The sequence below is a fragment of the Schistocerca piceifrons genome, chromosome 3 (assembly GCF_021461385.2).
Source record: "Schistocerca piceifrons isolate TAMUIC-IGC-003096 chromosome 3, iqSchPice1.1, whole genome shotgun sequence".
In the NCBI taxonomy this organism is placed as follows: domain Eukaryota; kingdom Metazoa; phylum Arthropoda; class Insecta; order Orthoptera; family Acrididae; genus Schistocerca; species Schistocerca piceifrons.
The window spans coordinates 914,159,605-914,231,693 of record NC_060140.1 but is presented as its reverse complement, the minus strand read 5'-3'; the positions used below and the strand labels follow the sequence as shown (position 1 = coordinate 914,231,693).

General features: G+C 42.8%; 1 protein-coding gene across 1 annotated transcript; it reads left to right on the top strand.

Moving 5' to 3' along the window:
* Positions 1-18,831: 18,831 nt before the first annotated feature.
* Positions 18,832-42,928, top strand: LOC124789731 (cuticle protein 18.7). The gene is made up of 3 exons (XM_047257181.1): positions 18,832-18,900; positions 38,776-39,120; positions 42,485-42,928. The coding sequence occupies exons 1-3, from the start codon at positions 18,889-18,891 to the stop codon at positions 42,767-42,769; spliced, it is 642 nt and encodes a 213-aa protein (XP_047113137.1). The 5' UTR covers positions 18,832-18,888; the 3' UTR covers positions 42,770-42,928.
* The last annotated feature ends 29,161 nt before the right edge of the window (positions 42,929-72,089 follow it).

Here is a 72,089-nt window from a genome sequence, read left to right as displayed (position 1 = left end):
TCACAGACTAAAGAAACACCCTTTCGAGAATCAAGCTTCACTATGCACCAGAGTGTGCGCTAATTTGAAATTTCATGGGATATTAAAACGTGAGCCGAACCAGGATCGAACCTGGGACTGCCGGCCGCGGTGGTCTCGCGGTTCTAGGCGCGCAGTCCGGAACCGCGCGACTACTACGGTCGCAGGTTCGAATCCTGCCTCGGGCATGGGTGTGTGTGATGTCCTTAGGTTAGTTAGGTTTAAGTAGTTCTAAGTTCTAGGGGACTTATGACCTAAGATGTTGAGTCCCATAGTGCTCAGAGCCATTTTTTTGAACCTGGGACTTTTGCTCTTTCTAGGAAAGAGCTCTATCAACTGAGCTTGGGGAGAACCACCTACACTTTACTGCGTATAGTGTGTCTTTACGAAGAATATTGACAAAGAACTGACTGTGAAGCAAATTTATTAGCCATGAAAATTTTCAAAACTATACTTGATTTTCTATTTATTGCAATGTTTGTGTCATGTGGAAACCAAAGAAACTTGGCATCTTGCAATATTACCGATGATGGATCATTAATATCCACAAGCTAAAGTTATGGGACTAAGACAGAACCTTGTGCTAAAAAAATGTAATTAGGTTCCACTTGAATGACACTGATATCTTATTACGCAACTCTCTCCTATTGACATTATATATTTCCTGACAGAATTATAAGTTTGGATCAGTTTTGTAACATACCCTGTTACACTATAATTTATTATATGTTCTATCGCCTTCTCAACCATTTCACTTCCTTTTATTTCTCCTCAACTGTCTGAAATGCACACCAGAAATATGCATTCGTACATTAACACTCACATGTCTACGACAAAATTTGTATCAGCTCATATGTCAAAACTATTTCTGCATCTGTGTGAACCACGTAAATTCAAGAAGGCGATGCTCCATCATTATGAATAGATGAAGTTTTTTTAACGGCAAAACAGGCTATCCAGTGCTACAGTTCTTCAGTAAACTCAACTGGATATGACGGACTGACTTTAACGTTGTGTTATAAAAACTATATGTAAGGGGTATTAACTAGAAACACAAAAATATTTCCATTCCAGTGTGCACTTATAGCAGAGTTCTTTTTCCTTCGTACATTGACCACGAAAGACGTATTTCATATTCTCTTACTGGATATAAATTACATCCAGCCAATGTTACAGTCACAATCCTTAGATAAAACTGAATTATTGAGCAGTACATAATAGAAACTCTTACATACGGAAGACATAAAACAACACATTTTCAGTAACTGTTTTTGCTATAGTGGGGATAGTGGTCGTACTTGCTCAACACTTGATGGAGAGGTAATTTGATACTTCAGAGTTTTTTAATATTGGAAAAGAGTCTTCCGCGGTGGCCACGTTAAACATCTTAAAAAGGAGTCAAAAAAGGTGGAGTTGGTTTTCAAAAGCGCACTCACCTAGAGTTCATCAAAGACTGAGCTAGTAAAAACAATTTTTGCGTATGGTGTAATGAGTATGACGTGTTACGAATACTCCTTTACGTCCCCCAGTCACCTAATTTTACGGTTTAAATTTGTTGATTGTAATCAGCCTCTTTGAATAGAAGTTAAAGCTTTGGAAAGATTTAGCGATGGAACTAGTTCCAAACATCTCACATGTTGCATGTCAGATCTCCTGAGATGGTACATTGGTAACATCACGTAATTGTTTGGATGGTATCTGATACATAGTCGTGGAGAATTTCATGTCCCAATCTTGACCAAATCAGTTTGCGCCCCGTTTCTATTGTTTTCTCTGGTTACGAGAAGATAAAATCTGATTTATCTGCTTTCGAAGTCGTTGTCACTTTGTGGAGTAGTTGAGACGGCTAACCGTAAAGCAGGAAAAAACAAGTAATGTGTCACCGGCATGATGAAGTGGGTACTTAAAACGTGCACAAGACGAGTTCAGCAGCAACGTGGCAAGACAGGTTTTGGAATAAAACATTTGTGAAATGGAACCAGTTATGTTCTGGTTGGGTTCTGCGGCTCTTGATAGACGTTATAACTTGCCACATCAAACGTCACTACCTACCGTCACTGAGTGTAGTTAGTGTTAAATGACGAAATATGCACCGATATTCGTTGTTAATTGCTCGACTGCCGTTTAGGAACTATCTATATTAATGGTCTTACACAATCTAGTAGACTATTCACTCTACTTTAACCCATCCTTTGCACACAGCCGAATAGGACACATGATTTACGTCGTTTGGAAGATAACAGTATTAGTGGTTTTCATATGCATTACCAAGAACCACAATCCTAACTTCATTAATGAACGGCACAGTTCACAATATGTCTCATACAATACACATGACTCGTTAACCGATTCGTGATAGATACAACAAAAATGTCACTGCCCCATATCTGTCAAAACCTCTCATCTAGCGAGAAGGTTTCGTATCTTGGCGAAAAAACTCGCACCATTGGGCTTCAAGTTATGAAAGGAGGCAGCTTCTATTTCTAAAGATCAAATCAAATTACAATTTTCTCCATTTCGAAAATGTCTGAAGTGACTAATAGTGTTTCGTAGTACGTCATATTGCTTTGAAACATTAATTAGTTTCTCAATAATTATGCTGGTTTGTGCATAATTTGTGATTAGTGGGATGCAAACACCCCTTCAGGTTATATTCAGTGTAAAAAACATTAGTATTTAGCACGTTAAAGCTATCTCTGAATTTTATGATGACGAGCTGTATGCCATATTTTGTTGCTTTCATTATCATAATGTAAGGTTTTCACCAGTTTTCTACTATTGTAAATGTTTTATCTTTACTGTTCTGGAACAAAGACACATGAGCGAGCTGCACGAGTAAGATCCTTGACTCTGTGTTTAATGTAATCTGTGGTGCGCTTGATCGTCAGTCAGTTGTGCAGCGATGGGGCATTTTCGTTACAGGAACAGTAGCGAGCAGTTGAGTTTCAGAGCAGGAGGTCTGATATTTGTGAATCTGAGAGAAATTATCGGAATCCTAAAACAGAAGAGATGAAAACTTGATTGTAAAGCTATTTTCTTGACTGTATGGATGAAGATTTTTGGGAAAATAATTCACGCATAGAAATGAAATGCCTGTTAGTCAGAACTGCTAACTCAAGGAAACCTTTGTTCCTTGAATAACTAATAATATTCATCATTAGGCTTAAATTTATCTCTTTGTTTTCATTATGTCACGAATATTGCGATTGGTTTAAGAGTCTGTAATTTTTGTAATGGGTGAATTTTGCAATTGTTTGTCTTCTTATATTGTACAGGTTTTTTTGACAATAATCAGAGTTTAATATCAAGAACACGTTTCTTTAAAATAAAACAACTTAGCAGAGTTTTAAATTTTGTACAGTGCGCACTCCATATCTTACGCCACACGCAACCACATATTCTTTCTGGCAAGCAAAAAAAAAAAAAAAAAGTTGTGGAGTTGTGAATAGATTATTTTTCTTTAACTGTTTCAATCTGCTTTAGAGAACGTCAGTAAACTAAACACAAAATCGCTTGATGAGCAGGATTTAAGTCGCTTTTCTTTCACTTTGCATTCATACGAGCAAACAGTACTTCGCCAGAAATTGTACTAGGTAAGCAGCAGATTATCTTCACTGCTGACTGTAAGTTAATCTTAAACAGTTATTTTCTTCCGAGTTCAGCAGTACTTTATTTTGCGCATATTTCGAGTCAGACACTGTACTTCATGTTACGTAACTTTCATAAAATACTTCAGTATTGAGTTTCAGTTAACTAGTTGCACTGAGTAAATTATTACTTTCTTTTGGAATTTAATTAGACTCATTTTCATTACTTCAGATATAGCATTTCATTATGATCAAAGGTCTGTTTCACGACACTGTTCACAAGCGCATTACAGGGCCTACCCACAGTCAGTATTCCTCGGCAGTTGAATACGAACGCTTAAGAATATGTTACACGCGGAGAATGTTTTTGAAAAAGAATGTTCAGTATTTCATATATAAATTAGAAAAAAAAACTATACAGTGAGAATAAATTTGTTTCGTTATTGATTTGACATTCTGTTAAAATCCCTCTAAAAACTAAAATTTTTCTTTGAAAATCTTAGTGTCAAATGAATATATGGACATAGTTGGGTTGGCGGGACGCGTATACCCCACTCCATTGATTTTAAAAATTGGTCAGCTTAAAATAGTTTTGTTACTGATATTGCAGTATTGGTCGTAGCGGAAGACGTGTTTTGACCTTTCGTTTTTCAAATACGTGTAGAATGAGTATTAACATCGAAAGGGTAACCGCATTATCGCGTTCGTAGTCTCGTATTCTGCCGTGGTCCTCCGCTACTTCTGAAGAGACTGACTGATCACCAGGTGAGACTCTACAGCTCTAGACACGCACCCACCTAGCAATGGAAGTGAGGTGCAACCTGATACTAATCGATATCTACCTCTTAATTTTAAATTAACTGAGAATTAGTGATAAAGAAGTTGCAATTGAATACCAAACCGGTGTCTTTAATAAGAGTAGTCCGACACATTTTGTCCGTTGTTCGACATATATTGGCAATCTCGGTTTTACGGTGTTCGCATGGAGTCAGCGCAAATAAATACTGCACATCATGTGTTTGACAGTGTCAATGGAGGAACATTGTAAATGTTTTTAAAGCGAAGCATTATGAGCGATTTCGATATAAGGGTTCAAAATTACTTTGGTGAAAAATTTGGCTTAACCATACAATGAAGGCTTTGACGACCGGTTGTCGTCTATGGAACTTTTTCGTTCTTGACATTCCGTCCAGAGCTCCGTTGGACGCCTTCATATGTGCCGGCTGAGTAGATAAGACTCAGCAGAACCAGGAGCGCCTCAGAAGGTGTTCAACGCTGGTCATAAACGAAAACGTTTCATGGAAGTCCACCATGCTGCTGGGAAGCTCCACCATTGCCTTAAAAATGTCATTTAGCAGTTGTGTTGAGCAGTTGCCAACCTGGTCAGTCACAATAGGAGCTCATGTCCTTCATCATGCTAGTCAATTGGTATTGGAGCACTGGTTGTAATTCATGTTTCGTTACCCTTGTCAATATACAGGGTGTTCAGAAGCCATCCTTTCAGATTAGTACAGGAAGTAAAGAACATTAAAAATATATTTAGTTGTCGTATGTAGGGTACACGAGAGCAATTTCTTACGTGGAAAGTAGTGTAGCATGCTAATTACAGCAGTGGCATTCGCAGCAACTGCTCGAATGCACGCTCATTGGCCTGTATGCAAACAGTACATCGTCGGGCTGTCGATTGTCGTGTCCCTTCGCAGATTCCTGGCATGCCCGCAATGATACCAGCAGCGACGGCAGTTCCAGCGACGACGTTTCATACACAACGGTTTCATGTAACAGCTTCTTCATACATCCCCAGAGGACGAAACCAGACTCGTGAGGTGAGGCGACCTGGGTGGCCAGTCCACAACACCGGCTCGCCTGAAGGTGGCTCTCAGATGATTCCTCACAAATGCTGAAGTAGGCAGGCTCTCCATCTTGCTGGAAGCAAGCTAACATTCGGAGGTAAATCCTCCAGCAATTCGGCAAACACGTGTTCCACGAAGATACTATATGTTCATCCGTTGAGGCGGAGCAGAAGAATGTGTGGTCCAATTAATCTATCACCAAGAATGCCGGCCCACACATCAACACTGACTGGCTGTCGATGAGCACGGGGTCCAGTACCTCGTGGATTCACATGTGCCAAAGCATGCGAATTACGCGCACTGAAACAGCCTTCACGAGTAAACAAAGCTTCGCCTGTGTACAGGACCTCGGTCGGTCTGCAAAAACCGTTGTGCGAAATGCAAGCTTTGGGGAAAACGTTCAGTTACCAATATTGCCACAAGCTGAAGACAGAAAGGATGAAGCTGCTTCTCGTTTAACACAATCCAAACATGGCTATGTCAGACGCTATGGATATGTGCAGTACGTCGTCTACTTGCAGATGGAGTTTCAACAACATGTCGTAGAATCCCGTCTTCCATTTCGGGAATTGGCATCTTTCGATTCTGACTTTTGTTATGCATACTCGCACGGAAAGTGTCCGTATCACGCAGCAGACCATGGAGACGTCCGAACGTTTGGTGTTGTGGAACCCTTCGGCCGGTTAAGCGCTGTCGATACTCTCTCTCTGCAGCTCGTCCATGTCCATCTACAGACCCATATGCCAGATGCATGTCAGCCGTTCGTCACACGTAAACCACTACAAATAACTGTTGTTGTCGAAAGGTGGTCATGACTGCGACTCGGTTTGTTTACAAGGAAGTGACGCATTGTTGTCACAAGGCAGCGATGCTTGCGAATGAAAATATTTGTTTAGAAGATGACTTCAGAGCTAACCACCAGTTAGCAGAGCATTTTTGTACGTCAGTTCATTCCCAGCCAGCTACACGGAAACAATAGCTTATGTGAGCACGAATAGCAAAGTGTTCTCTAACATTACAAGCTGACTTCAGAGACCGGATGTACCTTACAGAAGCATATTTGTTTTGATGTTCTCTACCTCCCTATTAATCTGAAAGAATAGTTTCGCAACAACATCCTGTGTTTCGTTCAGCTGACTATCACAGTAACCTAATTTGGGATGGCACTGTCGCATCGACACATGAATTGCCTTTTCAACAATCATTTTGTATATACTCCTGAAACACACCAATGTCTTCGGATGAAAGGTCTCAAGAAAGGCATGATGAGCAGCAATTCTTTATTTTGAGTCCATCTACAGAATGCAAAACTAAACTGCAAACATCTGCCGAAACACAATAAAAAAATACGTATCAGTGGTCTTTAGAGTGCACCCAGTATAAAATAAACATTTTATGCTCCATTTACACCAACGACATCCAGATACATTTTGATTTCTTTCATTGCCCAGAAATCATCGATTTTAGGCCACGTTTAAGATTATGTGGTTACCAATTTCAGAACATCACAATGTTAACGCCATTTGATAATCTGAAACGTTATAGTAATAAATCAGTGAGATTCTGAATTTTATTACCAGGCAGTGACACCTTTTGCAAGTTGATCGTGGATATGAACGTTTCACAAAGCAGTCGGGGATAGTCGGCATCATCTGACACACAGTCCATTTGACAGTGTCTAAATGGTAAGCAGCTTGTTACCTCTCTAGGACCTGGGGTTTGCAGTACAAGACTAATATGAAACTTAAAGCCGTTAATCTTCATCAAGGAGGGTAAAGAAGAAGTGTTTTTCCTTCTTTCCGCTTAGGACAAGCTTACTTCCGAACCAGGCTTTGTATACAGTCTACTCTAGTGGATACCTTTTGTTTTCACATACATCTATCTGATTATTTAAAACAGCTGTGTAGCAAGGGGACAGGTTTCTCTCCTCATTCGGCACTTGCCAATAAAATAGATCCATCTAAAATTAACAACATTCTATTATGTTAGTATCTCTATCCTGTTTCTATCTTATCTAAGTTTTCAGCTGGTTGTAGAATCGTGAAGTTTACCGCACAGTCCCTCCATTCTCCTCAAATAATCACTGGCATGTTCCACCGACCACAGTTAAGATCTACATCTACATCTACGCTCCGCAAGCCATCTTACAATGTGCGGCAGAGGGGATTTACTAGTGTCATTTCCTCCTTTTCCTGTTCCGGTCGCGAATGGTTCGCGGGAAGAACGATTGCTGGTAATCCTGTACTGGAATCGCTCGAATTTTAAGTTCATGGTCCGCTCCGATAGCTGAGTGGTCAGCGTGATGGATTACCGTCCTAGGGGCCCGAGGTCGATTCCCGGCTGGGACCGGGATACTCACCGCTCAGGGACTGGGTGTTGTGTTGTCTTTATAATCATTTCATCCCCATCCGGCGCGCAGGTCGCCCAATGTGGCGTGGAATGTAATAAGACCTGCACCAAGGCGGCCGGACCTGCCCCACAAGAGGCCTCCCGGCCAATGACGCCAAACGCTCATTTCTATTTGTTTTAACTTCATGGTCTTTTCGTGAAATGTACTTACGAGGCAGCAGTATATTGATTGCTTCCTCTAGGAACATACTCTCTCGGAATGGTAGCAGACCACACCGTGACGCACAACGCCTCTCTTGCAGCGGCTGCCACTGGAGGTGACTGAGCATCGCCGTGAAGCTTTCGCGCTTGCTAAATGAACCTGTAACGAAACGTGTCGCTCTTCTTTGGATCTTCTCTATTTCCTCTATCAGTCCCATCTGTTACAGATTCCACACCAACCAGAAATATTCAAGTATTGCCACTGCCTCTGTTGGTGGACTAGAGTTGCTTCGCACCGTCCAGTGGATCTCAATCTGGCTCCCACCATTAATATTATGTGGTTGTTCCACTTCAGATGTCTACTTACGCATACTCCTACACATTTTGTGGAAGTACCTGCTTCCAGTGATTACAGAAATGAACTTACTTAAAACACGATGGCACATTAGGATACTTAGGGGTGGGACCAATGTCAATTTTGATTGTTCCCGTACCCAGAAACGGATGGTGACACTTATCTCCAAGTTTTTGCATATGAGGGTTAGCACTTTTTCCGCACATGTCTTCGTATTACATCTATTACATCTGAGTACATGAACATTTTATAACGGAGTCCCAGAAAATTCTAACTCTAGATATACACTTGAGGACAACCATTTGGCATGGCCACTGTTTATGTGACAGCAGAATTCAGCGGCCCTTCTCACCGACGTCTCGTTCAAGAATTCCAGGGTGTTCCGAATGCATTGATAGCCATCCATGATGCGTTTCCAGAGTTCATCAACACTATCAATACGGCTGGGGTATATCTAAGCTTTCGAGCGTCCCCACACAAATAAAGCCATAGTCATAGGCATTAACAGTGCTCTGACACTTGCGTGAATTCAGTTGTACATACGTGCACTGGTTTCCGGATCTGTGTTTTTTAGGATTATTCACTTATTTCTTTGTTCTCTACTCGCCCCTCTCGGTTCTGTCCATAATAGTCAAACATGCTACATATGTCATTGTTTCAGACAATATTACCTCGAACGAAATGGTGTCCGCGTCCAGTGTGTTTAGTTTAGCCTTGTGCTGATCCTCCATAACTCAGGTGCTTGGACAAAGCTCTCACTGCAGGAAGTGGATGGCAGACTGCAGGTGTCCACAGTCACGAGGCCCATCTCCACATGCTTTCTGTAGCTCTCCCAAATTGAGAGCGTCGTCTGCTCAGAGACTTCCAGGTGGCACAGTCTTCTGTGTGTCCCTGGGTCAACTGTCCTGAGAGTGTTTGCCACTCAGTGAGGTAAGCGATTCTTTCTTGCCACTGATGCAGTCTTGTGCATTTTGGTGTACTAGTGAGACTCTGGGTGGTGGTGGAATGAAATTTCATTGTCTGTTTTTCGCCAATAGGGGAAGGACAGGTTGTAGGGAATAATTTTTGATCACGTCTGTGAGCTAATGTCCTGGATTAAATTCGAAACATATCCTCAGTGTCTCTTGCCTAGAGTGACTTTTGAGACTGAGCACATAATCCCACTGGGGAGGACACGCGGAGGGAATCTTTTTCGCACGAACAGTCCTAGAATTTACCTTAATTGGTCTCGGGAAAGTAAATTACGAGAGAGACTTGAAACGCACTTCTTTAAAGTACGCTGTGGCACCTCGATCGGTATGCGGGTGCTGACAATAAGCTTGTTGGACCTGTTGGAAATCCTCCTCACTTCCTTCCATCATAAACAATATAAACTGAACACAACACTGTACAAGTGCTCGTGAATATTATCCACATGATTCTTACATACACCTTGCACTTGATAACAAGCTGGAGTTACGTAATGCAAACAGTTTCCCAGAAAGTAATGCCCCAATTTTTTTCTCAGCCAAAAATTATGCTACGAGTGCTAATGACCTAGTAGATATTGTCGGAAGTTTCATGCGACTTTTCGCGGATGATGCTGTACAATACAGAGAAGTTGCAGCATTAGAAAATTGAAGCGAAATGCAGGAAGATCTGCAGTGGATAGACACTTAGTGCAGGGAGTGGCAACTGACTCTTAACACAGACAAATGTAATGTATTGCGAATACATAGAAAGAAGGATCCTTTATTGTATGATTATCTGATAGCAGAACAAACACTGATAGAAGTTACTTCTGTAAAATATCTGGGGGTATGCGTACAGAACGACTTGAAGTGGAATGATCATATAAAATTAATTGTTGGTAAGGCGGGTGCCAGGTTGAGATTCATTGGGAGAGTCCTTAGAACATGTAGTCCATCAACAAAGGAGGTGGCATAGAAAACACTCGTTCGACCTATACTTGAGTTTTGCTCATCAGTGTGGGATCCGTACCAGGTCGGGTGGCAGAGAAGATACAGAAGATCCAAAGAAGAGCGGCGCGTTTCGTCACAGGGTTATTTGGTAAGCGTGATGGCGTTACGGAGATGTTTAGTAAACTCAAGTGGCAGACTCTGCAAGAGAGGCGCTCTGCATCGCGGTGTAGCTTGCTGTCCAGGTTTCGAGAGAGTGCGTTTCTGGATGGGGCTTCGGATATATAGCATCTCCCTACTTACACCTCCCGAGGAGATCACGAAAGTAAAATTAGAGAGATTCGAGCGCGCACGGAGGTTTTGCGTCAGTCGTTCTTCCCGCGAACCATACGCGACTGGAACAGGAAACGGAGGTAATGAGAGTGGTACGTAAAGTGCCCTCCCCCACACACCGTTGGGTGGCTTGCGGAGTATAAATGTAGATGTAGATGTATTATTTGAAGTCTTCTGAGTGAGCACGCCAAGTTTCTGTCACTTCCGACAGACAGCATGACAGTTTCAAAATGGCGTCTGTAGGTGATGTATGTTACAAGCAACGTGCCGTCATTGAATTTCTCGCTGCACAGAAAGAAAATGTGGGCAATATTCACAAACGCTTTTGCAAAGTGTATGGAGCATATGCTGCCGACAGAAGTACAGTTAGTCACTGGGTACGGAGGATGAGGTCTTCAGAGGGCGGTTCGGCGGAGCTCCACGATTTGCAGCAGTCGAGGAAATCATCCACGGCTGTCACACCTGACCTGTTGCAGCGAGCTGATGTTGTCATTCGCGAGGACAGACGCGTTACGACTCGCCAGTTGGTGCGGCATCTGTCAATCACCAAAGGAAGATCACTCAGTGAAGCAGTGGCTCCGCCACCAGACAAAAGTTGGTACCGACAGGGCATACGCGCCCTTATTTCGCCCTGGAGGGAGGCCATAGAACAGAATGGAGACTTCGTGGACAAATAGTTTGTGTAGATAAAACACCATTCTTTCGTACGTGTAATTCTCATTACATTCAATAAAGAATAGTTGAAGAAAAAAATGCGGTGTTGTTTTCTCTGTGCAACCTTCCTAGGTTTAATGCATCAGCCATTATGCCTCCAACGTCTATAACATGAGTAAGTTACTATGAATTTGACGAAAATTTTTTTGTGCTGCTGCAGTCATTATTCCTTTTTTGTGCATTAAATGCGTTATGTGGTTCGTAATACACCTCAAAAATTGAACACACTGCGATCTTAGTGGCGCTCATTCGACTGTGCTACGCAACCAGCGACCAACAATCTGATTCGTAGAACCACGAACAATAATAGCCTTCAGTTACTATTGGTTATCTGTCTTGAGATTACTGCAATTTAATTAAAGAGAATTACACCAGAGGCGCTTCGCTTTGATTTATAAAGCATCTTCCTTGGTTATCCTGCAAATTTGATACATACCTTTGTACATTTTTGGTTGTTGTAAAAACGTATGTATCCAATTTGCAGAATAACCGCGGAAGATGCTTTATCAATAAAAGCGAAACGCGTCTGGTGTAATTCTCTGTAATTAAACTGAGTAAGTTCAAGACGGATAACCGATACTAACTGATTTTAACAGTTGTTGTGGAAGATAGTCATGCAAACAAACATATAATAATAGTCCTCATTCCCAGACAACTAAATGTGAGCCCATGGTAGTACATGTTGCCGGACAAAATTCGTTTCTGGATTTCAGAGCTGAGGTTGTTCTGATAGTTTACTTCTGGTCCAAGGTAAGTGAAACTATGCACGACATCAATCTCTTATGAACCAATTTCTATGGATGGGAGCTCATTTGTATAGTCTTCTTAGCCACTAACATATACTTTGTTTCCCTTCATTTATCTTTACGTTCTGTTTTCTAGCAGCTGCCGCGCGTGGTTAGCCGAGCGGTGTGGGGCGCTGCAGTCATAGACTGTGCGGCTGCTCCCGGCGGAGGTTCGAGTCCTCCCTCGGGCATGTTTGTGTTTCTCCTTAGGATAAATTAGGTTAAATAGTGTGTAAGCTTAGGGACTGCTGACCGTATCAGTTAAGTCCCATAAAATTTCACACACATTTGAACTTTTTTTTTTTTCTAGCAGCTCTTTCAAGATTTGTGAGGTCTTCTTTAATTGCTCTTGGCGTCCTTGCAATTACATCAACATCATCTGCATATGCCACCACCTGGACTGATTAATACAAGATAGTATCTCCTGTATCGATGCCTGCTTCTCTTAATACCTTTTCCAGGGCTATATTAAACGGAAGGCAGGATAATGCGGCTTCTTGTCTTACTCCATTTTTTGTGGACACAGCACGTGATCAAATGTTCTGTATTTTAACTTGATTCCAGGTGTTTTCCATAGTAGTTTTCTTCAAGGCAGTCGGTTTATTAGGAATATCTAACACTTCGTATATGTATGCTTCGCCCATAAAGGACGGCATCATGAGACCTGCGACTGTTGCATCAGTCGTTTATGTTGCCACTACCCGTTTCGATGGTTCACACGATTAACTTCATCTAAAGCAAATGGTGTGAACGGTAGAAATGCATAGGACAAATTATTTAAGTGGCCAGCGCAGAAAACTGTGTTATTTAATTAACACTACATATTCATGTAAAAAATAGGAATATCGTGAAATCCAGTATTTGTCATTATTGAGCTTGCGAATAGAAATTATCTTAATACCATATCCCACTATAAGTATAACGTGCGCAAATGTCAAATCGTGACGTCTCCAGTAACGTTTCTTGCATATGATTTCCTATGTAGTTTCCGAGTGAGAAATATGGGAATACAACAACGAATAACAAATAACAGATAAGAGAATCTCAAGAATTCTCTGTAAACTTACAAATTAACAACTTGAAATTCTTCTCAGCTTCTTTAAAATGTGCGAAACGCTCACGAATAAAACAGACAACAATCGATATAATGTAACATGGATTAGATCACAATTTTCTGACATCGTGAAATAGGTGAAGAATTACCTGATGAAAATATACGTTAACTGAAAAGTATTCTGAAATCACTCCGTTTCTGCTGCTCCAGATATTTGGAAAAAACACCATTGTTCATTGAGGTTTTTCACTAACACAAATGCACTGAATCATTGATGTTCTGCAAGTCAGATGATGACACAACGAATTTCTTCCATGCAACAATGATCAAGCATCACACGATTGTTCAGAAGTGGGAGAGTTTCAAAAACCTAGTAAAGCTATCAAAGAGTCATAATTTTCTGTCAAAATACGCTGAGATAACTTTTTATTTTGTATACATTAGCCTATACAGGTGATAGGCAAAATAATGTGAACAGTGGTAGTAATGGGATGGTTGTGTTTGACGGTCAACAACACAGGTGAGACACGTGTCGCGCTGGACTCTGCGTCTTCAGTACGGACTAGGCATCAGTGCAGGCTGTTAACTTCGTATTTGCTTTCAGAGGCCGAGGTCGACGTGCATTGAAAGACCTAACAGCGTTCCATAGAGGGCAGATTGTGGGGGGCCGATTAGCTGGAGCATCATTAACCAAGACAGCCGACTTATTGAATGTTTCAAGAGCAATTGTTTCAACAGTCATGACAGCCTACACAAAACGTGGAAAGATACTATCGGGTATATGTAATAGTGACCGCAAATCAAAATTAAAGGACAGAGATCGCCGTACATTAACACGAATTGTGTCAAAACAACACAAAACTACGGCGGCTAAAGTGACTGCAGAGCTCAATAACCAACTTCGAGAACCATATCTATCGACACTGTCCGCTGATAACTCCTTAAAGCGAATATTCACGGAGGAGTTGCTATACCGAAACCATTAGTGACGACAACCAACGCAAAGAAGCGTAAAACATGGTGTCAGGAGCATAAATCCTGGACCGTTCATCATATGGACCGACGAGTCAATGTTCTCTTTATTTCCAACATCGGGCCGGGTTCACGTCTGGAGAATGGCAAAAGAACCCTCCAGTCCTGAATGCTTGATTCCAACGGTTAAGTACGGAGCTGGAAATGTGATGGTGTGGGCAGCCATAGTATGGTATTCTGCTGGTCTCATCATTACTCTCAAAGACCGTGTTACTGTCAGTGTTTGTGTGAACAATTCATGTGATCAGGTGCACCCCATGATTCAAATGTTGTTCCTAACAATGATACCATATTTCAGGACGATAATGCACCCATTCACACAACCAGGACAGCACCTTCGTGGTATGAGGAGCGTGCAACTGAACTACGGTTTCTTCCCTGGCCGGCACAGTCCCCGGACGTGAACGTTATTGAACCCTTGTGGATGGTATTGGAGCACAGATACTGAAGCAGATTTCCTCCTCCCTCTTCACTCCACGAGTTAGAAGAGGTTCTGACTGAAAACTGGCATAGCGTACCACTGGAGACTACACAATCATTATGAGCCAGAATTCCAAGAAGAATCGCAGCTATAATACGGGCAAATGGGGGTCCATCCCCTTATTAATAAATCATTCCCAAGTAAGTACACGTGTTGACATTATTTTGCCTCTTCCCTGTACAACCCTTTTTAAGGGGAGTAACAACGGAAATTTTTTTCACATTTTCGGATTTTTATCTCATTATAAAATTAGCAATTTTCCGAACAAAATTATACATATATCACTTATAAATTCACATGGGAAGTAATTCATTTTATTTTTTAAATATAATCTACAGCGGTTGAAAACGTTAAAGTTTTTACGTGTATTACTTCAAGATATAGTGAAATCGGTAATTTTGTTGTGTAGAAGGCTGTGGATTGCTGTGTTATAAAGGTTAAATTACGTGTTTGTATTGGTAGCACTGTCAAAAACAGTATCGTATCGTTTCATATTGTAAACACGCATTGTATGTCGAAGTGCTAACGTATTTCCGAGGAAAAATGACGAATAGATTAGTAAATCTCTCAAAAAGTAAAGTATGACGCCAAAACGAAGTGCTTTTAAGAAACGTGGGTTTCATGGTAATAGATTTTCGAATAAAGGGAAACACTGTGATCAACATGAGGCGTGTGAAGTTACAGACAATGAAATACAGGCAAACTCGCCAGTATCTAGAGAAACACCCATCAGTGCTTCGAAGAATAAAATAAAACGTTGTGATACACAGTTTTCTCAAAAGTAAAGTGCTGTAAATGGTAGATTAGGTTATATTCTGATAGATGTACACATCCTAACAAAGGTGTTAGGTGAATGTGTGTGTGTTGTAGAATATGTGGAGGGCCAGATAGCTTACATGAAGACAGTGAGGTATCAAATGGACTAGCCAGGAAAGTTATCATTAATTGTGTCAGATGTAAATATACTCATTCATTTTGGAATTCTGGTAAGTGTAAAGATAATTATTTTGAAGTAAATGTTAGGTAGTTTTATGGATTGAGAGCTACTGGCAAAGGACACTCGGCAACAGAAACAATGTGTGCCGTGATGAATATGCCACACTTTCCTTGTAAAATCGACAAGTATGCAGGATTTATTGGAGCTGCTGTGAAATCTGTTGCATGTGAGTGAATTAAGGGTGCTGCAAACGAAGCTATTGAAATAAATGATGGTATGACTGACATACTAGTAGCTTTTGATGGCACTTGGCAGAACCACAGCTACAGTTCTAAGAATTCTGTTGCTACGGTGACCAGTGTGGATACAGGAAAGGTAACAGATTTCCATACTTTATCCAAACATTGTTATAAGTGTAAATTAGGGAATGAAGAAGGGTATATCTGTGACAGAAATTATGAAGGAACCAGTGGTGGTATGGAGGCCTCGGTAGATACTGACATTTTTAGTCGAAATGTGAACGAAAGAGGAGTGTGTTACACTAAGTTCTTAGGTGATGGAGACTCAAAAGCATATAACATTGTTGTAACCACTCAGCATTATGGTGTGAAGACCATCACAAATCTGGATTGTGTTGGTCATGTCGAGAAGCGGATGGGCACCAGGTTGAGGAAGTTCAAACCACATTTGGGAGAGAAGAAACTTTCAGATGGTAAAACCATAAGAGGCAGGCTGACAGACAATATGACTGATGAACTACAGCAGTATTAATGACTGATGAACTACAGCGGTATTATCGGATGGTCATTAGAAATAATATTCAGGAATTGTTGAAAATGAAGCAGGCAGTATGGGCTACCTTCTTCCACAGACTGTCAACTGATGAAAAACCAGTACACCATCTTTGCCACCTTGGACCTGATTCAGGGTGCAACTACCGCAATGCCCAGTACTCAAACAGTTCTTACAGCCATAAACATTCCATACCAGCAGCAGTCATGGATGTCATAAAACCTATTTACAGAGACCTGGCAAATCCTGAATTACTGAAGAAGTGTCTGCATACTCAGACTCAAAATCTTAATGAGTCGTTCAATCTTATATGGACTTGCTTACTAAAAAATGTTTTTGTTTGAATGAAGACATTAAAGTGGAGGGGTCAGTGATGCTGTTATTCCTTTTAATGATGGCAACATTGGTAGGGTGAAAGTGCTGCAGCATATGGGAATTAATCCTGGAGCAAACTGCATCAGAGAACTTGAATCGTTGGTTCGCATTGATAAGCGGAGTATAAAACACAGTTGGCTACTAAGAAGTCCAGAAAGAAGAACAGCAAAAAAACTTAGAAAAAGATTAAGAGGATGATATACGGTATGGTGCAGGATGCTTCTGAGTGACTAAAAATAAAAAATTAAGCTTATATTAAGTGAGTTACAGTGTCTTCAAACTTCAGAAGCCGTTGATGAAAATTTGCATTTTGTGTCGCATTTTTCCCTTAATCTCAGAAGCCACTTCGAGTAATCAAATTTTCATGGAGTCTACTGAACTAAAAGAAGAACGTAATGTTATGTATAACTAAAATTATTTAGGATAACGTACAAAAAAGGACACAAAATTTTAACTGTGTATATAAGAAATTATATTTACGAAAGCAGTGGCTAAAATGCAATTATTGTAGTTCAGTAGACTGAGAACATACAGTTTAATGTCCTGTGAAAGTTTTGTGTCAATACCTACAGTGGTTCCTGAAATACAGGGAAGCGAAGTTACTAAATTTAATATTGTCAGCATAGGGCGTTCCTACTCCCCTTAATATTCTGTATGTATGTCCAGAAATTACACTACACACCTCTTACTTTTTCTCGTCTTGCATTTATCCGACGTTTCGTGAAATATGGCCTTCAAAATCCCTTTCTAAACTGCACGATGACATATTGGCATTGTATATCTGAGAAGACACGTGAAGAGTGCCATGCGAAATGTATATTGTACTGCAAATTAAGTATGTACAGTGCATTAGACATTACAGGACAGTGATTAAGTCAGAAGCACTGTATGCAGCAGAAACACTAAACATGAGTCTCAAAGGCCAAATGGAGAAACTTGAGCTAAAGGAAAGAAAAATTTTAAGAAAAATGACAGGACCAAAATTTCAAGACAATAGTTTATATAAATAAGAAATGAAACTCTCTACAAGAAAATTGAGAAACTTTCAGATACTATGCGAAAAGGAAGGATAAATTTTTATGGTCATGTTCCTAGAATGGATTCCAACAGATTAACTAAACAAATCTTTGACTTTTTTCCGTAACAGCAAAACGAAACCCAACTGGTTTAAACAACCTGAGAAAGACCTAGTAGAATTAAAGATTTCAGAAAATTCACTTGTTGATCGAACAGCTAAATTAATTACTAAAGATGAAAACATAAGGGCAGCGCGGGATTAGCCGAGCGGTCTAGGGCGCTGCAGTCTGGACTGTCCGGCTGGTCCAGGCAGAGGTTCGAGTCCTCCCTCGGGCATGGATGTGTGTGTTTGTTCTTAGGATAATTTAGGTTAAGTAGTGTGTAAGCTTAGGGAATGATGACCTTAGCAGTTAAGTCCCATAAGATTTCACACACATTTCAACATTTGAAAACATAAGGCTCCATGACAAAACTACACAAAAGTCCGAACCCTTCATCTCCGAAGAAGAGAGGAAAAGATTAGAAAGAATGAAGAAATACTGGGCCCTAAGAAAAGAACAACGCACAAAGAAATGATTGACCCAGCGTACCCCAAAGAGGGTGAAACGAAAGAAAAAGCATCCATGTCTTTTCGATCTTCAGTGTCAAACATGCGTTGTCCCTCCTCATACACTTCTCATGGCAAAATATCTACCATTCATCATACATCTGGAAGCTACCTTCGGTGGGGCAAAATTTCCGTTTAAATTAATGGTGCAGCTTAATTCTGTGGACAGGGTCCTCGCCAGCGATGTTGTCCTCCGATGGAGGCGTTATTGATATTCATGACGCTAGCGGCGGACTATTAAAAAGACACATTCATCGAAGAATGTCGAAGCTGAGCCGGGGACCCCGCAGGCGGGGCTTGGCGGACTCCCAGCTCTGGTAATTGGGCGTGATTGCATCAGCGACGCGCCGCGGTCTGGCCACGCCACGCCATGCCAGGGCAGGGCAGGGTAGGGCAAGGAAGACACGCCTGGAGGACGAAGGACGACGGCACCGGCCGCGACCAGTATATAAGAGCGTCCGCCGGGCGCCTCTCCAGGTACAGTTCAGACTCCAGAAGCCATGAAGGTCCTGGTGAGTAGCCATCGCTGTCGCATCGGCCTCGCATTCACGCCAACCGCTCAACATCTTCCTTAGACACTGTCATAGGCTGCACTGATTTCCAGAGCTATTGCGGGGTCCGTTCACTCAATTCTTGTCAGGCAAACTCCAGGACTTTACTTTTTTCATCGTGGGATAGGATATGTGCTATAACTGTTGGTTTTACAAGGTGTCCAGTAATTTTTACGACACAGATCTTAAATGGGGTAACATTCAATGGTTTGAATATGAGCCAGAATAATATTATGGACGCATTTCTACATCATCTAGGACTCTGTAATAGAGATTGCTAGCACTCGATTGTTCGGTATCGCTCGACACGGACTTTGCTTACTACGCCGGCCGGAGTGGCCGAGCGGTTCTAGCCGCTATAGTCTGGAGCCGTGTGACCACTACGGTCGCAATTAGAATCCTGCCTCGGGCATGGATGTGTGTGATATCCTTAGGTTAGTTAGGTTTAAGTAGTTCTAAGTTCTAGGGGATTGATGACCTCAGAAGTTAAGTCCCATAGTGCTCAGAGCCATTTGAACCATGGTGGTAGACGTATTCTTCATCGCATTTAGCCACCTAGAAGAGGGGAGGCGATGGATTAGTTACCAAAGTACGTTAGATTAAACATCAAACCTCTCCAAATTGTCCAGTAGAATGAGGGCTTCTGATGGTGGTGATCCGTCCGTTGGAAGAGGACTTCATGCTCGGTAGCCCTCTTCATACTATTTGGAGTTTCCCAGCTGGCCGCTGGGGCGAGCCGTTCTAGGTGCTTTACTCCGGAACCGTGCTGCTGTTACGGTCGCAGGTTCGAATCGTGCCTCGGGTGTGGATGTGTGTGATGTCCTTAGGTTAGTTCGGTTTAACTGATGACCTCTGATGTCAAGTCCCATAGTGCTTAGCACTCCGTCTTCAGGCCACGAGTGGCCTACCGGGGCCATCCGACCGCCGTGTCATCCTCAGAGGAGGATGCTGATAGGAGGGGCGTGAGGTCAGCACGCCGCTCTCCCGGTCGTTATGATGGTATTCTTGACCGAAGCCGCTACTATTCGGTAGGGTAGCTCCTCAATTGGAATCACAAGGCTGAGTGCACCCCGAAAAGTGACAACAGCGCATGGTGGCCTGGATGGTCACCCATCCAAGTACCGACCACGCCGGACAGCGCTTAACTTCGGTGATCCCACGGGAACCGGTGTAGCCACTGCGGCAAGGCAGTTGCCTCATAGTGCTTAGAGCCAATTGAACCATTTTTTTGGAGTTGTCCAACCGGTACATCCATTGGTTTTTAACCTCTCTCCCCTCTCCCTCAATGTTATTTGCAACATGGCTAGACATTAAACTCTACAGTTAATCATCGCACTCACTTACGATGGGAAGACATATTCGAGACACAACGTCAACCCGTCATGAAGGATGTGAGAAAAGATGGAATACGTTTCTGGTTACGCGGCTGAATACACTCTAGGAAATGTCCTATCCAAAGTGTCATATGAATTTGTCGGTTTTTGCACTCTTCAGGGTAAAGGGGTTGATCAATCATTTTTCATTAATTTACGAGGTACGTGAATGAGCCAATAACAATTGTGCGAATATTGGAGTTGAAGCAGCTAGGGACACCTTATTAATTTCATGTACCTTTTTAACACACTGTCAGCCTATTAGTGCTTGACAGGAGTCATGGAGAGCTACGAACTCACTATATGCTGACGTAATATTAGAAACGTACGTAATCTGTCATGTATCTAACGCAAACATTCACACAGTACTCAAGTCGATTATCAGAAATGTTGTAAAATAACGAGCCTCGTGTTAATGTGTGCTATTGCCATCCAGAAACCACAAACGTGACAATGGAGCGGCCAGCAGGGGACTGCACTTGTGATCGTAGCCAACGATGTCGTAGCAAATGCCGTGAGGCGTCGTGGATGAGCATTAGTAAAATACATAGGAACCTAGCAAACAGTTTAATGATTTGCCACGTTAAGGTCTTTCACCACGAAGTACTAACTCAGTCTGTAAAAGATGGCAGCAACCATAGATGATTTAACTAAGCATCATGGCATTCACAGAAAAACATTTAGGGTAGACATAGGAAATCTAATTCAAGATGGTCGGATGGCGATTTGGACACTCGACGTCTTCCAAAGATATTGACAGTCTTCAGTTCTTCATTAACTCGCTAGCCACTCTACATAACTGTTGTCAGACGTAAATTAACTTTTACGCTGCTTCGAGAGCAGATCAAGAACACTCTAGAACCCAGCCCTGCGGCGCAGAGCTCTTACTTTGTTGGAGAAGGATTGCAGTTCTCCATCGACGCTCCTGAATTAGTACATGTGGCAGCCGTAAAGGCCTTCCAGTGAATACCTTCCGCAATGGCTCATACTATATTCAAACGACATCGAAATTCGTTCAAAAACCAACCTTACACTCTATAATACTTATTGCCGAAGCAACATATTTTTCCTTTTTCACTTACATTAGTTAGCTTAATTCTCTTTTTTCCAACTCTTCCTTTCTGGCACTGGTTTTCCATTCCTATAGACCTGCCACATTCAGTATCTTGCGCAGTTTGTTTCCTAGATGACATGCTCTATCTCCTCCTAAAATTTCTAGCATGCACTCTTTTCTTCGGCTCACCAACAAACGTAGATGCAGTGTCGCAATGACATGATGATCTGCTAGGGGCTTTCTGTGGGTGTCTTTTACCACTTTTATAATTGCCCGACAGACTTTCACACAAGATACGCAAAAACGTCGATGTCCATATCAATACTGTGCAATCCATTGTGTAACGCCTAGCAGAGGGTAGTTTGCAGTGTACCGCATATTAGTTTAGTTAGTTACGCGTTCCATTGATCAACACGGAAAAACCGTTATGATGTGGAACGTGTCAAATGCACGAGAAATGCGACCATGAAATAAGTTTTTTTTTTTGTTTACATTATATTGTTATACCTAAATATTTCTGTTATCTATCCCATTACCTTAAATGGCACAAAATGCATATATTATATCTCCAGATTTATTTACTCATATTCAAGAATTCATCTATGGTATAGAAGGAGTTGTCGAGGAGGTATGATTTCAATTTCTTTTTGAAACTGTTACTGCTGTCAGTCAGACATTTTATTTCATCTGGTAACTTATCAAAAAGTTTTATAGCAGCATATTTTACCCCATTCTGTGCCAAAGATCGGTTAAGTAAAGGATAGTGTAAGTCTTTATTTTTCTGGTATTGTAATCATGAATGTCGCTGTTGATTTTACTCGTAAAATGGTCCATGTTATTGAGAAAAAATGTCATTACTAAGTAAATGTACTGTGAAGCAGTTGTAAGAATTCCTAACCTTTTAAACAGATGCCTACAAAAAAATGGCTCTGAGCACAGTGGGACTTAACATCTGTGGTTATCAGTCCCCTAGAACTTAGAACTACTTAAACCTAACTAACCTAAGGACATCACACACATCCATGCCCGAGGCAGGGTTCGAACCTGCAACCGTAGCGGTCACGCGGTTCCAGACCGAAGCGCCAAGAACCGCACGGCCACACCGGCCGCAGATGCCTACAAGATGTGCGACTATGAACCCCTCACATTACTCTAACTACTTTCTTTTGAGCAGTGAATACCTTTTGCCTAAGTGTTGAGTTGCCCCAGAATATTATTATGGTTTCTTCCCATACGTTTGGCATTTGGAGCCAAGGAACAGTCGTTGCTTCAATGGCTCCAGGCGTGTTTATTTAGGCTGATCTTGTTTCCGAGATCCTTGTGGGAGCGGCACTTTGGGAGTGTACTAGTTTCCCAGAGTCCTCACTCAGTAATGCTGCTTGAAACTTTGTAAGTAGGCTTTCGCGAAATAGTTGGCATATATCTGCAACTGTCTGCCAGATCAGACGTTTCAGCACTTTACTGACCATGTCTACAAGATAGTGAAAGTACTTTAATATATTTAAGGAATCCTGAAATCGATTACGAAGGTGACCATGTTAGGTGGCCAGTGTAAATATGAGAGGAAATAAGGATTCCAAAGCGTCCTCGTTATTTTCAGCCACTGGTTAGTGTGTTCCTTTAATCACGCTAGTGGGGCAGGTATCACTGTGTTCCCATGCAAAACAGGCACAGTGGTTATTGAAGAACGCCGACTCAGCTTCTAGGCGTCGTATATCGTGCTTCTATCCCCGCACTGCAAAGCCTGCCGCCGATGATAAACGAGTGCGGTGTCTGCAGGGCGACAGCCACTGCGCGTGCATTAATACGTCACCTGCCGGCCAGGCGGCGCTGATCCGGCAGGAATGCCCATCTGCGGTGACGCGCGTCATCCGTCATCCGAGCGCCAAGAGGAAAAACTGCCGACTCTGTCGAATTCTTTTCGGTCGTCAGAGGATGACGTATGTAACTACCGGATAACTGCGCTTGGCGCTAGGCGAGAGTCAAGATTGCGGTACAATTCTGCCACTTCTTGCTCTGTTGAAAGATTCTTGAGAAGACATGCCCTTCCTTCAAATTTTTTCACGCGCAGTTATGACACGTATTGAGATATGTAGGCATCCGAAGTATTTCTCAGATGGGAGTATGACTTTGACTATGGTGCAAATTGCTCTGAGCACTATGGGACGTAACGTCTAGGGTCATCAGTCCCCTAGAACTTAGAACTACTGAAACCTAACTAACCTAAGGACATCATACACATCCATGTCCGAGGCAGGATTCGAACCTGCGACCGTAGCGGTCGCGCGGTTCCAGACTGTAGTGCCTAGAACCGCTCGGCCACTCCAGCCGGCGACTTTGACTGTGACTTCGCTTTAAAGCGTTCTGGTAAGTATCTATTATAATATGTAAGAGTAGGATGATGTGATTATGCCCCAGGTTTCACTTCAGTTGTGGCATACAAGAACTGCGAACATACACTATCGTTTTTTGAAAAATTAAAACATTAACGTTGCATACGTTACACAGTCGTTCTCTAACCATGAATACATAAAGAAATATTTCTGTAAATTAGAGCCTTATCTTCATCCGAGTGTAGTAGTTGATGATAAATAAATACATTCTCAACATCAGTTGTTTCTGGTTTCTCCATCTTAAGATTACTGCAATTTAAATAAAGAAAATTTTTCATCACACACGTTTCGCTTTTACATATAAAGCATCTTCTCTGATCGTTCTTCAAATTGAATACATGTGTTTGTACATTTTTGATGGTTTTAGATTAAAAACAGCATTTTGTTCATAAAAGATGCTTTATCAATAAAAGCGAAACACGTTTGGCGTAAAAATTCTCTTTAATTAAACCGCTGTAATTTTAAGACTGAGAAACCGTAACAACTGATTTTAACAGCTGCTACGGAAGACGACCAGGCAAACACACACACGTTTTTAATATATCGCTATTTACTATAAAAGTATTTCCATTTAGTGTTACATTACAGGACTAATTGTAACTCTAAATTCGTTTTCCATACTCTTCGGATGTACTTGTACTGACCAAAACAAACTATAATTACATAAATTTCATACACAGTAAAAGTATTAAAAGCAAAGTTGTTGCAGTATAAGAGTAATATTCGAAAGACGTACATTGGCAAATTTTGAATAAAACGTTCTCGGTTTTCAAGCCGCGTCAATTGTAATAAAATGAGAACGTTTCATTCATGTATGCCCTCGCGAAAGACTCCGAGGATACATTGCTAAATTTTGTCCGAAAGAATCGTCAATTTCCCACATACATTACCATGTACAGATGTAACAATAATTTGTGATACCATTAATTTTGCACAAAATCCGAGGTAGGCAACAGCAATAGTAAAGCCCACACCCTCTAATATTATGATTGGAATGGGGTACACACCCATGATAATTCTTGGTTGATATCAGTTTGCTTCACTGGCTCATAATGTTAGGGTTAAACTATCCTTACATTCTGTATTATTCTCTACTATGCAGTTTAGGCTGTGTACCAAGTGTCTGTAATACGTATCAGGTATAGAATGATTAAAATTCATATCACGAATAAACCATTTGTCGTTTAGTCTACCGAATGAAAAGAAAACTTATGGAGTATAACATGTTAAATGCACTTATTTATATCATAGTGGTCATACTTATATAGAGCACATTATTTTATAAGCAGAGCGTGGTAAGCCTGGCATAAAAGGTGACTCCGTGGTGATGCTACATACTTTCAGGAATGATGGGGAAAGGCAAATGCATCGATTTGAGGTAAACGAGACTGGTCCGGGAACGACCGAGCGTACTACAATCTGTTTTCCATAATTTGGGAGGAGGTAATATGGACCAAAACAAGGAAAATTGTCTCGTACATATGCGTACCATAAGAACTATGAGAAGAGATGTGCTTAACAACAGCAATGACGAACAAGTGGTCATAGATTTAAGGTAATCACTTTAGAGTTCGCGTTCATTGGACATTTTTTTCTTGTTTTGGTCCATAGTAGTTGCTACAAAAATGTTGGAGGCTAAGAGCTTGCAGTAGAAGAGGTCCACTGTCAGTAGTATCAGAACGATATCTGCTTATAACTTTCGACTCGGTTGTTTCCTGACCAGGGTTACTTACCTCAAATTGGTGCATTTATTCCTCCCCATCATCAACGATATTTTGTAACATCATCATGAAATCACCTGGTATAATAAAATAAACGCGAATTATGTGAAGTTATACGTACATGAAAAGGGAAATTTTAATACAGTAAAATACTTAACTGCATTACCGGACTTTAGAATTGTAGACGTGATACCTGTTTTTACGAAAAAAATAGTTACACGTCATAATCACTTAACAAGTGTAAGGAAATTCTGAGCTATGACAACGAAATCTCGTGGCTATGTGGTCAGCGATATAACTGAACCGATCGGTATGCTCTTAGCCACACTATTTGCTGCTGCAAGTTAAGATCGAGTTGTTCCAATAGACTGTAGGAGCTCTACTGATATTTCTGCTTTGCAAAATAATCCAGTAAAATCTGTCTCATTTGTGTGCGTCAACTGTAGTACAAATGATGCACTAAACAAGTCATCCTTAAGTATCGACACTTGATGCTCATAATGTGATTCACACACTGTCTCAGTATCGACGAAATGTGAAACTACATGCACCTTTCTACTGTACGAAATACTATATGGTGCGTAGTGGAAGAGATACCGTTTGCTGGTAGCATTTGTGTCTTTCCACTCCATTCAGCGAGAGAGAACACCAAAAGCAGCTGAACTACAGAGCAAAACATAAAATAATAAATCTGAGTACTGCTTGAAGGAAATTATGCAAAATATCAATTGAAAAACGGACGTGAACATCTTTCACCGAAATGATTGTCTCCTAATTCTTATGATATCATAATTCTGCAGACGAGAGGGAGGCCAGGCTAGTTGCATGGACAATGGATGTGTTTTGGCAGTTGGAACAGCGCAGAAGCTGTGTATACATTCCTGCACAAGAGGACACTATGAAACGATATTTTTAGATGTATCTGCTTGTAGCAGTCATCACACATGATTCTTCATGCAAAAAATTCCCGTCTTGGCGGCTGCCCTCAGTAAGCAACAATGGCAAATTATCATACAATAAACTGAGAGCTCCCTGCGGCCTGGAACGAATGGAGGTACCCACCCACAAAGCACAATAGCCAAAGCTTTCGTGTGCTGGGCTCCAGGAACTACCGGGAACAGCTGCCCTTGTGTGATGTCTTCAAAACCATTTGCCAGTACATTCCTCACGCTAAAGATAAAATCAGTCAGATTACCAAAATCTGCCCAAATCGACTATGATATACGTTCCTGTAGTAAAGGGAGGACCTCATGTTTAAGAAGACTACCTGTTGGTATTTTTTATTATGATACATGAAAGAAATATTACGATCAGGAACCAGAATATGTATGAGACTTTCTTAGCTATATTTTTATTTTAAATATGTCGTTCTACGAACTCAAACGTAGGTAATATGAAAAGACATTTAATTTTTGCCTAATGGTGTATTAAAAGAAATAGTCGGCACTGCTTAGGTTCACGGAGACCTCCTGGAAAACAGGGAGTATATAGCATTGCATTTACAATCACAGGTTTTTAAATCTATGTAAGTTCTTACAATTAATATGACGAAATTGCAATCTTTGCAGTCTAGTTTACGTACCACTTTCGAACACTACAATCCATTTCTGCCATTCGTATGGCTGCGATACTGCACCTGCTACTCTCCATTTTTTAAATCTTCTCTCTTCGTAGTTCAGTACTAATAGTATGTCATATTTGTTAGGTTCCCATATTTTCGCTTTCTCTTACAGATACGCACACATACGAATGAAGTAGCTGCTCATGAACAGATACAGACTCCTATGATATCAGTCCATTTATCAAGACGGCTGTGTTTCTGTCTTAAAGGGTAACAGTGACTGAAGCGTTGCAGAGTGTCCACGGGCGCAGAGATGTATACGTTATCCTTTCATGACAGCAAATTTATGAGTATTAGAGTAACACAGTATATTTCCTACGCAGTTTCCAGACAATCAGTAAGTAGGACAGTCGTTACTCGCTCCGGAAACACGAATATAGTCCTTTACGAAGAGAAAATTTATCAACTGAGCATAATGTCATCGACGTCACATGCGTCTATGTACCTGCTTATGATACGTTGCTATGTTTATTTCAAGAACTATACCAAAAAAAGATAACTGGAGACTAGCCCGAGAGAGCGTCAGTAGCGAGCACAAAAGAAGACGGTGTGTAATCACGAAACAATCCGCTTACGTCGTTTACACGGCGATACAGCTAATGAAAAATAGCAAGGTGTTGGGTAGACAAGATTTTATGCCAGTGTTTCTACCAGCCAAGAAAATTAAACCGATGCTGTACCGATAAAGTCGGCCTCACCACCATTTTTTCTTGCGCTTCTAAGACGCTTCGCGAAGGCGGCAACAGCAGCCGCATCGCACAGTACATAATTAACTGTCTCAAAAAGCGCTGAACAGAAACCAAATGGTAGATAAATTTTACGAATGTGGACACATCTCCAGTTTCAAAGTTGTTGTTGTTGTTGTGGTCTTCAGTCATGAGACTGGTTTGATGCAGCTCTCCAAGCTACTCTATGTTGTGCAAGCTTGTTCATCTCCCAATATTTACTGCAACCTACATCCTTCTGAATCTGCTTAGTGTATTAATCTCTTGGTCTCCCTATACGATTTTTACCCTCCACGCTGCCCTCCAATGCTAAATTAGTGATCCCTTGATGCCTCAGAACATGTCCTACCAACCGATCCCTTCTTCTAGTCAAGTTATGCCACAAATTTCTCTTCTCCCGAATTCTGTTCAATATCTCGTCATTAGTTACGTGATCTACCCATCCAATATTCAGCATTCTTCTGTAGTACCACATTTCTAAAGCTTCTATTCTCTTCCTGTCCAAACTATTTATCGTCCGTGTTTCACTTCCATACATGGCTACACTCCATACAAATACTTTCAGAAACGACTTCCTGACACTTAAATCTATACTCGATATTAACAAATTCCTCTTCTTCAGAAAAGCTTTCCTTGCCATTGCCAGTCTGCATTTTATATCCTCTCTACTGCGACCATCATCAGTTATTTTGCTCCCCAAATAGCAAAACTCATTTACTACTTTAAGCGTCTCATTTCCTAATCTAATTCCCTCAGCATCACCCGACTTAATTCGACTACATTCCATTATCCTCGTTTTTCTTTTGTTGATGTTCATCTTATATCCTAAGTATATCTTATATCTCCCATCCTAAGTATATCTTGTAAAAAAGAAAAAAAATTATGTTTGGAGACACGAAGCTTGTCCTACACATCCACCTATTGGAACTCGGTTAAAGCGAGAACCCAACTGTCGGAGTGTTTTACGTTTCAGTGGCGACAATTCATCCAAGAGATCGGCATTACTTTTCTCAGCACATGGTGACTGACAATTTCAGTACTGACTGAAGACGTATCAGAGTCCGCTAATTACAGGTTGAGAGTGGTTATAGAAGAGGAATACAGTAGTAGCGGCGATATTCGTTTGCTCTATGCTGTAATTAAGGATCGAAATTCCACCCACATACTGCTCGACGAGAAGACCGAGAAAATCTTCAAATAGGATGTGGCGGGAAAAAAAAAACCCTCGTTGTTATAGATTTTCGGAAAAGGTTTGCAATGAATTTAGCTCTTGAAACTTCCCGGAAGGTTAAAACTGTGTGCCGGACCGAGACTCGAACTCAGGAACTTTGCCTTTCGCGGGCTAGTGCTCTACCACTTTTTTTTTTTAATCTCATTTTGTTCGTTTTTCGTTCGTTTCATCTGCTCGGGGCGGACGTCACAAGACACCCGTTTCAGTTCGTCGTTGATCCGTTAACTCAGTTTTTTTATTACAGAGGGCAGCTAATCCTCTGACCGAACACGCTGAGCTACCATGCCGGCTTAAAATAATGTAACGAGCGTATGACACTGGTGGCCGGGAGACCCCTCGCAGGGCGGTTCGGCCACCGCTCCACAAGTTCTTTAACGCCATTACGGCGACTTGCGACTGAATGAGGATGAAATGATAATCAAAGACACATAACACCTAGTCATCTCGAGGCAGAGACCACTGAGCTGCCGAAGCACCACTCACGACCCGTCCTCACAGCTTTACTTCTGCCAGTACCTCGTCTCCTACCTTCCAAACTTTACAGAAGCTCTCGTGCGAACCTTGCAGAACTAGCACTCCTGAAGGAAAGGGTATTGCGGAGACATGGCTTAGCCACAGCCTGGGGGATGTTTCCAGAACGAGATTTTCACTCTGCAGCGGAGTGTGCGCTGATATGAAACTTCCCGGCAGATTTAAACTGTGCCCCGGACCGAGACTCGAACTCGAGACCTTTGCTTGTGTGCCGGACCGAGACTCGAACCCTACCGTCTGGTAGAGCACTTGCCCGCGAAAGGCAAAGGTCCCGAGTTCGAGTCTCGGTCCGGCACATTAGTAAAATCTGCAGAGTGAAAATCTCGTTCTGGAATTTAGTTCTGACGAGTAGATGCAGGTGCTTAAACCAGTTCGGGGTTGGGCAGAGCGTTGGGTGCGCCGTGGCAGGTGGGCAGGTGGGCAGGCAGTCGCGATCGCCCACCAGGCCCTGACCTTGCCGGAGGCGGCGTGGCCCAACCTCCGCCTCCGCCGCAGTACGCAGGACTGCGAGGCGTGGCCACAGGCCTTGAGGGACCCGACAGGCGCGGTCGTTTGTCTGCTGCCTCCTGCAGGTCCTTCTGTTCCCAATCACGTTTTATTTTTCCTCCCGGTGGCCACTTAGGCAATATTCAGCCCGGTCCAGTTTCGTAATTGTAACGTATATTTACAGCTTCTTGTTTTCCACTGACAGACCAGACGTGCTCTGTCCCCACATAATAAGTATTTACGTGACGCCGGTACTGGATGGTTGGTCCACTAGTCCTTACTTGACAATATAACTAGAAAATCGCAACAGGAGAGACAAGGAGATGACTTAATTGGAGGATTACCATCTTTGCCTCGAAAAAAGCATATTCTTTGAGAATTTTTTTCTCGGGACATGTTACAGATATCGATGTCTGACCAAAATGTTTATCGATATTTCCTCTACAAACTGGAATTTTTTCTACCGGGGATGTCGAAGAGCAAAGGGGGAAGTGCCGTCGGAACGAAACAAAATTTCGATGTAGACCTCCACGTGCGGTATGTCACAGGTCAGCCGGCTCGTCTGAAACCAAAATCGAGTTAATGTTAGCGAAGTATATAAGATTAATTAGGAGTTGTACCTCTCGTAAGTTATTTGGACTGTAGGAAACAAAATGGCGGCCATTTGAAAAATAGGTCTTTTTCATCGATTTTTCGACTTTTTCGGCCAAGTAAAAATATTTATAGTGGCACAACTCCTAGACAATTTACTTAGCTTCGTCGGAAACAAAGAATCATGGCAAGCGGTTCTGTAGATTTGAAGTTATCATAACGCGCGATTAAAAAAAAAAAGTAATTTCGAGAAAAACCCGTTTGAAGTTTTGACTTCCTAATATGCAGTATTGTGCAACATACGTTCAGTATGCTATTTCGGGTCCATAAACTAGTCCTTCCTCTTCCTCATTGAGGGCGTTCTGCTCGATGTGGACCATCCTGCGCTGCTCCAGAGCCGCTCGTACGGCCGGTGACAAGCGGTTTTCGGCCGCTTGAATCCGGTGGTCGTCCGAATGCTTAGCGAACTCCGTCGAACAGAGTCCCAGGGTGACGTCCATCGTTGTCATGGTCTTAAAAATTGCTAGATACCCTTCGTTGAAGCTGCTCACTGTCAGGAAAGTCGCACCTGAATGCAAATGCTTGGAGGCTAACCTCCAAACAGACGTGTTCAAACTTTCATTTGAATTTTGTGTGTTTCCTCCCAAGCATCGGTCAATAACTCGTCCTCCGACAGAAAAAAACTGGTGCGTGAAAAAGGATATTTCCGTTCCGTATTCGGAAAAGCCGTTTCAGGGGTGGAGCTAAACACTTTATGGATCCAAAAATGCAATTTACAAAAATCGATTTTTGAACCAAAATATAGTAAACCTCCTCTTAAGAGGGTGACTGCCTTGAACGCAATAGAAGCATGTAACTTCCGTGATTTTTTTTTTCAAGTAAAATTGAACTTAATGCTAACTCTGATGACATAGTTTCATTCCCTACAGTTTTGTCTTTAAGAAACCATTTTATGCCCACGTCTGACTTTGCATGTATCCATTGCACCAGGTAGAAGGACCACCTGCAGTCGGAAGACTGGTCTTTGGCGGAAATTCCCGAAGCTCTGCTGTCTGACCTGTAACCAAATGACTTGATACTAGACATTTTCAATATATTTTCTACCACCATATGTAGGATAGTTCACAAATACTATGCTTCAACACAACTGCGACGCGTTTAAACAAATATCATTATCTTTACGCCGTCCTTGTTGGACTGCTGTAAAGAACTGCGACTGCTTGTGAAAATAAACAATTATCTGCGTCAGCCATTCTTTATATTTCATAGCACGGTGCGTTTCGAGAGTTTATACTCTCATCTTCAGGTGGAACAATGACATTATGTTACGTATTTGCTTGCTGGATGGAGCTAGTTGTTCGTTGCTGCTTCATTTTGTTACAGAAACGTATAACAGCGTTATAATCTTAGTGTCATATTAGGGCTAACAAGTGCGTGTTATTTGGTTTTGTTGCAACTGGCAGCGTCCAGATAGCAAATATATAACATAATATCACTGTGGACACGGTGGTCATGCGGGCCTGTTTGGCAGCTTCAGACATCCACTGCTCTGCTCACTCGAAACGCTTTTGGTCCGCTTTTGTGGAGAAATTTCAACAGGTTCGTCCAGTCTCGCATTCGAGCACTTTCATAATTTTCATAACGCCTGCTAGGTCGTCATAGAAATTCCATGCCAACTGTTTTTTACCGCTATGAATGCTTCTCGGAGACACTTTCTCACAAACCGCTTTGTAACTCGATAACAGAGTTCCTGGCAAACTTAGGATGAACACTACTATCAAACAGCCGCCCCATAGAACAATTTAAGCAAATAAGGGAACTTTTAAAAAAATTTCGGACTACCTCTTAATACACATGTTCTGCAACATTTATTCGTGTACCAGGACATATTGATGTACGAAATGAAACATCGTATTTTCTGGGAAAGCGAAAAAAAAAATTATAAATTAAAACCTGTTTTAATTTCACATTCCTACACTCTGAGCCTCTTTTTCGGCTGCTGAGCCTTCCAAGGTAAATAATATGCGTAATACAAAAGCTAAGAGCGAGTTTTGCATCCACAGGGGAAACACTATGTCTGGTGGTAACATATGATTGATACCCAATGGAGATAAATGATCACGGTCTCAGTTACGGTATTGCCTACAGCGGGTCGATGTGTGCTTCAACTGCAGATCGTTCTCTAATAGAAAAAAAAACACAAACGAAACTGCGCATCTTTTCATTTCTGTACAAACAGTCTGTTCGTAGTTCCTCAGTCCAGATCGAAGTATTCCGTGAGTTCCACCAAATCAAATTTGGCCAATGTAGTGACAGTTTGAAAAAGCTATGACCGTTGTAGTTTCAGGTACAATGACCGTAGTTTTTTTCTTCAGATAAAAATAAATAAATGAATAGATTTGTCAGATTCGGAGATACTTGAAATTAAATCGATTTTCTTGTGATGAAATACGAAATTAAACAACGTAAAATTGTCTAGACCAACTGCTTATCTATGTCTACCTTGGGTGAACTTAGATCGAAGATACCATACTCTCTTCAGAATCATACAAACAGGCCAAAAATGGCGGGGTTTATACCTACACAATGTTACATTGACGATAACCTCTGTGTTTGGTCACATCACCATTTCTGTGTAGCATAAAAAAGAACGACTTGGTACCGCAGGTAGTTAAGGTGCGACTTTCACGGGAAAAGTTTGGCAACCAGCATGTATTAATTCATAAAAAACATATGTGAATTATCCGTATAACTAATATAAGATTTTAAGATGCTTTAGCGATATGCGTATCAGGCGTGAGAACTTGAGGATCCTTTTCCATGTGAATACTATCTCATTCGATTAGTAGCAATGACATGTACAATTTACGTTAGCATTTCCTCGTCATTATTTCAACGACAATTGTAAAAATCTGAAGAATGTCGTTCTTTTAGTGTCCATATTTCTGTCCCTGAGGCCTTTAAATTTTTGTCTTACAAGCTTTTTTTTGTTTTGTTTTAGCCATGAAAAGCGTATATATTCCCCAGAAGGGCAGCGAATAATAACAGCACTACAGTCATCAAAACCAGAGAAAGCAAGTGGTGCTGAACTTTATATTAACCGCTATGAGCATAATTTCACACGCTCAGGGGCGGCTTGGTATTTGCAAATCTGCCGGAAAATGAACGAAGATCATGGAACAACGATATATTACGAAAAATCCAAGGAAATCCAGTTGGAGTAGAGGATATCAGTTACGAACCCGTACCAGCGTTAAGCAAGAAGATTCCTTTCACTTCAGTTCAGAAAATGTATATGGTGTCGAAAGTGGACGGGTGTAGAGCGAAAATACGCGTGAGAGCACTAAGAAAATCGGGAGGCATTCTGTTCAGATTTAATGGGACATAACTCATGTGAAGCTAGGGGCAGTCATTAATGTTCGATTCTTGTCGGACAAGTTTGTGGCGGCGCTGTTGTTGTCTCGACCTTGGTTTAACGACAGCCTGTCAGCACGACATTATCTACGATCCGTTCTCTGCCACCAGTTCGGTGCACATACAATAATAAACACTTCACTATTTTCTGAAGCCCCGGTAACTCTCAAAACCGGATTAACGACACACTGCGAACGTATTTTTGAAAACAGTTGACATATACAAGCTTTAGTGATTGTTTAATAAGATAATACGTGCACGAAATGGCTCCATTAACCAGAAACGTATTTATTTCGTCGACAAGAACGCGTTTTGTTTTCTGACCTTATGCGTAATCAATTTACAAGGGATTATACGTGAGTTACGACAAAAACCGTTGACTCGAAAGAAAGCAAGGGTGAGCAGTCAGGCATTCATTTTAAGATTTGAAAGATGTCGTATTACTGCCTTGAACTGCTGGTATAATACTTTATTAGCACAACAGGTTTCAGTCGTCTGTCATCACGTTCTTAAAGTTATTCTCAGCATCATGATTTTTACTTTTATGGAACTGATGATGGTCAGATGACTGATATAAAGTATTTTCCATGAGCTCAAGGCGGTAATACGACATTTTTCCAATATATAAGAGCCGTGGGACAGTGCCTCCTGAAAATATATTGGGAGTCGTTTTAAGTTTACAGTTTTCAATTACATTTGAATGAAGAAACTGCAGCTAAATGTAAAACTATAACAGACACATTTATTTTGTAAATGAAGACGCAATGGGGGACTTCGTTTATCTGAACTTCCAGTATTCACCTTATGAGTCGACGATAAGCAACTTCGCAACGTACATGTATTGCAGATCAGGTTATCTGTGCTTATCGAAGCAAAATTTCGTGCCTGCATGGGACAGGAATCGGAACTGGTTTGGGATTTAATTTGTAGCAACTTTCTCTTTTTCTAGTCCTGTACTACATTATGAGGCAATCATGCAGAATACTGTGTATGTTACATGAGGATAGTGGCTGTTAAGAATGATACAGATAAGACTACCCTTCTAGCGAATTACACTCCTGTAAATTGAAATAAGAACACCGTGAATTCATTGTCCCAGGAAGGGGAAACTTTATTGACACATTCCTGGGGTCAGATACATCACATGATCACACTGAGAGAACCACAGGCACATAGACACAGGCAACAGAGCATGCACAATGTCAGCACTAGTACAGTGTATATCCACCTTTCGCAGCAATGCAGGCTGCTATTCTCCCATGGAGACGATCGTAGAGATGCTGGATGTAGTCCTGTGGAACGGCTTGCCATGCCATTTCCACCTGGCGCCTCAGTTGGACCAGCGTTCGTGCTGGATGTGCAGACCGCGTGAGACGACGCTTCATCCAGTCCCAAACATGCTCAATGGGGGACAGATCCGGAGATCTTGCTGGCCAGGGTAGTTGACTTACACCTTCTAGAGGACGTTGGGTGGCACGGGATACATGCGGACGTGCATTGTCCTGTTGGAACAGCAAGTTCCCTTGCCGGTCTAGGAATGGTAGAACGATGGGTTCGATGACGGTTTGGATGTACCGTGCACTATTCAGTGTCCCCTCGACGATCACCAGTGGTGTACGGCCAGTGTAAGAGATCGCTCCCCACACCATGATGCCGGGTGTTGGCCCTGTGTGCCTCGGTCGTATGCAGTCCTGATTGTGGCGCTCACCTGCACGGCGCCAAACACGCATACGACCATCATTGGCACCAAGGCAGAAGCGACTCTCATCGCTGAAGACGACACGTCTCCATTCGTCCCTCCATTCACGCCTGTCGCGACACCACTGGAGGCGGGCTGCACGATGTTGGGGCGTGAGCGGAAGACGGCCTAACGGTGTGCGGGACCGTAGCCCAGCTTCATGGAGACGGTTGCGAATGGTCCTCGCCGATACCCCAGGAGCAACAGTGTCCCTAATTTGCTGGGAAGTGGCGGTGCGGTCCCCTACGGCACTGCGTAGGATCCTACGGTCTTGGCGTGCATCCGTGCGTCGCTGCGGTCCGGTCCCAGGTCGACGGGCACGTGCACCTTCCGCCGACCACTGGCGACAACATCGATGTACTGTGGAGACCTCACGCCCCACGTGTTGAGCAATTCGGCGGTACGTCCACCCGGCCTCCCACATGCCCACTATACGCCCTCGCTCAAAGTCCGTCAACTGCACATACGGTTCACGTCCACGCTGTCGCGGCGTGCTACCAGTGTTAAAGACTGCGATGGAGCTCCGTATGCCACGGCAAACTGGCTGACACTGACGGCGGCGGTGCACAAATGCTGCGCAGCTAGCGCCATTCGACGGCCAACACCGCGGTTCCTGGTGTGTCCGCTGTGCCGTGCGTGTGATCATTGCTTGTACAGCCCTCTCGCAGTGTCCGGAGCAAGTATGGTGGGTCTGACACACCGGTGTCAATGTGTTCTTTTTTCCATTTCCAGGAGTGTATTTCCTTCATTATGACATAGAAGTCATGCGCTCCATGGTACTGAAAGGCGCTATCCTTTTACTGACAAATACTTCTCGAAAATTTGGGAGCGCAGCTCGTGGTCTAGTCGCTAGCGTTGCTACCTTTGGATCACGGAGTCCCTGGTTCGATTCCCGGCCGGGTTGACGATTTTCTCTGCCTGGGAAGTGGGTGTTCGTGCTGTCTTCATCATTTCATCATCCTCATCACCACTGATGACAGTGACTAGTTTGGACTGAGTAAAACTTGGAACTTCGTACGGGCGCTGATGACCGCGCGGTTGAGCGCCCCCAAAACAAACGTCATCAACATCATCGAAGAGTTGGTACTACAATTAGATAGGCTTACAACATATTAGAGATCTAACGTTACTTGCGAGACACAGTTCAGATAAAGTTTTAGTATAATTACTAGCCTATTTTTCATGTTTCAGTTCCTGTATTTACTACTAAAGTTACAAGGAATTCTGCGTGGAGGTCCAGTACAGTGCAGCAATTGTCCTGCACTGTAAGTGGAAATGTTTAAGCAATCCTGAGCCTAGGCGGTCGACGTCTCATTTTGAAAGTTTCTTTCTAAAGTTCGTTGAGAATTTTCGGCAATAACTTGTCCATGCACCAGATAAAAAACGTGAAAATCCTCTGCAAGTTCTCCATCACGTTCACCTGAGAAAAACATTTTTCCGCTATGTAAACAGCCTGATACAGAAACCTACCGTTGAGCAACGTCTATAGGTCATTCCGTCAAGTAATACATTGGTAACTCTTCCATTGCTTTCCTCATAATTTGGTAACCCTTACGTATTGTATATGCTGGACTGGTTCCAATCATCTCTTTGAAGCAATAAAGGGTTTAACAACTTTGGAGACAACAACTTTAACATTATGAGGCGAATTCACTTGTTGTGAGTACATAATAGAGTCAGATACTTGTGAGAAATGAAAAATTTGTGCTGTATCGGGACTGGAACCCGCATTTCCCGCGGTCGCCTGAACCACTCCCGCTACCTGAGCAATCCCCCAGTGCCGGTCCTGACATCCATATGTCACTCAGCCACCATCCAAACCCCTCATTACATAGGAATTGTATTGTACTAAATGCAATTACTGCATAAACTCAGACAATGTCACCATTAATAAAACTGTGATGTTGTTAATATTTCTTATGTGAGGGATAAAATTTTCTGCCGATTGTTCTATGGTTTGCTAACATTTTTCTCTTAATGACATATTTCTCTGAAACCAATGTTTACATTGGCAAGACAAGTCTCTCCTGTTTGGAGTTCTCAAACTTCTTGGCTGATTAAAACTTTGTAGTAGGCCAGGACTTGAACCCGGTACTTTACTTTTTGTAAAATGTTCAAATGTGTGTGAAATCTTTTGGGACTTAACTGCTAAGGTCATCAGTCCCTAAGCTTACACACTACTTCACCTAAATTATCCTAAGGACAAACACACACACCCATGCCTGAGGGAGGACTCGAACCTAAGCCGGGACCAGCCGCGCAGTCCATGACTGCAGCGTCCTAGACCGCTCGGCTAACCCCACGCTGCTACTTTTTGTAGTCAGTGCTCTTACCGATTAGGTGTTCAGGTACGACTCATGAATTACCTTCACAGCTTTACTTTATCTATGAGTACTAGTTTAGAAATGCATGCAGAACATCAATTATGGAATTATGGAAGGAGAGAGCTACTGATATGGGTAAGGCTGTGAGTCGTGTCTGGGTAGCTAATTTAGTAAGGTCATTGCCCACAAAAGGTTCTGGGTTCGTGTTCCAGTCTGGCCATTATTTTCTATCTGGCAGAAGCCATCACCAATTGGTTCAAATGGCTCTGAGCAGTGTGGGACTTAACATCTGTGGTCATCAGTCCTCTAGAACTTAGAGCTACTTAAACCTAACTAACCTAAGGACATCACACACATCCATACCCGAGGCAGGATTAGAACCTGCCACCGTAGCAGTCACGCGGTTCTGGACTGAGCGCCTAGAACCGCTATACCACCATGGCCGGCATCACCAATTGGGTAAACTGTTGTTACTTCAGGCGAGTGCCAGAATGGGTTCATCGGGCGACTCTCCATTTCACACCCTATGTTCGTCCAGTGACATTAATTTCGACGGAATGCTGAACGCTGCCCTTCTTCGCTATAACAGTGGCGTGCGCAGAGAGTGTGACGAGTGGTTTCGGCTGTTGCGCAGATCGTCGTGAGCGCGCTGGTCGCCGCCTGCCTGGCCAAGCCGGGCTACCTGTCGCTGCCCGCCGACACCCCCGAGGTGGCCGCCGCCAAGGTGGCGCACTTCGCCGCCTACCACGAGGCCGCGGCGCGCTCGGCCGGCGTGGTGGCGGTGGCGCCCTCCTACGGCTACGCCGCCTACGGGCCCGCCAACATCGTGATCGGCGCCGACGGCGTCCCCCTGGACACCCCCGAGGTGGCCGCCCGCAAGGCCGCCGACGCCGTGGCGCACGCCCGCGCCGCCGCCGGGCTGCCCGCCGTCGGGCCCGTGCCCGTGCCCGCCGCCGTCGTGCCCGCCGTCGTCGGATCCGTAAGTGTCTCACTGCAGTGTCCAGGACTGTGTAGTAGACCAGGAGTTGAACCCGGTACTGTACTTTTTGTAGTCAGAGCTCTTACCGCCTGAGGTATCCAGGTACGCCTCATTACCCACCTTCACAGCTTTTCTCTGACCAGGCACCAGGGGTTGCTTTTTATGCCTCACGCATCACAGTGTGGCACAAAGGGATTGGCATATGACATGTATGGTCAAAAGTCATAAGACGTGTGGAAGAAGCTTTAATTTGTAGTAGTTTCGGAAGTATGCCCTGCAACATACTTGACAATATACATGTTGCCAAAGAAAATAATAAAACTTGTCACATATTCCGACAGGAGATGGGGTTGGTAAAAACGAACCACTACTTGTTTGGGCAGCTTCAATTGTGAGCACTAATGCGTTGTAGCTACAGTTGAGACAGGGTTCACAGGATGTGGTATAGTGAATTAACACAATAGACACATATGGGCAGATGCAAATCCTTGATCAGCTATGGAGGTAAGACGTCACGGTTGCATCAGTCTCAATGAATGGCCAGGAATTGTCTGTGACACACTCGTAGGTTCTTACACTTTATGAAATTGATTAATAGGTGCTCTGCATCACCGATTTATATGCAATGCACTAACAGCGGTACTGGAGAACGTTATCCGTGTAAAAACACTTGGTTTGTGCATGATCGGCACCTCACCATGTTCTACCGATAGTGCAGTAGTACCTTACCGCAACATTTTGCGCGTGATGGATTGGCCAAGGAGGTCTGGTGGCATGTGCTTCTTATTTATCATTAGATTTCTGGGACTTTTGACAGCATTCGTATATGCTCAACCCATCATGAATGTTCTGAGGCTGCAGGAGCGTCTGACCAATGCATGTGGCACATTCCAAATGGAGCCCACTGTATTTGAAAAAGGAGTCGAAGGATGTGTCAGGATACATGTTGACCACATGCAGAAATGGCTGTGGTATCTACTTCTGCTTAAAAGACGAACTGGAATGAGAAGACATATTTCAACAGATATTTGCTTATATGACCTTCCTTTTACTTTTGACCAGTACTAGTATGTAAACAATTTTTGTTTACATACAGTTTTTGTGAATAGGCCGTAGATGTAGAAACGTTGTCCCATTTGAAAATTTGCCATATATGATGCGCAAATATTGTGGCTACAAATGGTGTTGCCCAAGAGTGGACACTATGCATAACAGCTTTCTCTTACAAAGGGATGCGTACTGATAATGGCAGCTCATCACTACTTCGAAGGTGCTATGTCAACTAATGCAGGATATATGTGTCACTGGATATAGGAGATTTAACAATTTATGTTTTTGAGGCCAACTGGCTCTTCACTGTTGCAATAACAATGTTTTCACATGCATAAACTATCACCTAAGTAGACCACAAGTGTTTGATGAAAGATTCTATTAGGGGCAATCGACGGTCAATGACCAGCTAGATCGTCGCCGATTTGTAAGTAGGGCGTCACGAACCCACTTGAATTAGGACTCTACAGAGGCAAAAGTGCCTTATGGGCTTTAGCAGCTAACTGAAGGCATCACTCCCCTGTGCCTTCTCACTACTTTTACCATTGAGTGCAATATGGCTGTCTTCAGAGAAATTTGTGTATACTTATTAACACTGCTGATAAGATGCTGAAATGTAACAATGAAAAGTTTGAATAATATGGGGAAACAGCATATGCAGAAAGGGAAGCATTAATTATAGCAAGTAACACAGGAAAATTACCGCTAGTTCTACACTGAAATTGTGGTGCTGGTAAACAGTACATCTCACATGGCTAGAAAGATTACATGTGTTCTGTAATCAACTCTACTAACAAAGTATGGTAACTGTGATTTAGTCAGTGCTGGATGATGGCAACTGCTCTCCTACAAGCAGCGATGTATCCACATCCAGAAGCAATAACACCCTGTAACGCGTGAAAAATGCAAACTGTCACTATCCCTCTACACCTTCCTATCGCTTTCTCTGTGTGTACATATGAACTTTCTGGCACAATGCGCACTATAACATGGCCTACAACAGAGATAAAATATATTAAACAAAATAGCATTCTTTTTCGTAATTTCGAAACAACATTTAGATGTTTACAGTAACAGCAAAGTGATTCGTCCACATCTTCATGTATACAACCATCATAAAGACATCACTTTGTCCATATCTCTTCAGAACTCTCACCATATACAATGCCACCTGCATTTTTACTAATGGACGTTTCTTGTGCAGTAGAAAGAGATGCACTTCCTTATTTCTATGGAACTGTAGCCTTGGATGAATAATATATCAACCAAGATTCTACTGAATCCTACTGAACTGCGTTGGTTAAATTCTTGTACTAGCAATTCTCGAATATTAAATAGTTCTTCCTGCGTTTGACACAGAGAACTGTACATTGAACATGGTCTTCACGTATTGCATAGAAACCACATCAAGACAAACGAAAATGTTTGTTTGATTAATATTATTCAAAACTTGACTGCCTTATGTTTGTACTCGTATAGTTATCTCCCTTCAATTCCCACCAATTTCTCCACAGTCATCAGCTAAAGATAATTTCTAGGTGAAGTGAACACAACATAACGAGCTCCAGAACATGGGCCGCAGCCAATTAATGGCATACCAAGACTGGAGCTTGTTGCAAAGCACCATATATGGTGCCATATACCGCCAGATCCTAGAAAATCTTTGTGTCCTATATTCTCACTCACGTTGTACCACTCATCTCTTCTACTGAAGAGCCAGATTTTAAGTATGTGTGATTACTGGCAACTTTTAAAATGAAAGGCTCCAATTTTTCTTAACGTAGTGCTTCCGTTGTCATCATGACAGAGATTCACCTGTGGTCTAGTTCTCACACTGGTCTCATCAGAATGTAGATAAGCTGACATGCTGTGAGACACCAATTTGTGTTCTGTGTGCTAATCTACTCTGTGCTACACTGGGTGCAGGTGCAGTGCCATTTCTTTCAATGTCACATCTCAGATAACTTCTGGAAGATAATAAGGCTGCAGGGGCTTGAAAGCGTTTCAATAAATTTTCTCTCTACTGGTTGTCATATTTTCCAGACTCATCCTGTTTGTAAATATTATATTTTTCTGCTGGCTTTCTAGGCTCTCGTGATATACAGTAAAGTACAATCTTGTGAGCTGTTAGGCAGCATCATTATTAGTTCTCCTCCTGCTCTATGTTTATGTCTCATAGCAGATCCATATATCCAGACAATATGAGAAAAAAGCGAGACTGAGGAATTTTTAAAGATCATAGTACCTAGCAGTTCGGACTGTGTTACCTGTGCTGAAGTTGAAGGGTGCTGAGTGGTTTGTTGCTCGTTTCCAGGTTCCTGCTGACACTCCCGAGGTGGCCGCCGCCAAGGTGGCCCACGCAGCCGCCCACGTGGAGGCCAACGTGCGCAACGCCGCCGAGGCCGTGGGCATCCACGGTCTGTACGGTGTGGTGCCCAGCGTCTACTCGTACGGCGTGGTGCCCGGCGCCTACAGCGTGCACCACGACGGCACGCTGCTGACCCCCGAGGGTGTGCCTCTGGACACCCCTGCCGTGGCCGCGGGCAAGGTGGCCAACGCCGTGGCGCACATCAGGGCCAAGAGCGGCATCATTGTCTGAGCGCGCCGCTGTGCCTCGCGACCGCTGCCCGACTACGGACTCCGGCTGGACAATCCGAACACTGTGCCATACGTTTCTACCCCCCCTCCCCCGACACGTGCATCCCAAAATATCGTTTTGTGATCTGTTGTATTTTTAATAAATATACGTGAGTTTTTACTCCATTGTTTTCTTTCACCTGAATCCACATCCTTTACATTCCATGTATCATGTCAAAAAGTGCAAATATGATTTTATGGCCAACTCCTGTAGCAATATCGTTGAGAACATCTATGAACCTGTGGGGGATAAAAATGAACTTTTGATGGTGTCGCCTGCTCGTTTCCTATTGCTTTCGCATCACACTTCATGGCAGCTAAAAGTGGTCATATTTGTATAAATAACGTCTGTAATGTTATGTGAGCCTCACTACGATTTTTTTAACTAATTCGTGCCTAATTTTATTCTGAGAAGCTCAGTAAAGTATGTAAATACCGTAAATGTAAATTTGATTCAAAAAGTACTTGAAGTGAAGGGAATCGCAGCTGGACAGCAAGAAACTCTTTAGCGTGAAATCCCCGCAACGATGGTAGTTGAAAAAAGAGAGAACTGTTAATCTGTATCTTGTGGAAAGAGGACGTGTAGCTAGGCCGTCGCCCACAACGTATTGATACATTTAATAAAAATTCCTATTTCAGTGATAAAACCGAGTATTCATGTATACAAATTTTCAGGAAGTGAAGAATAGAAATATCTTGTTTTTTGGAAAATGAGGTGAATTTCATTGTCGTCACCAGCTATCAATCGACAGAACTGTAAGTGTACAAAGTTCACTAAAATACGGGAAAGGAAATGCATTCTCTATAGTTTTCATTCAGTACGTAACAACCTCTCATAATTTCTTAATTGCAGTAATTGGATTATGTTCTTGTATAATAGTATGGTGCTGAACTCCACTGAGCAATTTTGATGCAGCAGTACGTGTGATTTGAAGGAAGTTTGTGTGCCAGGCAATCTCCTTTTCTCACGAAAAGCAGATAGCAACCTCCTTTTCTCACAAAAAGCAGATTCCTGTTTTGTCTTATTGACTTACAACAGTGGTCCCTTAGGTGTGAAACGCTACGAAAACTTGGGCTCAAAGCTATCCGCAATACTGCCAAATAACTAACAGAGTCGTATTTTAAACCTTAAAGAGCAAGGACGTCCTCCAAATTATAATACGTCACCAACTGGTGCAGAAGCTGATCATTCAAGGAGGCAGCAACCAAAATTCAGGTACCAGTTACGACTTAAAGTAAAAATCTCAATCAAAAATCAATCTCTCTCTCTCCAAACACATATATAAGTATTCATATTATTAAGAAAAAAGTCATTTTATACTCCCATGTTAGCAGAATAGGACCACAGCTAAGGTAAGTTACAGTTGAGAACTCGAGTTAGGTGCGAGTCCTTTTCATTGCCTGCTGCACAGCAGGTGCTAATGATAGCTGGAAGGGAAATTTGTATGGTTTTCATTTTGCAAGAACATATGGCACAATTTATATTGATTTTACAGTGAACACTGGTGCAGATACTCAGAGATCTGTTTCTTTGCATGAAGGTTATGGAAGAATAAAAGGATTTACAAGACCAAGAAGTCTTAAAATATTCAAAGATGAACCATTTATCAAGCTCTTCAAAAATGAGAGCAACTATTGGAGACGGAAGCTGGCTCATCCATTTTGCATGACAATGCAAACTTACATTCAGCAGCGTTATAACACAGCTCCAAAATTTTTGTGAAGAGTGTTATCTTGTCCCTCTTGCAACTATCAGGCGTCTCCACTGATTTATTCTCGAAGTGCATGGGTGGATATCGTTTTGCTTCCCTCAAAGATCTGTTACTTCTACTATGTTACAAATTGAAATAGATTCTGTTACAGAGGAGTATTAAACTCTCCAGACCACTGGACTTTCTCATTACTGAGCAGGTAATCTTTACTGACATATCAACTGAATTAAATTTGCTGAAATGAGTTGAACGGCTCAATGGAGGATTAAATCAATGAAGAGTCTAAGACATGACATGATATTAGGGAAAAGCAATCAGAAAAGATAGAGTTATTCTAACGTAAACATTACATCAAAATTACACTCTAAAGCAACAATAAATGCACCATGAAGATATTAACCAATTGGACTTAAATTGACAGATGTTATGTACATGTACAGACAAACAAATGGTTACTGTTTCGGAAACATTGGGCGGTTTCATCTTGATCTGATAGTGTTAGGTGTGACTCTCATGTGTTAAAACAGTCGACGTAGTCAAGTGAATGGTTTAGCATTTTACTTGATGTTTTAGTAACAAATAGGTAGGGAACTAGGTACAAATACAATTTTCTTTCATGATATAGTGCAAATGGCGATGATGCGTTCATTGTGAATGTCAATGTATTTAAGAAGTAGGTACTTTTTTGTTCATGTATACGCATGAATTTGAGTATCTACGTATGTATGTAGGTGCATTAACCACAAAGTATTACTGATGTTTGAGAAATGTCCGATTTAATGACGTGAAAGACGAAGTGTCAACTCAGATTATTGCCAAAATCTTCCTTTCTTGGATATTAAACGATTGTCACAGTAGCGTTTACTGCACTAAGTATTAGCTGCTAGTAAAGATACAGAGTAGGTAATTTCGATTATATTTATCATGCTGTGGTTCCCCTACTACTATAATAAATAAATTTCATGCATTTATAAACTACCAGAATGTTGCTTTGTCATGTTCGTGGGATAGACTGAAATGAAGATTTAAAACACAAATGTTCCAGGAAAGACTCTCTATCCTAGCACAACTGGGACCGAACTGGAGATGGCACACCAGAACATTCACGTTGTAAACAAAAAGTAAGTAGAACTAATAATAAAAATGGTAATATGTCGAAAGAAGGCAAATAACTGGAAAATAATTAAAAGATCTGGATACGGTGACGGGTTGTCGGATGTGCAAGTGGTGAAGCAACGCAGTAGTGAATGTTACACGGAAGTAGGTTTCAATCTCACAAAAATGGATGGGTGCTTTCCAAATGACTGCCTGTATTTTTGTTATTGTTTTGCTTTTATTTCACAGAAAGGCCCGTTTACTACATTTTGGTTTCTGCTGTACTGTAAATCAGCAGGTCGTAGATACACTACAGATTTAAATTTGAGCTTTCAAAGGCCATTCCAATTTGATGGTGAACAGTAACTGCTGTCTGTCGACCTTACAGTAAGTACACTGTCTGACAAGAAAAAGTGACTTGCCCAGAAGACGTGGTCGGATGTCAGTCCAACTTCGTACACGTACGATCATCGACGGATTCTTAAGTTAATAGAATTGCATTTCTCTGTAACAAATGGAACGGACACCAATGCGCGTCAATATTATTCGTGTTTCATGTTGTTGCCAGCCTATACTCGTACAAATTGAATCACTAAAATTCTCAGCGCAAATATTTTGGAAATGCAAAGCGCTATTGACGAGCTTCTTTCACAAAATGGATTTGCAGTCATGGGCTCGTTTGTTAGCCAATAAACAGATCGTAGCAATAATTAAAAAGTTTACTTTTCGGTCAAACATGCACTTTTTAAAAAGGACAATGCCTGTTGACATTAACAAACTAAAAATAGGGTAAATTAGATTGTCAGTGGTGTTTGTTGCAAGATTCTAGTACGAGTTTCCGCACCGAACACTTGTTGACGTAGTTGCTAGGTGCAATGTTATTATTATGTTTGCCTACAATGTTCTTGGGCGATTGTGCTTTCTTTGAGGGAATTGCGACTTGCTAGGCAGTTAGTATGTGATAGTTCAAACAGGAGGTCGTGAGTGGGCAATCGGATTAACCAATGAAGAAAAAGTTGAGATGCTCATGGTGCATGGGGAGTGAAGGATGAATGCAGCTCGTTCTTGTACGGTGCATGCGGAAAGATATCCCAATGGACGTCAACCATCTCCGCAATTATTTGTCGACCTCTTTAACCAGGTACGCGAAAATTGTAGTATAGCACCTAGACAACGTAACCGAAGGAAACAGGTGGCGACAGAAGAGGGGGAAGTTAACGTTCTTGCTGCTGTTGCAGTTGATGCCCACGTTAGCTACACCGCAATCGTACGGGAAAGTGACATGAGTCAGGCAAGTGTCATACGCGTTCTCCATCGAATGGTGTTAACTTCTGTACATGGCCATTAAGAAAGGTTACTCTATATGTATCACGAATGTTGTTTATTCATGATACCACATTTACCAATCATGGCGAGATAAACCGCCGATTGGTCTTCTGACTATCCCCGTTGGCTTCTTCAGGTGGAACGTCAACGTCCATTGAGGGTAAACGTGTGATGCGGGACAGCGAACCATCAGCTCATAGGGAAGTGTTTCACAGATGGAGCACTGAACACACACATGTAACGCAGTCTCTTAAGAGACCGTCTACCACAGATTGCAGAAGACGTTCCTCTGCAGACTAGGAGGAACCTGTGGTACCAAGAAATGGCTGTCCAGCCAATAGGGGACGAAGTACTACTAGATGACTTCACGAATTGTTTCTTAACCGTTGTATCGGACGTAGAGGACCGATCTACTGACGGGTCGGTTCCTTGAATCTGTCGCCTGCAGATATTTTTCTGTGGGGAAAGTTGACAAGACGCTGTCTACAAGGACATACCAGCTACACCCGATGATATGCAACGACACCTTACAGAAGCTTGGTCGGACACATCCGTTGAAATGCTGGCACATGTACAGCAGTCGTTCCATATGATACTGGAAGCGTTTAATGCCACTGCTGGTGATCATTCTGAACAGAATCTGTGATAGTCAAGTGTCTCATTACTGGTAAGAATCCACATAACTAGTGTATGCACTTCTGTTGTTCTTTAGTGAGTGTTACCACAGATTTTGTAAAAGTGTGGGGTGTGAATTTTTCCAAATACGATATCTCATAAACGAATCGCACTAGAATCCTGCAACAAACAGCACTGACATTCTAATTTACCCTACTTTTAGTTTGTTAATGTCAATAGCCATTGTTTTATTTTAAAAAAAGTGTATGCTCGCACAAAAAGTACTCGTTATAAGTGTTATTGCAATCTGTTTATTAACTAACAATACGAGCCTATGACTACCAGACCATTCTGTGAAAACTGCATATCAATGGTACTTGCCCCATCCGCAATGTTTGCAGTACAAGTTTTAGGAGTAACATGCGTGAAGCGCGTCAGATGTTGAGTGATTACTGTGAAGGACATATAGATGCCGTGTACTCATGTGAGACAGCCTTAACAGCACATGACTGAGTTCGAAACGGACCTAATTGTGGATCTTCATTTTACCGGCTGATAGACTCGTCTGTACCTAGTTTTATGGGCCATTGCGAGGTATAGTGTTTTGAAAAGTTACCTCACCTACATTTGTACAATACCTGTGGTAGCACACGTTAAGCAACAACTCAAGAGATTACACATGTGGATTCTGACCAGAAACGAGACTATTGACAATCACAGGGTGTGTTCAAAATTATGGTTCAAATGGTTCAAATGGCTCTGAGCACTACGGGACTTAACTTCTGAGGTCATCAGTCCTCTGTTCAAAATTGTCACCAACATAAGATTGAATGGGAAGTTAAGAGCAACCATACTCGACGTCAAGAGTTCCGTCGACGACGTCTGAATACCACAAGGGAGAATCACTGTATTATGCACCACACACATCGTAACATCTTCACATATGAAACTGCCTGCCTAGAACAAGTAACACGTTCCCTGCGACATTCTGTATTCACCCACGCCATTGGCGGGTAACTAGTAGCAGCTGGATTACAGTATTACCGTCCCATGCGTTGGCTGCCGTCAACACCATAACACAAACGGTAGCATTTGGATTGGTGCCATAACTGGGAAGCATGGACTGGTGGTAAATGGCGTCGTATTGTATTCAACACTACCGCTAGATGACCATCATCGCCGAATGTTGCATCGCCTTGGTGAGAGGTCTTATTCTACCAATGTTTTTCAGAGGAGAGTCGCGTTAATTCTTGGGTCATGGTATGGAGAAACATCGAGCATCACTTCAGGTCACGGATGATTGATGGAACCCTAATGACTTCTAATGCGACTGTGTCACGATGACATTTTTCAACAGGATAGTACTCGTCCACAAATGGCGTGTGTCTCTATGAACTGTCCTCTTAATGTTGAGTTACTCTTGTGGACAGCAATATCCCAAATCTGTCCCCGACACAACATGTATAGGAGCAGCTCTGACGCCAACTGCATCCCGGCGCCCGTATCCTGTACGTCAAGGCCCAGTTGCGACAGCTGTGCGCCATCCTGCCCCTAAGAGGGTTCAATTCCTTTATGAGGCCCTTCCCGAGCGAATCGGTGCCTGCATCAAGGTCAGAGAGGATGCAGCGTCATATTAATAAGTAGGCTCATACTGTCAAGTTCTTTGTGAATTTGACTCGAGTTTCTAATCACTGCAGTCGCGTCACATACCATTTCAACCAGAGAAGTTTCAGTTCCATTCCTCCTCTTCGGGGTGGTTCACTTTCTTTGTCAGGCAGTGTACATATCACAACCATGTGTGCCACTTTCTAACCAGCCTCGTAATGTAGTCGGCGCATTGGTAGCCGTTCTCGTCACTAGCGTGTCTATTTACGTTCATAGCGCAGCGCAGCGGCTCGGTTTAATTTCTGATTTTATAGATAGTCAGGCCAAAAGACTACCATGGTTTGCTATCTTTACTCAGAACAGTTACCACTGGAAATGGTGTGGCCTAACTGAACATTGACTACGTTCCAGATATTCTAACTGGAAATGGATAAGAAAAAATTAGAAATCCACAAAGTGCCATACATAAAACAATTCTCTGGTTTTAATGGGAATTTATGCAAATGAAAATCGCGAATGACGTCCAGCGTGTCATATAAATACTAATAACACTGTATTGGCAACGTAGAATTGCGAACACGCTGATTCGAACTCGTTGCAGGAGAAATCAGGAAATGCATTACAACTCATCCATACTCGCATTTGTTTCAGCTCATTCATATCATGTTCAAACACAAATTCAACAACAAACTAAAGGGTAAATGCCAAGATAGGCAGTCATGTTACAATTGGGTAGTGTGTGTCTCCGTGTGTTAATAAACAATACACAATGTGAAATTACCTGCGTAGCCTCAATGCAATGAAAACACATGTTTTGTTAAATAAAATTCCATAAGCGGTAGATTACCCTGGTATCGGGGTTAGTTATTTTACTTTTAAATAATTAGTTGAAAAAATCAGCACCCAGTCGCATTAAGTATATTTTATTTCTTTTCTGGTTCCAGGTACATAGTGCGCTTCTTCAGAAGATTAGAATTAACGCATTATTAGCGAGCGTCGTAAATAAGCATGAGTATTCAGCATATTACCGCATAAACCTGCTTATTTTTTACTCACGCTAATAATGCTATAATTCTAATCTTCTGAAGAAGGGCAGCAGGTGACCGAAACCGATGCACGAAAAACAATTATTATGATCAACCGGTTGCTAATTTTTTTCAATTAACACTATTACGGTTGCAGAAGATGGGTAAAGCACTAACTTTTAAATAATCAGATTAACAAACAGGAAGACAATGACAGTTATACTAATAAACACTAAGTAAATGCTTTGAGTTTATGACGCGCTATATTGGCATTTTAGAAGCATCTTAAGTTCAGTGGCGCAAGCATTACACAAACGCGGTTTACGCCAGCGAAACTACTATCAAATGAGCTCATTACCACTTCATAGGTCGTGGCAGCGAACTCTGCTGTCGCTCCTCGCCATTTTATTCGAGCAGATCAATCCCAAATTTTTTGTAGCTACACCAGACATTGGCACCTCTTCACTGGCGTTACTGTAACTGGGTTAGTTTTCAGTCTTATTGATTGTATGCATTTGGTCAAGTATGTCCACAAATTCTCCACGCCTCATATTTTTTTTGTTTCTGACGTGCTCAAACAACACATAATTAAATATCAGAAATACCTTCAGCAATACTCGTACCTTACCTGGCCATTCGCTTGTAAGTAGGCTGTATAGGCTTTTATGTTGGTAACGCCACGTAGCGCTGTGTACGAAAATCGCTGACTGCGCTGTGTGCAGTCTGTGGCTGGTTGGACTCATTGTTGGAATATTCGCATGTGTAGTGTTGGGCTGTTGGATGTGAAGAGTGCGTAGCGTTGGGCAGTTGGAGGTGAGCCGCCAGCAGTGGTGGATGTGTGGGGAGAGAGATGCCAGAGTTTTGAGAGGTTACTATAAGCCGGCGATCTGGACGTGTGTCCGTCAGAAAAACGAAATTTGTAGGGATGGATGTCATGAATTGCTAGATATATATATATATATATATATATATATATATATGATGACTTTTGAACCTTATTAAGGTAAATACATTGTTTGTTCTGTATCAATATCTTTCATTTTGCTAAGTATGCCTATCAGTAATTAGTGCCTTCAGTAGTTAGAATCTTTTATTTAGCTGGCAGTATTGGCGCTCGCTGTATTGCAGTAGTTCGAGTAACGAAGATTTTTCTGAGATAAGTGATTCATGAGGGCTTATTGAAAGTCAGATTAGGGTTGCGATAAAATGTTCTGTGTCAGTTTAGTGATGATCAGATTAAGTAGAAAGAGAACTGTCTGCGTACACTCAGTTTAGCTCATCTGTTTGAAAATGACATAATGTAAGAGTTTTTCCAGCACTGTCATTCTTAATTTTTCAAAGGGGACGTTTCATATTTCATAATTTTTCTAAGGGGACGTTTCACGCTTACAACACTTGGAAAATGTTCTACAGATCCTTACGGTGTTACAACACCTTCAGAATAAACTAAGAATTGTTTTCATAGTAAACACCTAGACGCTGCTCTTCACAAACAAAATCAGTGCATAAATATTACAACAAAGCTTACTCGTTTTGCTTATAGATGGCAGTGGTTAACAAGTCAGCATATCGCTGGCGAACGCAAAGCAGGTCATATCGGTAGAGAAATGTATTCGTCGATGAATGGTTCTCGTTCAGCTAATGAGTATTACTGCAGAGAACAGATTAGGTACCTGTCACACCACTCATATAAATAACGAAACAGTCAATGCAGTAACAAGTTCCTGGAACTCTTTAAATACTTATTATATGAATTCCGATTTATTTCGAAACATATAGATAAAAGGCAACTCCATAGGCATTTACTTTCGACTGTGCAATTTGAGATGACGCTAGTAATCAACTGCTGACGTTAAACTGACAACAGTCCATAATTACAGGCAAGGCACCTTACATGTGTGAAAAACACACTTCAAATCTTGCAACTTTATTACAGGGTAGATAATGCAGAGAAATAATTGTTAAGAAAAAAATTCGATACGTTGGGCCGTTTTCGACTTAACTAGCATTTAAGTTATCGAATGAGGCCTTTGAGCGCACAAATTCAAGCGACCCACCACAAACGGCGTCACCACATATGCTCTTAGGTTTGGTTCCTAAAACCGAGAAAGAGTGCGATACAAAAGCCGCACACGGGACGGTAGTAAGGATCGAACCAGGACCACCAAACGTCGAGCAGCTTCGTGCGCTGTCATCTACGCTATGAGAACAACTGCCACTAATTATATCTGGCGAGCTGCTTAAATTTGAGTACAACGGACTGCTTCGCTAACTTCATCGCTAATTAACTTGGAACGGCCCAACGTATCGACTTTTTTCTTAACAATTATTTCTCAGCACAACCTACAATGAAACACACTTCCTAACTTTTCAGACTGTTTCTAAACGTAAGCATAGAAAATTTACGTTTTGGTAAACAGTATGCGTAGAAATATTTAACTGTAATTTTAATATACTGTTAACAAGTATTTTCTTAAATACACTAAATAATTTGCAAAATTCTCGGCAGGATTTTTTATCACATATCATCAATACGATCGGAAATTTCGGATATTCTCCTTACGATATCTTCAGTTTTGTTGTTGTATCGTGTAAATGGAGCTGTAAACTTATAAGTCCTACACCATTCGTCAAAAATAGTAAGATAATCCATGATTTGCAGGAAATACTGGGTAATCAAAAAGTCAGTATAAATTTGAAAACTGAATAAATCACGGAATAATGTGGATAGAGAGGTACAGATTGACACACATGCTACGAATGACATGCGGTTTTATTAGAACAAAAAAAATACAAAAGTTCAAAAACATGTCCGAGAGATGGCCCTTCATCTAATCAGAACAGCAATAATTAGCATAACAAAGTAGGACAAAGTAAAGATGCTGTTCTTTACAGGAAATGCTCAATATGTCCACCATCAGTCCTCAACAATAGCCGTAGTCGCGGAATAACGTTGTGAACAGCACTGTAAAGCATGCCCGGAGTTATGGTGAGGCATTGGCGTCGGATGTTGTCTTTCAGCATCCCTAGAAATGTCGGTCGATAACGATACACTTGCGACTTCAGATAATCCCAAAGCCAATAATCGTACGGAGTGAGGTCTGGGGAGCTGCGAGGCCAAGCATGACGAAAGTGGTGGCTGAGCACACGATCATCACCAAACGACGCGCGCAAGAGATCTTTCACGCGTCTAGCAATATGGGATGGAGCGCCATCCTGCATAAACATCGTACGTTCCAGCAGGTGTTTATCAGCCAGGCTGGGGATGATGCGATTCTGTAACATATTGGCGTACCTCTCACCCGACACGGTAGCATTTATAAAACCAGAATCACGCATTTCCTCGAAGAAAAAAGGCCCGATAACGGTAGATGTGGTAAATCCAACCGTGACTTTCTCGTCGTGCAGCGGAGTTTCCACGGCAGTTCTAGGATTTTCGTTAGCCCAAATTCTGCAGTTTTGGGCGTTGACAGACCCTTGGAGCGTGAAATGAGCTTCGTCGGCCCACAACACGTTACTCAACCAATCGTCATCTTCGGCCATCTTTTGAAACGCCCACACCGCAAATGCCCTCTGCTTTACTAAATCGCCAGGCAACAGTTCATGATGCCGACGGATTTTGTACGGATAGCATCGGAGGGTACGCCTAAGTGCCAACCAAACAGTAGTGTATGGAATGCCGGTGCGACGTGCAACTGCACGAGCGCTGACTTCCCCGTGCGTAGACGAACCGGCCGGCCTGGGTGGCATGCCTCGGGCATGGTTGTGTGTGATGGCCTTAAGTTAATCTGGTTTAAGTAGTTCTATGTTCTAGGGGACTGATAACCTTGGAAGTTAAGTCCCATAGTGCTCAGAGCCATAGACGAACCCGCTACAGTCTCCATTTCTTACTGAACTGTCTCAGCAGCATTGCGCCTTGTGCTCGGTCGGCCACTATCGGGGTCTATCGTCTAAACAACCCGTGGCTTCGAACTTCGAAATCATTCTCGCCACAGCTGCATTTGTCAACGGACCTTTACCCGTTCGAATCCCCTTCCTGTGGCGATAGGATCGTAATGCTGAACTAGCACATTCCCCATTCTGATAATACAGCTTCACTAAAAGCGCCTTTTCAGGTAACGTCAACATGCTACGACTGCTGACGCATCTGATTCTCTCTCTCATTACAGCTCCTTTTATACACGATTGTCACGCGCAGTCACTGACGTTTTGCCGTCCAGCGCCATCTGTCGGACATTTTGTGAACATAGCTTTTTTTGCTCTAATAAAACCCCATGTCATTCCAAGCATGTGTGTCAATTTTTACCTGTCTATCTACATTAATCCGTGGTTTATTAAGGTTTCAAATTTATACTGACATTTTGGTCACCCGGTATATTCGCATTTGCGAATATGGACAACTGTCAGCCAGTTGTATAACGGAATGATGAGAATGAAAATTTGTCCTGGACCGGGACTCGAACCCAGATTTCCCGCTTACTTGGAGCGGCCACCCTACTGTTTGGCTATCCGAGCACAACTCAAGGCCAGACCCCAACCTCCATATGTCGTCAACCGTGTTTCTACAACCTGTACTCGTACATTCGTTACGTACATTTCCGGATAGCGTAGACATTTTACTTGAAAGTCGCTTGCCCGGATTCGGTGCATAAATACGATGTTGTGGTGCCTGTGTTATTTTGAATTCCAACGCAAAGTTCCTTTGGACATGCAGGCAGTGTGGCGACTGTGGCCATTAGAAATACATTAATCGTATTCTCTATAGTGAATATGGAGAACCGTCAGATTTAGAATGCGATTGCGACAATGAAAATTTGTGCCGAAGGAGAACCCGGATTTCCCCTTATGCGAGAGGTCGCCTTACCATTTGGCTATCCTAGCCCGACTCATGGAGAGCTCCAAACTTTAACATATAGTCAATCTTGCGTCTACAACCAATTCTCGAACATCCACGATGTATATTCCCGTACAGGTCGCTTGAAAGGCGCTTGCCTGGTGTCGGCGGACAAATACGTTATTATAGTGCCTATGTTATTCCGTATTAAAACGTAATATTTCTTCAGTCACGCTTGCATGTTGTCCATATTCGCAACTGCGAATACATTTCATGTGTTTCATAACGGCTGCAGTCGCCGCAGTGCCTGTTCCTTGAGACATGCATGCATGTCCGAAGTAACACTGCATCGTAATTCGAAACGACACAGGAACTGAAGAATCGTATTTGTGATTTTGGCTTAGCTCCTAATGTCTTCGTTGTGGTTTCCCATGGTTATCCAACAAACGTATAGTACTAACAATTTTACGGCGGAAGTATGTATTATAACAAAGTCGCATTCGGTGCAGTCAAATTGAAGTGTATCGGAAGCGAAAATGAAAAAGTTGTCTTACATCTCATTATAAATAAAATGTCTGCATTTTTATTTATGTCTACCTCGAATACACCTCCGGTTTAACATTTATCAAACAAGTATATGTTTTGGTGGTGATGCTCAACGAGGAAGAACAATGATGGTTCACAGCATCGATTACATAATGTGTGTACAGCAACGCGTGTATCTTCACACATTTCGTCACGTTGTAGGCGCACAGCGACTTCGTGGAAAATATCTATAACCCTTCGCTTCTCTTTTGTAATTTACTACGACAAGCAGGATAATGAGGTTGCTGTCGCAGATTTAAATCCTAGAAATTTCCCTGCGAATACAAAAGGAAACTTATACACTACCGGCCAGTAAAATTGCTACAAAAAGAAGAAATGCAGATGATAAACGGGTATTCATTGGACAAATGTATTATACAAAAACTGACATGTGATTACATTTTCACGCAATTTGGGTGCATAGATCCTGAGAAATCAGTACCCAGAACAACCACCTCTGGCCGTAATAACGGCCTTGATACACCTGGGCATTGAGTCAAACAGAGCTTGGATGGCGTGTACAGGTACAGCTGACGATGCAGCTTCAACTACATACCACAGTTCATGAAGAGAAGTGTCTGGCGTATTGTGACGAGCCAGTTGCTCGGCCACCATTGACCAGACGTTTTCAATTGGTGAGAGATCTGGAGAATGTGCTGGCCAGGGCAGCAGTCGAACATTTCTTGTATCCAGAAAGGCCCGTACAGGACCTGCAACATGCGGTCGTGCATTATCCTGCTGAAATGTAGGGTTTCGAGGGATCGAATGAAGGGTAGAGCCACGGGTCGTAACACATCTGAAATGTAACGTCCACTGTTCAAAGTGCCGTCAATGCGAACTAGAGGTGACCGAGACCTGTAGCCAATGGCCCCACATACCATACGAAAGTATGGCGATGACGAACACACGCATCCAATGTGCGTTCACCGCGATGTCGCCAAAGAAGGATGCGACTATCATGATGCTGTAAACAGAAGCTGGATTCATCCGAAAAAATGATGTTTTGCCATTCGTGCACCCAGGTTCGTCGTTGAGTACACCATCGCAGGCGCTCCTGTCTGTGATGCAGCGTCAAGGGTAGCCGCAGCCACGGTCTCCGAGCTGATAGTTCCTGCTTGCTGCAAACGTCGTCGAACTGTTCGTGCAGATGGTTATTGTCTTGCTAACGTCCCCATCTGTTGACTCAGGGATCGAGACGTGGCTGCACGATCCGTTACAGCCATACGGATAAGGTGCCTGTCATCTCTACTGCTAGTGATACGAGGCCTTTGTCGACCAACGAGAGCAGCAATATCGCGATACGATAAACCACCACCACGATAGGATACAACCCGACCATTATCAAAGTAGGAAACGTGATGATACGCATTTCTCCTCCTTACACGAGGCATCACAACAACGTGTCACCAGGCAACGCCGGTCAACTGCTGTTTGTGTATGAGAAATCGGCTGGAAACTTTTCCAATGTCAGCATGTTGTAGGTGTCGCCACCGGTGCCAACCTAGTGTGAATGCTCTGAGAAGCTAATCATTTGCATACCACAGCATCTTCTTCCTGTCGGTTATATATCGCGTCTGTAGCACGTCATCTTCGTGATGTAGCAATTTTAATGGCCAGTAGTGTATTTTGGGTAGTGCATTACTACTCAGCGGAATCACTTATGGAGCATTTTTTGAAATACATGGACAAATGACTTACGAGGTCGCTGTATTACATCAGTCCCTGCCTCATATGAATAATAGGGCGAAAAAACAGTGTAATATAAATGAACAAGGGCGGAACGCTTATGCGAGCAGCTGATATTATCGCTGATTGCTCACTGTCGATAAGGATCCGCTTGACGTAATTTTATGGCAAATGCAATAACACCTGGAAAGTTATGTAGGCTTCTGAGCAACAATTAAAATAGCACTTTTAATTTAGGCATCATCTAGAGTACAAGACCGTTTCTGAAGTAGTCACGCCCCTTACAAGTTGTGGAGCTAGTGTAACAGGATTGCAGGCGGTACATCACGCCAAAGCGACCTGACCGTGACTGCGGCCATATTTCACGGTGCAGTCACGGCCGACCGCTCACGCTTTTCAGTTTAAGACCGGGTGGCTGCGTAGCAAGGCCGTGCGTGGCTCTTTTGGCTCTGTGCTACCATGTTGTGAACAGGTAGCCATTTTTTAAATTTGTATTTCAAAAATAGTTGTTTAATAGCTTAGAAGATAGTCCAGCCTTATAAATTACTCGACAAACATTGATACATTTAATACCACCACTCAAAACGGCGACCTTTTAATGCTGCCGCTCGCCACAACTAAAGTTAGCGCCTGTGCATTGTTAGTACGGAGTACCCGTCGCAATTTTCGTCTTAACTGCTTCACCACGCTGTTGCGTTTGTGTCATCGGTTACTACCTCAGCAATCTCTACCGGTTTTTATCGATTCAGTATCTATGTTTAGAGAGATGGTCACTTACCCCGTTCCCAATTTCACTGAATGGCTGCTCAAAGCTATCACTGCCACTGGGCATGCGATGAAATATGTTAATTTAGGAAGGTGACCAGGTCCACTTCAACGTGTCTTTGTGGAAACTGTGCCCATTAAGAAGGGCAAGAACACAAAATTCATTAGAAGAGGCCACAATCAGTAGCCAAATATACAATAGGAGCATTATTATTTTATCTCTTCTTTTTTTCTCTCCTTCTCCTTCTACCACATGTTTTATTACGAGGGTTGGAACTTAAATGGTGGCAACTATTCATTCACAACCGATACAAATGAGTTACATGTTTTCACCTGTTACTGTCCTATCACCAACGTTGTGTAGAACCCGTTGCCAGCGATGTGGAAGACGTAGTATACCGTTAGCAGAGCCTGTTCTGTTGATGGTGCGAATGGAGCGGTCTACTGCCTGTCGAATCTCTGGAACAGTTCTGAAGCGAATGCCACGAAGTGGTTCCATCATCTTCGGAATCAAATCAAAGTCACAAGGACTTAAGTCCGGGGAGTATGGTGTATGGTACAGTACTTCCTAGTCCCACCGACCGAGCAGGGCAGCCACACCTTGCGCTGTATGCACCCGCGCATTGTCGTGCAAAATGATGGGTGGGTTGCGCAGAAAGTGCCGCCGCTTCTTTCGCAAAGCTGGTCGCAGGTGATGACCCAAAAACGAACAATAATACTGTGAATCGACGATCTGCTGTGGAGGAATGTAATGTGTTAGGATAACGCCATCACAGTCGTACACGAGTATCACCATAACTTTAGACCGCTACATTCGCACTATCAACAGAACAGGCTCTGCTAACAGGTGTACTAGGCCTTCCACATCGCTGGTAACGGGCTATACACAACGCTGGTGACTACTTTGAAGAACAGTAACAGGTGCTAACATGTAACTCTTTTGTATCGGTTGTGAATAAATAGTTACTACTATTTAAGTTCCAACCCTCGTAGTATCAGTCCTGAGATATAGTTTGCATACTTATGGCTACTTTTACAGTCATTCATTAGTAGATATGCATGGGCTGTGAAGTATATAGTCCTGGTATGACCTCTCTTATTAGTTACTAGTCAAATAATGGAATCACAATCAGGTGTTTTTCTTTGTTATGGGAGGGTAGTCTTCGTCTGATTGTAACACGGATGGTAGTGCTATGAGCTCTCTTTTTCCGCAAATAGAAGCCAGATTCTTTCTGTACTATTTCCATATGAGATTCTTTTCTCAACAGATGTATCTGTCTGCCAGCATGCAGATAAGATTAAACCATCCGCATTTGTTAAATTCCGATTAATGTATGGTGTCTTTTTTCGTTGATATTGTTGTTTCATTAACTATTTTGTACCAGAGTAGTCTCATATCGGTTTCCAGTACCTTGTTGTGGACCTTCTTCCGCATTACGTTATGGGGGGATTGCGGAAGACTCTCCCTTTATTGTTGATTAACGGGTGCAGCTGCATGACGGTTCGAAATTACGGTGTGCTTGTTAAGGTCAGGACATAACTAATTTCCAGTAGAAGTATCCTGGTGTGGTTCCCATTATGGTCTATCTTCTCCAAATTTGTTAGTACATGGGGACTGTCAGACTTCATAGCTCCATTTAGTGCACTTCCGAGAAATTGTGGCACCGCTGCTTCGTTCTCAAGTGCCTTGCATGTTTTGGACATATTTTACCCCAAGGCTCTCTTTCTCTGGTGAGAGGATTATAAGATTTATTCTCATCTTGAAAATATAAGCACTCCAGATACACCATCCTACTAAAGATTTTCATTTACTGGGTACAGCCTCGACCATAGGATGCATTTGGCGGGCGGGGTTCCGGAAAGGGAAACCAATAGTGTGGTTTGAAAAATTACACGATTCTTCGACGAACTACCTCACTTATCTTTTGAAAACTGAGTGCACGAGCTCCTTAGCAGAGCTTCAGGAGAAACTGTCAGGTTTCATATGAGTGTGATTCACACTAATAAGCTTTTAAAAAATCTTCCATCTTGAAACTTCCTGGCAGATTAAAACTGTGTGCGTGACCGAGACTCGAACTCGGGACCTTTGTCTTTCACGGGCAAGTGCTCTACCAACTGAGCTACCCAAGCACGACTCACGCCCCCTCCTCACAGCTTTAATCTGCCAGTACCTTGTCTCCTACCTTCCAAACTTTACAGAAGCTCTCCTGCGAACCTTGCAGAACTAGCACTCCTGAAAGAAAGGATATTGCGGAGACATGGCTTAGCCACAGCCTGGGTGATGTTTCCAGAATGAGATTTTCACTCTACAGCGGAGTGTGCGCTGATATGAAACTTCCTGGCAGATTAAAACTGTGTGCCCGACTGAGACTCGAACTCGGGACCTTTGTCTTTCACGGGCAAGTGCTCTACCACCTGAGCTACCGAAGCACGACTCACGGCCGGTACTCACAGCCTTACTTCTGCCAGTACCTCGTCTCCATCTTGCATAGTGTGTGAACTTATCATCGTAGGAAACCGATATGTACAGCTGGCTGCGAATTGAAAATGAAAGAAAAACCTGCGTTTTGATGGCAGTTTAGCAGGGCGCACTGCGTCTACGATCGGGAACGGATAACGAACTTGAGTGCTCTGTTCATTCTGTCATCACGCTTCGAATGTCATTTCAAGCGTAGGCAGAATTCGCATTCTACGAGTTTCGTTCAGTAAGCAATGCAAAACTTCCTTGTTCTGAAAGCAAGCTGGTTTTAGTCAGGATTCCAATTCACCATATCACTCCCCACGCTTTTGTCTACAAAACAAGACTTTTTTTAAACATAATTCCCATTCAATGCGACATCCTTACGCAACCTTGTCGGGAGGGCCTGTCCGCCTTCATGCTACCACTCCACTGGTCGACGTCCGGAGTCAACTTCTTGCTGCAACAGTAACCACCGCGTCATCCATGTACTGCTTACCGCGGATTGCATCCTTCATTGAGCTAACATGTGGGAGACGGAAGGTGCGAGATCTGAGCTCTAGGATGGACAAGGAGGAACATTACAATGAAGTATACTGAGCTCCTCTCGCTTACACAGTCTTGCTTTGATATGGAGAAGGAAAACTTCGTTTGCATTTTTGTGGCGACGAAAACGCTGAAGTGATTTGTTCAATTCCCTGGGGGCAGTACAATGCACTTCAGAGTTGATCGTTGCACCATGATGAAGGACATCAAACAGAACGAGCCCTACAGATTCACAGACGACCGTCGCCACGACTTTACGGGCAGAGGCTGCAGCTTTGAACGTTTTATTCGGACGAAATTTGGCGTGATCCCACTCCAGGGCTCGTCCTTTCGTTTCCGGTTCGAAGTGATGAAGCCAACGGCCTTGCCGCAGTGATGACACCGCGCTCCCGTCAGATCACCGACGTTGCTCTAGCACTTGGATGGCTGATCATCCGGTCTGGCGAGTGCTGTTGGCAACCGGGGTGCACTCAGCCCTTGTGAGGCAAACCGAGGAGCTACTTGACTGAGAAGTAGAGGCTCCCGTCTCGGAAACTGACATACGGGCGGGAGAGCGGTGTGCTGACCCCATGCCCCTCCATATACGCATCTAGTGATGCCTGCGGACTGAGGATGACACGGTGGCCGGTCAGTACCGTTGGGCTTTCATGGCCTGTTCGGGAGGAGTTTAGTTGGAAGTGATGAACCTACGTATCATCGTCTGTGACGATGTTCGACAAAAAATTGTCACTGTCAGCCTCGTAACGCGCAAGCAATTCCGCACAAATGGTCCTTTGTTGCTATTTATGGTCTTACATTTTGACGGGTTTTTATACCCTGACTGGTGGACGAGCGTGTCAGCGCTACCAACGGTCATGACCAGTTGAGAACCGAGTTGTTTGATTGTGTTCTATCACCTGGAGTGAGACTGTCCTCACGTTCCAACATTGCTGGCGTCGCAGCTGTGTGCAGCCTCCCGGCCAGTACACTGGAACTCGGAAATTTCTGCGCGGCCTTCTTGCGATGATGACAGACGCCTCATCCACAGACTCACTGTTCTTCCGTTCACCGCCAGATGTCCGTAGACATCCTGCAAGCACCTGTAAGTATCTACATTGGTGTGACTTTCTGCGGAAGGTAGGACTCCATTTCGAAAGCTACCTATACCGCCGTCACCTATTTGAACTTCATGAAGTTATAGGGGCTGAAGCTGGAATATTCCACAATGCACCACAAAAATTCCACATTTTTTAAACCGAAACCGGTCCACGAAAAATGTGCGTTGCGTTACCTATTGAACGCCGCTCGTAACTTTACGCCAAGATGGTTTGTCAGCACAGGAAGCTGTCGGCGGATGTGGCGTACATAACTAAGACATCACTCAAACATTTAGGCGCTATCGTGAGACAACACGTGAAGTGGTGCCTCATTGTGGTCGCTAGTGGTAAACAACAAAGGCTACTGAGGCACACCGTGGAGAACGGGACAGAACCGTCCGCTCCGTTCGTGGCGGCAACTGGAAGGGATATGAAGGGATGTGTTGAACTAGACAGTGCACAGACGCACTCGAAGAAAATTGGTTAATGGAAACTTCCAATGAAATGTGGACATGGCGTCAGTTCTCTTCACAAGAGTGGATTTGACTGACGCTTGTTGATCGACGAGGCGGCGTGTGTAGGCGGCAGGATACCAACGCACGTATCAGGTATGAAATTCCGTTGTGTCAGCAGGTTGGTGTTTCAGTCACGTTTTGCGGTGGTAAGTGTAAATGATAGGGATAAAGCTGAAGATGGCTACACATTAGCTGAAATCGATCTGTAATAAAACTAGTGCAATTACGACAGATGCTGCACTTTCTCCTGTCATGTATGGATAAAATATGGAAACACAAAATTCACAGCTCATTACCATTGGAGAACCGTTGGAATTCAAAACAGTTTTAAGACGTCTCGGAATGCGTAAATGTAGGTCCATTATAGTTCTCAAGGAGATCTCGTACTAACCTTCGTGCTAAATCGGGGCAAGTATAGGTAACGATGATGGAGATGGTTAGCGAAACGCATATTTCTCTCCAATGTAGACCATTAAGACTGAACAATATTGAGACATGGTAAATGAGGTCACCAGAAGACATGCTGAAAACCAATCCTGATCAGCCAAAATGCTCACCTAATCCTTGACACTAATTCGACCTTGCAGAATACTGATGGGGCAAATGGAATACCAGGATATGGCTGCCCAAATAAGTCACCGGACCATCTGCAAGTTTCACTGTTGGGACGTAAATGCGACCAGATGTTTGAGGCAGTGTGCAACAAACTCATCTGACCAAATGACTTCCTTCCATCGTTCCATAGTCCAAATTTGATGGCTCCAGTAGACGTTTTCTATTAAGAGCATTTGCATCACTAATGAGTGGTTTCCAATTCACGCTGCTGTTCTCTGTTTATAGAGCTGCCATCATGTCGTTTTAGTCGTGAGGGGTTTCGTGAGTGCAACATTCATTTCTCCACTGACATTTGCAGCCGTAGTCCACTTTATCGTCCGTTACAATCCTCTTCAATTACCGTCTGTCACTATAACTCAACACATACTTTCGCCTGCATTACGACTTTGCGAATGATGTTTTTCCTCTTTCCCTGTACGCGGTCTAACTCTTCAACATAGTACCTCTTGAAACACCAAACACTTCCGCTATCTTGGCCACGGAATCCCCCACCATACGAGCACCAAAAATTTGCCCATGTTCAAATTCACTTAGCTTCGACATAATAAGCCGCGCGGTAGGCGCGTGGTTTGGGGTGCCTTGTCACGGTCCGTACGGCTGCTCCCGTAGGAGGTTCGAGTCCTCCCTCGGGCATGGTTTTGTGTGTGTGTGTTGTCCATACCGTAAGTAAGTTAGATTAAGTAGCGTGTAGGCCTAGGGACCGATGACGTCGGCGGTTTCGTTCCATAAGACATTACCACCAATTTTCCAAATTTCGACATAATACACTCAGAACAGCATGTAATAATATTCTATCAACGACTGACTCTTGCAACGTATTGAGGACATGATACAGGAGTCCTTCGAGTTTAAATACAACAGCGGAATTAGCATCTCTATCTACGATCATGTATGCATTTTCACATATTTCCCCAAACTCTGCTTGGATGGGTAGTTTTGAGAGATAAAATTGTGAAATTAACAAACAGCAGGGCAAAAGGTAAAGAGCAATAAATACCTCAATCAACAAACGAGATATTAAATTCACTTGACAAAGGGAGCAAACTTAAAAATGTATCAAATGAAACAGACAAAATGACAAAGTAGGACTGTCTAGAGGAGAATTGCAAATCTGTAGAAAGTTGCAAGACAATGGTAAAAATATGTGATGAGTATAGGAAAATAAAAGAAACGTTAGGAGAAAAGAAAAGTAGCTATACGGATGTGTAGAGCTGAATGACAAAACAGTGCTAAATAAAGAAAGCAAGAGTCGAAGATGAAAGAAATATACAGAAAGAGTATATGAAGGAATGACACTTAAAGACATTGTTATGGAAAGGGAAGAAGAAAATAAAACGGGAGATATGACACTGCGAGAAGAATATGACAATAATTAAAAGGCGAAAGCCTAAACACGGATCCTGCAGTAGACAACATACCGTCCTTGCTACAGTTCCCTCAGTAACAGAAATGTCCGTTTCAGAATCAGCCACGAGAAAATTATTTCTGGCGTCCTTCAGGCGAAACACCCTCAGACTTCGGATAGTGTCACAGTTCCAGTTCCAAGGAAAGCAAGTGCCGACAATGTGAGGAGAAAATCTCCAAACAGCACACGCCGCGTCCGACTGTATATGGGGTAGAGTGCTGCAACGCTCAATGTTTGACCGGTCACGGCTCGGCTGTTGACGGGGGGACCGAGCCGCTAGTGTCCGGCCCCACACGACTCGGCTCGGTCACGTACTCGCCCCATGTCTGTTGTCCGGATTCCGGGCACGCGGATAACCGAGCATGACCGGTCACCGCTGACGTCTCACTTCGCCTCGCCCCGGCTCGCTGCACTGTACTGTACAAATCCAACGCCTCTCTCTCTCTCTCTCTCTCTCTCTCTCACACACACACACACACACACACACACACAGTGTATTTATCTCTCTCTCTCTCTCTCTCATTTAACACAAAAGGAACGTTTACTAGAATGGGTTCGTGACACAGCTAAATTCATAAAGCACTTGGAAAGTAAAATTATATTTCAATACAATCACGGATAGAAGACGAGTCTCATTTCGAAACAGAAGATATATTCTTCCTTTCATTAACAGGAAACATTGAATAAGTGCTGTCCCTGTAACCTAGAAGACAAACATCTTCATAAAGAAAGCATACAAAGAACATTCAACTTTTACAGACGTAACTTGTCATACTTTTCACTTGTTTGCAACAGAAACAAAATTATAGTTATTGTTGATCAGTTAATCACTAACGCGTTCCGGATTTAACTGGCTGACATCTGACACGTTAACATCTCCATAGCGCGCACCTAGTTGAATTCTTGGCCTAGTTCTCTGAAACCCTCACCGGAATCAGTATTAAAAGATTTCATATCGTTAGCACACATTGCAACACACTTTGCTGTAATACTATTTTTTATTACTGCCGGTATCCCTGAAAGAGCTGTAACTTTGTGAGGTTTCTTGAAATTGTGTTTCTTTAAATGCGTGGCTCCCGAGTGGAAACACAATAATGTGGAGCAGTTTATGCACGATACAACCCAGTAGACGCGCTGCTTTCGTCTTCAACCAACAAAAATGTACTCCATACTTGGCTTTTTAGACCTTCCCGTTCCTTCAATGTATAAACATTGGTTTCAGTCTTACGTCGTACTGTAGTGGCTTCCTCGCACTGCATGATTACAGGGAGGGACACACCACAAATGAGAAGCCCGTACTGGCTGCAGTCTCACACGGATAATGATACGTGTAATGTGTTTGAAGTTACGTGCTACGTATTCGGTCACGGCATCTATGCTCGGTCACAAGGACTCGTGCTGGCAGCCTATCCAGTTAGGGTGTGCTCGCCCCATCTCGTATTTTGTGCTCGCTTACTCGGTCATGCAGGACCCTAATATGGGGCGTGGCACAGCCACTCTGAGCTGTCACAGCAACGGCGATGAGGCGCACCATAAGACGACCACACCGCAGGGTCGAACATTGGCCTGACTGAACTTCTACCGCACTGGACGTCAGTTTTCAAAGTGTGTTACTTATCTGATTGTACTGCGGCAATCATGATGAGTACTGAGAAGAATGGTGCAGCTTGAAGTGCTGAGTAGTAGGAGATCATACGTATCCATACTATACTGTGGTGGTGGTAAGTTCCTATAGGACCAAACTGCTGAGGTCATTGGTCCCTAGGCTTACACACTACTTCATCTAAAATTTATTTATGCTAAGGACAACACACAAACCCATGCCCTAGGGAGGACTCGAACCTCCGACGGGGGGAGTCTTGCAAACCGTGGCAAGGCGCCCCAGCAACGCGGCTACCGCGCGCGACACTACACTGTGTCGCAACAACGTGACCACCAATGAAAAGCGTTGAAGACTGACCTACGACTGTTACAACAGCAAAAAGGCTGTGGAGGGATTCATTGTGTAACATTTCCAATTTCCGTCGGTGTCAATATTATCGAACTGCGTGAGAGCGCCTTAGGGCACGCGGACAGCTGTACGGAGAACTTTGACATTTGGCATTTTGTGATTCTTCGGGCTTTCCCGGCGACCTGTTGACATCTTGAGAAGTCTGGTGTTCTGCCGAATATCGGCGTCGTCCGTGAACAATTTTTCGGCGATATGACTTGTTGCCTTCATCAGGAGCTACCTAAGACGTCTAGTTGAGTGCAACGGGTATGGTATTTATGTTTACTGCCTCCGCCTCCATACGTTCCGTGGCCGTGCGGTTCTAGGTGCTGCCGTCTGGAACCGCGAGACCGCTACGGTTCCAGATTCGAATCCTGCCTCGGGCATGTATGTGTGTGATGTCCTTAGGTTAGTTAGGTTTAACTAGTTCTAAGTTCTAGGGGACTAATGACCACAGAAGTTGAGTCCCATAGTGCTCAGAGCCATCTACACGTTCCGTCTGTGGTCCGTACCCACTAGAATATTTCTGAGAGGTTCCGTTTTCGGTCCGGTGCGCCTCGAGGGTCGGTTTTAGGCGTCACGACTGTGGTCAGCTCCCAGCAGGAACGTCCATTATCTACGTAAATAAACAAGGGTCTGCTACAGGCCCTCAGATACTGGGACAGTGCTGCAAGATATTAGAGATAAAGCTGGCGGAAAACCTCATAACCTTGATTGTGGGTACGAACTCAGCAAAGCATGGGATCGCGCAGTGCTGCTGCTGAAAATGCAGCGGTGGCATCAGCTGGACTGAACGAAAGGGAGAGAATGTGGGCATGTGGGACGAACCCCAAACGCAACACCAGGTGCACTGCAGAGGTAACAGAACCCCGGATCGCCGGCCGCGGTGACCGAGCGGTGTAGGCGCTTCAGACCGGAACCACGCGGCTGCTACGGTCGCGGGTTCGAATCCTGCCCCGGGCATGGATGTGTGTGATGTCTTTAGGTTACTTAGGTTTACGTAGTTCTAAGTCTATGGGACTGATGACCTCCGATGTTAAGTCCCATAGTGCTTAGAGCCATTTGAACCATTTAGGACCCTGGATCCCTGTCAGGCGTTTCTTACCGAAGGCAGAAGGTCTCAAGAGGAGTCTAACAGGTACGGAGGGGACACGGAATGCCAGAACCGACCATGAATGGGGGAGGCAGTAGACATATATACTGAACCCTTTCCTGCTGAAGACAAAGACTCACTTGGCCAAAGTATTGTCCATGGGAGACGCTGATGTCCCACAGAAAACCAGAAACCTTTGGGACATTCTGTTTGGTGATCAGCCGGTAAAAACCCCTATCCTTCCTCCTCCACGTAGACTTACTACAAAAATACTTATAATGAGAAAATGTAACTCCAACTCTGGCTAAGGAACGTGGAATGGCGGTTGGCCAATGAAATGTAACAATACTCTACCAATATTTTATTAGTCAACCAGTTTCAATGTTCCAATCTCTTCATCTTAAGGGCTATACAAGAATGCTACTGGACAGCAGATAAACACATAATGGGCTGTCACAATAGTATTATATAAGCAAGACAAATGATACATATAAATATAAAAGAAACCAGTAATGAAGTAAAGTATTCGGGTTGTAATGAAAGGTATACTGTGAACTTACAAACCGATATGTATCCTTAAAACAAGCAGATTTCTGTTAAGTGAAATGGATATAAGCACTATGGGACTTAACATCTGAGGTCATCAGTCACCTAGACTTTGAACTACTTAGACCTTACTAACATGAGGACATCACGCACATCCATGCCAGAGGCAGGATTCGAACCTGTGACCGTAACAGCCGTGCGCCTCGTGACTGTAGCGCCTAGAATCGCTCTCTGTTAAGTGACCGATATGCTTGTTTCAGGAACACACATCGTGTTGTAAGTTCTCAGCCCCTCTTGCATTGTAACCTGAATATTTCACTTCGCTACTTGTTTCTTCTGCTTATAGGCATTCTGCCGCGAACGATAGAAAATAGAGTTAAAACTCAAGTGAGATGTAAGCTTGGAAATTCTTTTTACCAGCGAGGCGGACGTGACAGGACGTAGCATATGTGTAATGTTTATTCTGCTAACAAGAGCGGACTATGCCGCATCACGAGGCTCGAAAGCCGTCGTAAGACGCAACCCTTGGACACAGCGAATATGGCGGAGTACGGCCTGTCCGTCACGTAGGCCTGACGTGGTATCTCGTGACACAAACGCAGTGCTCAAGAGTGCTGGAAACTTCTAGAACAAATGGTGCCGGGTGCATTACCGCTATAAAAAGGCTAGCCGTCATATTGTTAGGAGTGTGATGGGAGTGATGGCAGTGACGAGGTAGCAGGTCGGTAGGTCACATATGGTTTAGCTGGAGTTCTGCTGCTGTGAGATCGCAGTGCAGTGTTACGTAACTACGAGGAGACTTAGAATTATTTCCATGTAGTCAACACTTAGTCCGGTGCGTCCGCCTCTGCTGTATTGGGACGTAAACTCAGGGAGCTATGAGAAGTTACACTACGAAGAAGGGAGTCAGTAGACTTTGTGTTGTTGTTGTTGTTGTTGTGGTCTTCAGTCCTGAGACTGGTTTGATGCAGCTCTCCATGCTACTCTATCCTGTGCAAGCTTTTTCATCTCCCAGTACCTACTGCAACCTACATCCTTCTGAATCTGCTTAGTGTATTCATCTCTTGGTCTCCCTCTACGATTTTTACCCTCCACGCTGCACTCCAATACTAAATTGGTGATCCCTTGATGCCTCAGAACATGTTCTACCAACCGATCCCTTCTTCTGGTCAAATTGTGCCACAAACTTCTCTTCTCCCCAATTCTATTCAATACTTCCTCATTAGTTATGTGATCTACCCATCTAATCTTCAGCATTCTTCTGTAGCACCACATTTCAAAAGCTTCTATTCTCTTCTTGTCCAAACTATTTATCGTCCATGTTTCACTTCCATACATGGCTACACTCCATACAAATACTTTCAGAAACGACTTCCTGACACTTAAATCAATACTGGATGTTAACAAATTTCTCTTCTTCAGAAACGCTTTCCTTGCCATTGCCAACCTACATTTTATATCCTCTCTACTTCGACCATCATCAGTTATTTTGCTCCCCAAATAGCAAAACTCCTTTACTACTACTTTAAGTGCCTCATTTCCTAATCTAATTCCCTCAGCATCACCCGACTTAATTAGACTACATTCCATTATCCTTGTTTTGCTTTTGTTGATGTTCATCTTATATCCTCCTTTCAAGACACTGTCCATTCCATTCAACTGCTCTTCCAAGTCCTTTGCTGTCTCTGACAGAATTACAATGTCATCGGCGAACCTCAAAGTTTTTATTTCTTCTCCATGAATTTTAATACCTACTCCGAATTTTTCTTTTGTTTCCTTTACTGCTTGCTCAATATACAGATTGAACAACATCGGGGAGAGGCTACAACCCTGTCTTACTCCCTTCCCAACCACTGCTTCCCTTTCATGTCCCTCGACTCTTATAACGGCCATCTGGTTTCTGTACAAATTGTAAATAGCCTTTCGCTCCCTGTATTTTACCCCTGCCACCTTTAGAATTTGAAAGAGAGTATTCCAGTCAACATTGTCAAAAGCTTTCTCTAAGTCTACAAATGCTAGAAACGTAGGTTTGCCTTTCCTTAATCTTTCTTCTAAGATAAGTCGTAAGGTCAGTATTGCCTCACGTGTTCCAGTGTTTCTACGGAATCCAAACTGATCTTCCCCGAGGTTGGCTTCTACTAGTTTTTCCATTCGTCTGTAAAGAATTCGTGTTAGTATTTTGCAGCTGTGACTTATTAAACTGATAGTTCGGTAATTTTCACATCTGTCAACACCTGCTTTCTTAGGGATTGGAATTATTATATTCTTCTTGAAGTCTGAGGGTATTTCGCCTGTTTCATACATCTTGCTCACCAGATGGTAGAGTTTTGTCAGGACTGGCTCTCCCACGGCCGTCAGTAGTTCCAATGGAATATTGTCTACTCCGGGGGCCTTGTTTCGACTCAGGTCTTTCAGTGCTCTGTCAAACTCTTCACGCAGTATCATATCTCCCATTTCATCTTCATCTACATCCTCTTCCATTTCCATAATATTGTCCTCAAGTACATCGCCGTTGTATAGACCCTCTATATACTCCTTCCACCTTTCTGCCTTCCCTTCTTTGCTTAGAACTGGGTTTCCATCTGAGCTCTTGATATTCATACAAGTCGTTCTCTTATCTCCAAAGGTCTCTTTAATTTTCCTGTAGGCGGTATTTATCTTACCTCTAGTGAGATAGGCATCTACATCCTTACATTTGTCCTCTAGCCATCCCTGCTTAGCCATTTTGCACTGCCTGTCGATATCATTTTTGAGACGTTTGTATTCCTTTTTGCCTGTTTCACTTACTGCATTTTTATATTTCCTCCTTTCATCAATTAAATTCAATATTTCTTCTGTTACCCAAGGATTTCTACTAGCCCTCGTCTTTTTACCTACTTGATCCTCTGCTGCCTTCACTACTTCATCCCTCAAAGCTACCCATTCTTCTTCTACTGTATTTATTTCCCCCATTCCTGTCAATTGCTCCCTTATGCTCTCCCTGAATCTCTGTACAACCTCTGGTTCTTTTAGTTTATCCAGGTCCCATCTCCTTAAATTCCCACCTTTTTGCAGTTTATTCAGTTTTAATCTACAGGTCATAACCAATAGATTGTGGTCAGAGTCCACATCTGCCCCTGGAAATGTCTTACAATTTAATACCTGGTTCCTAAATCTCTGTCTTACCATTATATAATCTATCTGATACCTTTTAGTATCTCCAGGGTTCTTCCATGTATACAACCTTCTTTCATGATTCTTAAACCAAGTGTTAGTTATGATTATGTTGTGCTCTGTGCAAAATTCGACCAGGCGGCTTCCTCTTTCATTTCTGTCCCCCAATCCATATTCACCTACTATGTTTCCTTCTCTCCCTTTTCCTACACTCGAATTCCAGTCACCCATGACTATTAAATTTTCGTCTCCCTTCACAATCTGAATAATTTCTTTTATTTCATCATACATTTCTTCAATTTCTTCGTCATCTGCAGAGCTAGTTGGCATATAAACTTGTACTACTGTAGTAGGTGTGGGCTTCGTATCTATCTTGGCCACAATAATGCGTTCACTATGCTGTTTGTAGTAGCTTACCCGCATTCCTATTTTCCTACTCATTATTAAACCTACTCCTGCATTACCCCTATTTGATTTTGTGTTTATAACCCTGTAGTCACCTGACCAGAAGTCTTGTTCCTCCTGCCACCGAACTTCACTAATTCCCACTATATCTAACTTCAACCTATCCATTTCCCTTTTTAAATTTTCTAACCTACCTGCCCGATTAAGGGATCTGACATTCCACGCTCCGATC

Coding starts and splice junctions, on each gene's coding strand:
- LOC124789731 (XM_047257181.1), top strand. Junction 39,121..42,484: donor TGCCCGCCGTCGTCGGATCC/GTAAGTGTCTCA, acceptor GCTCGTTTCCAG/GTTCCTGCTGACACTCCCGA.